General features: G+C 42.7%; 1 protein-coding gene across 6 annotated transcripts; it reads left to right on the forward strand.

Annotated features, from left to right (window-relative positions):
- Positions 1-11,707: 11,707 nt before the first annotated feature.
- Positions 11,708-39,439, forward strand: ctnnd1 (catenin (cadherin-associated protein), delta 1). 6 transcript variants are annotated; one of them, XM_060926359.1, is made up of 19 exons: positions 11,720-12,115; positions 21,985-22,136; positions 25,462-25,533; positions 25,674-25,802; positions 26,025-26,305; positions 26,515-26,784; positions 26,890-27,145; positions 27,647-27,869; positions 27,956-28,148; positions 29,288-29,405; positions 29,490-29,646; positions 30,496-30,561; positions 32,223-32,350; positions 32,489-32,639; positions 33,023-33,218; positions 33,390-33,580; positions 33,708-33,761; positions 33,903-33,982; positions 34,582-34,682. In XM_060926359.1, exons 2-19 carry the CDS (start codon positions 21,990-21,992, stop codon positions 34,639-34,641), a joined length of 2,772 nt encoding a protein of 923 aa, XP_060782342.1. In that variant the 5' UTR covers positions 11,720-12,115; positions 21,985-21,989; the 3' UTR covers positions 34,642-34,682. The 6 variants fall into 6 exon arrangements, with proteins under 6 accessions (XP_060782346.1, XP_060782342.1, XP_060782345.1 ...); XM_060926361.1 differs by lacking the exon at positions 34,582-34,682 and adding an exon at positions 37,469-39,439 and having other exon boundaries at positions 11,722-12,115; XM_060926360.1 differs by lacking the exon at positions 11,720-12,115 and adding an exon at positions 21,857-21,873.
- The last annotated feature ends 18,801 nt before the right edge of the window (positions 39,440-58,240 follow it).

Raw genomic sequence — 58,240 nt, forward strand, 5'->3', positions numbered from 1 at the left:
AACACTAGATCGAAATGGAATGCCACTCAATGGTAGGGCAACATGCACAAACGCTTTCACACCTATGGACAACTTAGTGTAACCAATCCATGGCATGTTTTTTGGGATATGGGAGGAAACTGGAGAACCTGAAGAAAACCAATACAAATATGGGGAGAACATGCATGCACAAAACTCCACACAGACAGTAACCCAGCAAGTTCAGGACTGAATGCTAGAGCTATGAGGTGGCAACATACCCGCTGCTCCACTGCACCATCAGAAGAAGAAGATACTCATTGAAGGCTTCAGAATTTTATTTGTTACTTATTTATTACAATTTATTACAGCACCAAGAAATAGAGGTGGTCAAAGCAGATGAGTTCAAATATCTGGGGTCAACTGTACAAAGTAATGGTGATTGTGTAAGGGAAGGGAAGGGAAGGGAAGGGAATAGGAGAGTGCAAGCAGGTTGGAACGGATGGAAGCGTGTCAGGAGTGATTTGTAACAGAAGGTTACCAGCAAGAGTGAAAGGGAAAGTATACAAGACAGTATGAGTAGCGATGTTGTCTGGTTTGGAGACAGTGGCACTGATAAAAAGACAGAAGGCTGAACTGGAGGTAGCAGAGTTGAAGATGCTGAGATTTTCATTAGGAGAAACAAAGTTGGACAGGATTAGAAATTAGTATATTAGAGGGACAGCACATGTAGGACAGCTTGGAGACAAAGTGAGAGAGGTGAGATTGAGATGGTTTGGACACATACAAAGGAGAGATCCTTTACATTACATTACCGACATTTAGCAGACGCTCTTATCCAGAGCAATGTACAACATACCCAGAGCAGCCTGGAAAGCAGTTGGGGGTTAGGTGCCTTGCTCAAGGGCACTTCAGCCATTCCTGCTGGTCCAGGGACTCAAACCAGTGACCTTTTGGCCCCAAAGCTGCTTCTCTAACCATTAGGCCATGAGATGTATTGGGGGAAAAAATACTGGAGATGGAGTTGCCAGGTAGAAGGAAAAGAGGAAGACCAAAGATGAGATTTATAGATGTGGTAAAGGAGGACACAAGGATGGTTGGTGCTACAGAAAAAGATACAGGGGACAGGAGGAGATAGAGGGGCATTATCCATTATGGCGACCCCTAATAGGAACAGCCAAAAGAAGAAGAAACTTATTACAATTTCATCTATCCATTATCCCTAACCGGGCGGCACGGTGGTGTAGTGGTTAGCGCTGTCGCCTCACAGCAAGAAGGTCCGGGTTCAAGCCCCATGGCTGACAAGGGCCTTTCTGTGCAGAGTTTGCATGTTCTCCCCGTGTCTGCGTGGGTTTCCTCCGGGTGCTCCAGTTTCCCCCACAGTCCAAAGACATGCAGGTTAGGTTAACTGGTGACTCTAAATTGACCGTAGGTGTGAATGTGAGTGTGACTGGTTGTCTATGTCTATGTGTCGGCCCTGTGATGATCTGGCGACTTGTCCAGGGTGTACCCCGCCTTTCACCCGTAGTCAGCTGGGATAGGCTCCAGCTTGCCTGCAACCCTGTAGAACAGGATAAAATGGCTAGAGATAATGAGATGAGATGAGATTATCCATAACCACTTATCCTGTGCAGGATCACGAGCAAGCTGGAGCCTATCCCAGCCGACTATGGGCGAGAGGCGGGGTACACCCTGGACAAATCACCAAATCATCACAGAGCTGACACATAGAGACAAACAACCATTCAACCATTGGGTGGCATGGTGGGGTAAGTGGTTAGCATGGTTGCCTCACAGCAAGAAGGTTCTGGGTTCGAGCCCAGCGGGGGGGGCCTTTCTTTGCAGGTTCTCCCCATGTCTGCGTGGGTTTCCTCTGGGTGCTCCGGTTTCCCCCACAGTTCAAAGACATGCGGTTAGATTAATATGGGATGGCCTTGGGCTGAGGTGCCCTTGAGTGAGGCACCTAACTCCCAACTGCTCCCTGGGCATGGCTGCCCACTGCTCTGTGTATGTGTGGGTGCGTGCGCTCATTGCTCACGTGTGTGCATATGTGTGTTCACTGCTTCAGATGGGTGAAATGCAGAGAGGAATTTCACAAGCATGTGATGAATAAAGTTCTTCTTCACACCTACGGTCAATTTAGAGCCACCAATTAGCCTAACCTGCATGTCTTTGGACTGTGGGAGAAACCGGAGCACCTGGAGGAAACCCATGCAGACACGGGGAGAACATGCAAATGCCACACAGAAGGGCCCTCGTCAGCCACTGGGCTCGAACCCAGAACCTTCTTGCTGTGAGGTGACAGTGCTAACCACTACACCACCATGCTGCCCTATTACAATTTCAGTTTACCATTATTTATATATGGTTTTAGTACAACCCCGATTCCAAAAAAGTTGGGACAAAGTACAAATTGTAAATAAAAACGGAATGCAATGATGTGGAAGTTTCAAAATTCCATATTTTATTCAGAGTAGAACATAGATGACATATCAAATGTTTAAACTGAGAAAATGTATCATTTAAAGAGAAAAATTAGGTGATTTAAATTTCATGACAACAACACATCTCAAAAAAGTTGGGACAAGGCCATGTTTACCACTGTGAGACATCCCCTTTTCTCTTTACAACAGTCTGTAAACATCTGGGGACTGAGGAGACAAGTTGCTCAAATTTAGGGATAGGAATGTTAACCCATTCTTGTCTAATGTAGGATTCTAGTTGCTCAACTGTCTTAGGTCTTTTTTGTCGTATCTTCCATTTTATGATGCGCCAAATGTTTTCTATGGGTGAAAGATCTGGACTGTAGGCTGGCCAGTTCAGTACCCGGACCCTTCTTCTATGCAGCCATGATGCTGTAATTGATGCAGTATGTGGTTTGGCATTGTCATGTTGGAAAATGCAAGGTCTTCCCTGAAAGAGACGTCGTCTGGATGGGAGCATATGTTGCTCTAGAACCTGGATATACCTTTCAGCATTGATGGTGTCTTTCCAGATGTGTAAGCTGCCCATGCCACATGCACTAATGCAACCCCATACCATCAGAGATGCAGGCTTCTGAACTGAGCACTGATAACAACTTGGGTCATCCTTCTCCTCTTTAGTCCGAATGACACAGCGTCCCTCATTTCCATAAAGAACTTCAAATTTTGATTCGTCTGACCACAGAACAGTTTTCCACTTTGCCACAGTCCATTTTAAATGAGCCTTGGCCCAGAGAAGACGTCTGCGCTTCTGGATCATGTTTAGATATGGCTTCTTCTTTGAACTATAGAGTTTTAGCTGGCAACGGCGGATGGCACGGTGAATTGTGTTCACAGATAATGTTCTCTGGAAATATTCCTGAGCCCATTTTGTGATTTCCAATACAGAAGCATGCCTGTATGTGATGCAGTGCCGTCTAAGGGCCCAAAGATCACGGGCACCCAGTATGGTTTTCCGGCCTTGACCCTTATGCACAGAGATTCTTCCCGATTCTCTGAACCTTTTGATGATATTAGGCACTGTAGATGATGATATGTTCAAACTCTTTGCAATTTTACACTGTCGAACTCCTTTCTGATATTGCTCCACTATTTGTCGGCGCAGAATTAGGGGGATTGGTGATCCTCTTCCCATCTTTACTTCTGAGAGCCGCTGCCACTCCAAGATGCTCTTTTTATACCCAGTCATGTTAATGACTGTGGCAGCGGGGGCGTGGTCAAGCGTCGGTCTGTGACAGGAGGGCGGAGTCAGGGAAGGTAAGTGGCAGAATCACTACACCTGACTGCAATTAACCTGTTTGTGTGTGTCTTCCCAGTGACCACGCCCTATTTAAGGAGGGAGAGCAGAGAGCAGAGGGGCTCATCCCCGAACAAGACGCCAGTCGTGTGTGTGTCTGTTGGAGAAAATTGTTCACTGAAAAGTGTGGCAATAAAAGCCCCTGTTCTAAAACCTGATCTCTGTCCTGCCGTCCTTTGTGCTCCACCCACCCGTACGAACTGCTACAATGACCTATTGACAATTGACCTAATGAGTTGCAATTTGGTCCTCCACCTGTTCCTTTTTTGTACCTTTAACTTTTCCAGCCTCTTCTTGCCCCTGTCCCAACTTTTTTGAAATGTGTTGCTGTCATGAAATTTCAAAATGTCTCACTTTCGACATTTGATATGTTGTCTATGTTCTATTGTGAATACAATATCAGTTTTTGAGATTTGTAAAAGGGCGGCACGGTGGTGTAGTGGTTAGCGCTGTCGCCTCACAGCAAGAAGGTCCTGGGTTCGAGCCCCGGGGCCGGCGAGGGCCTTTCTGTGTGGAGTTTGCATGTTCTCCCCGTGTCCGCGTGGGTTTCCTCCGGGTGCTCCGGTTTCCCCCACAGTCCAAAGACATGCAGGTTAGGTTAACTGGTGACTCTAAATTGGCCGTAGGTGTGAATGTGAGTGTGAATGGTTGTCTGTGTCTATGTGTCAGCCCTGTGATGACCTGGCGACTTGTCCAGGGTGTACCCCGCCTTTCGCCCATAGTCAGCTGGGATAGGCTCCAGCTTGCCTGCGACCCTGTAGAAGGATAAAGCGGCTAGAGATAATGAGATGAGATGAGATGAGATGAGATTTGTAAATTATTGCATTCCGTTTTTATTTACAATTTGTACTTTGTCCCAACTTTTTTGCAATTGTTTTTTGGGGTTGTATATCTGTCTTCCAGTGTGCAATTAGAGTCAGAGATACAAGGAAATAGTAAATATAATCACTATATTTTAAAAGGTAGGTGTTATTGGGTTCCACCTGCACCATCATTACAATATCCATCCATCCATCCATCCATCCATTATCTGTAGCTGCTTATCCTGTTCTACAGGGTCGCAGACAAGCTGGAGCCTATCCCAGCTAACTATAGGCGAGAGGAGGGGTACACCCTGGACATGTTAGGACTAGGACTGTTTTGGCCTCTAGAGGCCGCTGTTATTTCCTTTTCATGTCGTGTTTATTTTGGCCTCTAGAGGCCGCCACTGTTCCTGTGTTTTGTGTTTGTGTTAATTGCCTAATTATCTTCACCTGTGTCCTTAATTAGTTTGTCTATTTATACCCCTGAGTTCAGTCCTCTTGTCACGGAGTCTTTGTGCTGTTATGTTTATCTCCAGTTTCCTTTGTACTGTGTTTTTTGATCTTCTTAGCTTTTGAATTTTTGCACTTTGCTTTTCTTTTGGATTATACTCTTTGGTTTTTTTTTTGTCTTTTGTTTTGCCCTGTATATAGTGTATATAGTTTAAATAAACCTTTTGATTCTTTTTCTACTTCCACCTCACGCCTCTGCATTTGAGTCATCCCCCTGGTGGCCTAGTGGGGGTTTGCTGGATTATCACACCAACGAACCAGGTTCGAATCCCAGCAAAACCCTAACAGAAAGACTCCGTCATGACCGACTCAGCAGAGGCTGCTTCAACTGTCTACCCGGCCAACCTTCAGGGAATTATGGCAGCTTTGACACGCTTCGGAGCGACCATGGACGCTCATGGACGTACGCTCACCAGCCAACGTGAGGCCCTCGCTCGCCACGAGGAACTGCTTCAGCAAATTGGGAAAACCCTGGCACAGCTGACATCTCTGCCTGCATCTCCTGCTCCTGATCCAGTTCCTGCTCCTGATCCAGCTCCCACTCCTGCTCCAGTGCCTCCTGCAATGCTGCCTTCTTCACCTCGCGAACCCAGCCTTCCTGCACCACAGAGGTATGACGGCAAGCACAGTGAGTGCCGAGAGTTCCTTACCCAGTGTCAACTCACCTTTGAGCTTCAGCCTACCACCTACACTACGGATCGCCGCAAGATTGCCTTTGTGATCACCTTATTAGCTGGTAAGGCGCGAGCCTGGGCTACTGCTATCTGGCAAAGACAGGGACCTGAGTGCTTTGATTTCCAGCTGTTTTCTGAAGAGATGCTTCGGGTCTTCGATCAGGCAGACATCAGTACCGACGCAGCCCGAAAGCTCATGTCCATCCGGCAAGGAGGAAGCGTCGCAGATTACGCCATCTCGTTCCGAACACTCGCAGCAGTAAGTGGATGGAACGAGACTGCCCTGGTGTCAGCCTTCCACCATGGTCTGTCTGACCCCATCAAGGACGGTCTGGCCTCTATTGGATGCCCAAGTGACCTCGAAACCCTCATCTCACATGCTATTCGTCTGGACAACAGGATGAGAGAACGCCACCAAGCCTTGAGCCCCCCCAGCCTCCCTACCTCTACCTGGAGACCGTCTACCTCCTTCAGTGACTGTCCAGAACCCATGCAAGTGGGTCGTACTCGCCTCTCCGCATCTGAGAGGGAGCGCAGAAGGAGGGACAAGTGCTGCATCTACTGTGGCAAGCCTGGTCACTTCCGAGCATCATGTCCCGAACTCTTGGGAAAAGGACCGCCCCGTCCAGCCGAGGGAGGGTTGTGACGGGGCCTACCCTCTCTCCCGGACTCCCTGGCCAAGGAATCTACATCCCGGTCTCCATCTCCTGGGGTGAGTCTGTCCACTCTTGTCAAGCTTTGATAGACTCAGGGGCGGCTGGGAACTTTATGGATATTCACTTCGCCCAAAGCATCAATATTCCGACTGCACCTCTTGAAGTCCCACTGTCTGTGTCTGCCCTCGATGGCCAAGCGTTAGGTGATGGAAGAGTCACCCAAGTTACTTCTCCAGTTTTCCTCCAGTCTCAAGGTCACAAGGAAGAAATATCCCTGCACCTGATTCCTTCACCTGAGTTCCCAGTTATTCTAGGCCTTCCTTGGCTTACTCGCCACAACCCTCGCATAGACTGGGTAACAAGCCAGGTTGTGGAATGGGGCCCTGCATGCCATGCCTCTTGTCTGCTCTCTAGCTCTCCTGTGTCTCCTGCCGAGCCCCCTGATCTCACCGAGTTATCTCAAGTTCCCACAGAGTACTGGGATCTCAAGGAGGTATTCAGCAAGAGCAGGGCCGCCGTTCTTCCTCCGCACCGGGCCTACGACTGTGCCATCGACTTGCTCCCTGGGACTACCCCTCCTCGTGGCAGACTGTTTTCACTCTCTCAGCCAGAATGCAAGGCCATGGAGGAATACCTCAAAGATGCCCTGGTCTCTGGGTTTATTCGACCCTCCACTTCACCTGCTGGAGCCGGCTTCTTCTTTGTCGGCAAGAAGGATGGGGGGCTCCGACCATGTATTGATTACAGGGGCCTGAATAAGATCACTGTGCGCAACCGATATCCCCTTCCGCTGATGTCCACAGCTTTCGACCTGCTCCAAGGCGCCACCGTCTTCACCAAGTTGGACCTACGGAACGCATACCACCTCATCCGTATCCGACAGGGAGACGAGTGGAAGACTGCCTTTAACACCCCGTCTGGGCACTACGAATACCAGGTGATGCCCTTTGGACTCACCAACGCACCAGCTGTTTTTCAGGCCCTAATCAACGACGTCTTAAGGGACATGATTAACCTATACGTTTTTGTCTACCTCGACGACATCCTTATCTTTTCCAAGACCGTGCAGGAGCACCGCCACCATGTCCGCCAGGTTCTCCAGAGGCTGCTACAGAACAATCTGTTCGCCAAGGCCCAGAAATGCGAATTTCATGTTCCCGAGGTCTCCTTTCTGGGATTTATTGTACGGACAGGCCAACTCCAAATGGACCCTGCCAAGACCCTGGCCGTCCGGGATTGGCCTACTCCCAAGTCCGTTAAGGAGGTTCAGCGGTTCTTAGGATTCGCTAACTTCTACCGCAAGTTCATCAGGAACTTCAGTTCTGTGGCAGCACCCATGTCAGACCTCACCAAAGGGACAGGTGGATCTTATGGCTGGTCTCCTCAGGCAGAAAAGGCGTTCAAAGACCTCAAGGACCGCTTCTGCACGGCACCCATTCTGGTTCTCCCGGACACCTCCCAACCATTCATCGTGGAGGTGGACGCCTCGGACAGTGGTGTCGGCGCGGTGCTCTCTCAACGTTCGGAAGGAAAGCTGCACCCCTGCGCTTACTTCTCCCACCGCCTGAGTCCTGCTGAGTCCCGGTACGATGTGGGGGATCGAGAACTGCTAGCGGTCAAACTGGCCCTTGAGGAGTGGAGGCACTGGCTGGAGGGAGCACAACATCCATTCCTGGTTTGGACTGACCACAAGAACCTGGAGTACCTCCAGCAAGCCAAGAGACTGAACCCTCGACAGGCTAGGTGGGCCCTGTTTTTCAGTCGGTTTGACTTCACCCTCTCATACCGCCCCGGCTCCAAGAACACCAAACCTGACGCACTGTCCAGACTGTTCTCTGCCACTAACAGGGAGAATGAAGTCGGGCCTATTATCCCTGTGTCCCGGATTGTGGCCCCTGTCCGCTGGGGTATTGAGGAGGCTGTCCGACGAGCCCAACGCCAGGACCCCGGTCCTGGGACAGGGCCACCAGGCCTCTTGTACGTCCCACATCAAGCCCGGGCCAAGGTTCTCCAGTGGGGTCACTCTTCCCCTCTCACCGCCCACCCGGGAGCTCGGAGGACCCTGGACTTCCTGAAAAGACGCTTCTGGTGGCCTAACATGGAGAAGGAAGTAAGGTCATTTGTCCTGTCCTGTGAGGTTTGCACCAGAACCAAGAACCCACGACAGCGTCCCCAGGGTCTCCTGCATCCTCTGACCATTCCCCGGCGTCCCTGGTCCCACGTGGCAGTCGACTTTATCACGGGTCTCCCTGAGTCACAAGGTAACACGGTCATTTTGGTCTTAGTTGACAGATTCTCCAAGGCCTGCCGCTTCATACCACTGTGCAAACTCCCCTCTGCTCTTGAAACTGCGAAACTTTTGTTTAATCATGTCTTCCGAGTCTTTGGTCTTCCACAGGACATCGTCTCAGACCGAGGGCCCCAGTTCTCCTCCCGAGTGTGGCACGGGTTCTGCAAGGTCATCGGAGCCACTGCCAGCCTCTCCTCTGGGTTTCACCCACAGTCCAATGGTCAGACGGAGAGGCTCAACCAGGACCTGGAAACCACCCTGCGAGGCCTGGCTATGGATAACCCGACATCGTGGAGCACCTGGCTGCCATGGGCGGAGTACGCCCACAACACCCTGCAGTCATCGGCCACCAAGCTGTCGCCATTCCAGTGCCAATTCGGGTTCCAGCCACCTCTGTTCCCGGACCAGGAGGAGGACGCGGGGGTGCCCTCGGTCAACCAATATGTGAGACGGTGTCGCAAGACCTGGAGCAAGGTCAGGAAGACCCTCATACAGACCTCCAGAACCAACCAGACTCAGGCCAACCGCCATAGAAGACCTGCACACGCTTTCCGCCCTGGGCAGCGTGTTTGGCTGTCCACTAAGGACCTTCCACTGCGGGTGGAGAACCGCAAGCTTGCTCCTCGCTACATTGGCCCCTTCAAGGTGGTGCGCAGGGTGAACCCTGTCTCCTACCGGCTCCAGTTGCCCCGGACTCTGAGGATCAACCCCACTTTCCATGTTTCCCTGTTACGGCCCGTACTGACGTCTACGTATGCCCCTGCCCCTAGGAACCCCCCACCCCCCCGCATCTTCCAGGGGCAGACTGTGTTCACTGTGAATCGCCTGCTTGACTCCCGCCGGGTCCGCGGCGGGTTGCAATATCTGGTGGACTGGGAGGGCTATGGTCCTGAGGAGCGCTGCTGGGTTCCTGCTCGGGATGTCCTTGATAAAGAACTATGTCGGGACTTCCATTCAGCCCATCCGGATCGCCCTGGGAACGTCAGGAGACGCTCCTAGAGGGGGGGGTCCTGTTAGGACTAGGACTGTTTTGGCCTCTAGAGGCCGCTGTTATTTCCTTTTCATGTCGTGTTTATTTTGGCCTCTAGAGGCCGCCACTGTTCCTGTGTTTTGTGTTTGTGTTAATTGCCTAATTATCTTCACCTGTGTCCTTAATTAGTTTGTCTATTTATACCCCTGAGTTCAGTCCTCTTGTCACGGAGTCTTTGTGCTGTTATGTTTATCTCCAGTTTCCTTTGTACTGTGTTTTTTGATCTTCTTAGCTTTTGAATTTTTGCACTTTGCTTTTCTTTTGGATTATACTCTTTGGTTTTTTTTTTGTCTTTTGTTTTGCCCTGTATATAGTGTATATAGTTTAAATAAACCTTTTGATTCTTTTTCTACTTCCGCCTCACGCCTCTGCATTTGAGTCATCCCCCTGGTGGCCTAGTGGGGGTTTGCTGGATTATCACACCAACGAACCAGGTTCGAATCCCAGCAAAACCCTAACAGGACAAGTCGCCAGGTTATCACAAGGCTGACACCTAGAGACAAACAACCATTCACACTCACATTCACACCTATGGTCAATTTAGAGCCACTAATTAACCTAACCTGCATGTCTTTGGACTGTGGGGGAAACTGGAGCACCCAGAGGAAACCCACGCGGACACGGGGAGAACATGCAAACGCTACACAGAAGGGCCCTCGTCGGTCACTGGGCTCGAACCCAGAACCTTCTTACTGTGAGGCGACAGTGCTAACCAATTAGAGTCAGAGCTACAAGGAAATAGTAAATATAATCACTATATTTTAAAAGGTAGGTGTTATTGGGTTCCACCTGCACCATCATTACAACAACCATCCATTATCTGTAGCCGCTTATCCTGTCCTCCAGGGTCGCAAGCAAGCTGGAGCCTATCCCAGCTGACTACGGGCGAGAGGTGGGGTACACCCTGGACAAGTCGCTAGATCATCACAGGGCTGACACAAAGACAAACAACCATTCACACTCACATTCACACCTACAGTCAATTTAGAGTCACCAATTAGCCTAACCTGCATGTCTTTGGACTGTGGGGGAAACCGGAGCACCCGGAGGAAACCCACACAGACACGGGGAGAACGTGCAAAGTCCACACAGAAGGGCCCCCGTCAGTCACTCGACTCGAACCCAGAACCTTCTTGCTGTGAGGCGACAGTGCTAACCACTACAGCATTGTGCTGCCCTATTACAATTTCAGTTTAACATTATTTATATGTGGTTTTAGTATGTATATCTGTCTTCCAGTGTCCAATTAGAGCTACAAGGAAATAGTAAATATAATCACTATATTTTAAAAGGTAGGTGTTATTGGGTTCCACCAGCACTGTTGTTCCAAAATAAAATCATGAATCCTTCTTGACTGTGTTCGGTGTGTCAGTTTCTTGTTCACTCTCTCTCTCTCTCTCTCACTCACTCACATACATACATACATACACACACACACACTCACTCACTCTCTCTCTCTCTCTCTCTCACACACACTCTCTCTCTCTCTCTCACTCACATACATACATACACACTCTCTCTCTCTCACACACTCTCTCTCTCACTCACATACATACACACACACACACACACTCACTCTCTCTCTCACACCCTCTTTCTTTCTTTCTTTCTTTCTTTCTCTCTCTCTCTCTCTCTCTCTCTCTCACACACACTTGTGATAAACTGCTGCTTTATATTCGCGCTGCCTGTTTTCAGTCACAAGATGGCGTCTTATCACATCAAGAGCTTTGACTTCCGTGTGACGAAACTAAACAGGAAGTGTACAATGCCGTTTGTGCCCCTCCTACCAAACATAACTCGGACATGACACAATAAATGACATTTAAAATTAATAGTCTTTTTTGACTAATGTGTATTTGTAAATCACATAGTCTTTTTATTTCTATTTTTATTTTTTATATTCTCATTCGGCTGCTGTAGTAGTAACCTGATGAACGCTGTCGTGCCCGGGCCCCGCCCTGTGCTCATTTGAATGCGGTCACCCGACCCCGCCCATCACTGTCGGGAGCGCGCAGAGAGGCAGGGTTCATCACTTCAGCGCCGTTCCCGAGAAAAAACTGGCAACGACGGGAAGAGGAGTGAGTGAACAAGGCGACGCGGAAGATAGCCTAGCTAGGTGGGTGGTGTGTTTTTTTTTTTTGGCCCCCCCCCAAAACCACAACATTCGTAAGCGTTTTGGTTCTGTATTTATAACTCTGTATGCGTTTGAATGGAAGAAATCCAATTCGAGTGAAAAATCTCGAAGTGAACAAGTCGGATAAGTTTCGTGGCAGTGCGGGCTTGAACGCCCAAATTTAGACCAGTTGGAATTACAACTACTTCCTACTCCTGCCTGGAAAATCGGTTATCTGGCGTCAATAGGACGGAGCCTGTTTCTATAGGCCACGCAGCGGACTTGCACAAAGAACACAAAGGTAGACTGTCGGGTTTCTTTGTCTTTTTGTGTCGCATGCGATTCATTTATTTCTTCAGGTGGCTTTTTAAAATCGTTTGGATTTCCACAAGCTAATGCAGCTGTTTTTGGTTTCTTGTTTCGGAAACTTGAAAGTTAGCTTGGCTAGCTCACAGTTAGCTAGCATGCTAGCTAGTAAAGTTAGCTAGAAGCGCTGGCTGGCTAGTTTGTTTTCTAGCTAACGCTAGTAGCTTGAATGACTCCCGTTTGCTCTCGACAGAAGTATTATTGTATTTGCTTCCCTTCTCTATACTTGAGCTGAATATTTAAGCAGAAATTTTAGTAAAACTTCTAGCATTTTTTGTGGGTTTTTTTAGTTCCTATAGTACGGCTGCAGGCATGTTTTGTGAGGAAAATGGGTTGTTTGTGAAACCAAAGCTAAAGCACTACTTTCAGTACTCGGGATAGTTTTACTAGCGTTGTCTAATATCAAATTAAATCAGTTTATAGGCTACGAGTTATTGTCTGTCAAATAATTTAACTTTTCTAATGTGTTCGTTCTGTATGTTTGGCATTGCTAAACTGAATTGCCAGAGAGTGAGTGATTTTTGTGGATGTTAATAGACTAGCTCTTCTCGCTTTGGGCTTTTAACAAAATGTAAGTTTCTTAACTTTATTTTGGATATAAAACACCCACTTTTTTCCCCTCAATAGAGTTTAAATTAAGTGAAACTGCTCCATTTATGCCCCACCTAACGTTATAGCAAGTTCATTAGCAGGCCATCTGAGAGGTCAGAGCCCAAGTCACGAACACCTGCACTTGACTTGAAATTTTCTGATTTAGAGTTGGAAATCAGTTTCTTTGGCTTGAGACTTGAATCGTGAATGTGGTTCAGACGGTCTGGATAAGTTGGCGCTTAATTTTAATTGTGTTTTACAGTGCAAAACAGGTTAATTAGCGGAATTAACTTCTAATCATGCGCTTTTAAACGAGGCGCGTGCACGAGTCCTGAAGGGTTTAGGTTAGTATAATTTGTTTTATTTATATAAAGTTGAGAGCGTGGGTTGTTAACTGAAGTGTTAAGTGTGTGAGAAACCTGTTGAGTAGGTCTTGTATGTATGTGGGGGAAGGGACAGGCGTGGTTCGGTGTTTTCTCTGTAGCCCGCTTTTTGTGTTTTGCTTCGCATTTACACACAATGCGGGCTTCGGCGCCTAAACGTCAACAGTTCAGCTGTAGTAATTTTACAGCTCTTCTGACTTGCCTGATTAACTCACCCTGAGTCATGTGTGTGAGCCAAGTTGAGTTTCTGCTTTAAAAAAACTAGCAATGTTTCGGATCTTCCCAGTTTCCTCCTACGGGTGACTACCTTGACCTGAAGCAGCGCAAAGGGTAATGCATGTTCATACCCTTGTTTAAAAACCAAAACAACTCTGCTCGATCCATTTTAAAGGAAAGGATCTGTTTTTCCCCGAGTTGGTGAGGTTGTAAAAGCAGCCCGAGTGCGCTTTTTTGAGACGTGTCGCTTTCTTAACGGTGTAATAACCGGGTTTACGGTTACAAGGGTGTGTCCGGCCAACACGGAAGGGCTTATGGAGCAGTTTTAAAACGCACGGCAGCCTCCTTGCCTCTGTCTGTGGTCACTCCAAACTGTTTCTGCTCAGAAATATCATGCTGTAAAACTAGAAGCAGCATGCTTGAATTTTTTTTTTCCCTCTGTATACCTTCTTGCTTAAGGGGTCATGGTTCATCATCTTTCCCTCCTGATATGAACTCATTCCTACTGAAACTATTCATATCTTATCTGTTGTGTAAAATAATGTCTCATTCACTTTCTGAAGACCGTCAGATATCCAGCAAGAAGACATCTGAGATGTGCATTTCCTGATTGATCGCACTTGAGGCTTCACATGACCGTTTTAAGAGTTTGTTGAAATGATCTATGAATGTGTAATTCAACCACAGGCAAGAGTCGGATATGCAATCAGTCCAAAGTTCAAAAACGTTAGTTTGGACTCGTGCCCAAAATGGAAGGATTGGTTTTTCACTTTCATCTTAATCAGAAAGCATCTTGATAGTACTGCCGTGGTGGCCATTTTCTGAGCAGTGTTTGTGCATAAAAGGTTGACAGAAGTTGTCCCTGTCCTTCTACACAGCGGTGGGTGGAAACTAAAGTTACACCTCTGTTATAAGTCAACAGATGTGTAACTTTAGTTTTCACCCAAAGTTATACTATTATTCCTCTATCAGTAGTACCACCAAAATGCCTTTTTTCCCCCTCTTCTGCTAACATGTCTCGTCACTTTCCAAGCTACAACTTAAAACAGATTGTCTATTCAAAGCCTTCTTTCACTGCCTGTGGGTCACTACACACTTCCAGTGTTCAGTCAAGCCTTTGCTCGTCTGTCTGGCTTTTCGCATTTTTTTTCCCCCTCTTTGGAATTTGGTCAGATCTGAGATGGCTACCAGTGTTTAATTTATACTTTCTGAAAAATGTTCCAGGTTCAATCTTGATGTTAGATGTCGCTGGTATTTTTGTGGTTCTGAAAAATGTGGTCAGTCGGCAGTTTGGCTTTTTTTTTCTCTCCATTTGGTTCACTGTGGCAAAATGCCTTGTGCGTAGACAGCACGCTTCCTTCATCTATTTTTTTTGGTCTCTAGTTTGCTACTGCAGTGTAGAAGTTGACAACTGACAGTCGAAATGTTGTTTTTGCAGAGCATCCCTGTTCACTGGCTTGTACATCTGCTCAGTGGTATGCAATAAGCTCCACTTGTGCACACTTCATCATTCAAGTCAGCATGTGGCTAGGAGTTCAAGCTGCATTATCATCAGTTATTATGCCATGGCCTGATCCTGGGTTTCATCTTGGGGTGTGGTTCTGGTATGTTTATAAAATTTGCCTGTTAAGTGGATTAGCAGTAAAATGTATATTGACTGTCCCATTAGCAGACACACTTGGGTGTGGTAAATTTATTTTGGTGCAGTATTAAAGTTGTTGCTTTAATCTGTTATAACCAAGAGTTAGTATGTCATTGTTGGTGATCTGTCTTTTTCCTCATAGCAAATTCAGTGGTTCTTTGTTACTTCGTTGCTGATCTCAAAGTTGGCATTTGACAGGAGTTTTGTCTCTGTGATGGCAAAACTAGCAGTTCTGTGTGAGGAATGCAGTCTTATTTGGCTCATTTGTTAGCTGCAGTAGGTGAATCCCAATAGAGCTTGTTCTGATTATTTTATATCATTTTACATGGTTGTCTTGAGCAGTTTGGTTGCTTGCCCAGCAAAACCTACATAAAGTTTTCTCTTGTTTTGGGTCAGGCCTGTTCTGGGGATGGCTTTTTTTTTTTCATTCCTCTGGAGTAGACTTAACTTTTTAGGAACTGTTGCCAAAAATAAAAGTGACGTGCTCAGCGTGGCCTAGATTATAACTACTGACTCGGTATTCAAAGTGGGCTTTGAAGGAATACCCTTTGAAGATAAAACCTTTGTTTTAGGCAGAAGGTGTGTTCATGATGCGTGTGTTTCATGTGTACCCTAATAATGGGTACATTTATAAATAGACCTTGTTTGCTGGGAGAATAAAACTGGTGCTTGGAAGAATTACTGCTTTCCAGTTGTGATTAAGTCTATAGTTCAATACCATTTAAAATTATTTGAAGTGATGAACACTGCGTTTTTATACTAAATCCCGTTGCTTGCTTGTTGAGATTAAAAATCAAGTGACGTTGATTTGAACTTCTGTAAGCACAGTTCAGATTGCACAGGTGTGTGTTCATTAGTAACTTGGCTCGCAGGTGTACGAGTTTGCTGTTACAGGAAAAGGTGTGTGTCACTGAAACTCTGCATCAGACTGAGTCTGAGTCATTAACTTCACACTCCTGAATCAGTTTGTGTGTGTGTGTGGGGGGGGGATGAGACATGGGAACTGGATAAGGAGAGACTGAAGGGGGCTGTGTGCTGGGAAAGGAAGAGGACCTTTTTAAGGAATTTCTGACGAGCTATTGAGGCCAAGACAGGATCGAACATGCCACAGGACCAGGTGGAATGTGGGTGCGCATGCGCATGCCTGCCTTATTTTCTATAGGGGAGTGTTTGCTTTGTTTAAGGCATGTTTTGGGACAAGGGTGGAAAACAGTTTCATGAGTCCATGAAGCTGACTGCTGTAACTGTGTTTTCAAGGACGGCCCCTCCTACCCACCCTGCATGCACACTCTTGGACACACATTTACTATTGTTCCCCGAGTTAACAGATGGACAGCTGCAAATAGAAACTGCCCCCAAACCCTGATTTTTGTAGTTGCTGTAGAGGGTAACAGTACTCACTCACAGGTGTGGCAGGGGGGCACAGCAGCTGTGCTGTTTTAACAGCATAGCTTTGACCTTGGCAGGTTTCTGTTTCGAGCCTGCTCTCATTTTAGAAGCTACTGTATGTTTTCAGGATTCTTTAACCCAGCTTGCCAGTTTTATCTTTGCAACTGCAATTTTCTGGTTCAAGATGGTCTTGTGTTGAGTCAGGAAATATTGGCAAGCCTAGAAAAAAAAAAAAGCTGATGTTTTTTCCTTTGAGATTTTGTTAGCTTTGACTTGAAAGGGTGGTGGTTTGTTCTCATGTATCGAGTGGGTTGGGTCTAGACTCAGCATTCTGCAGTCACACATTTTGGTTGGTTGGAAGTTCTTGAATCTTAACATTATTCAGACAATACATGCCATCCTTTCCATGGTTCCATTTTCTTAATCCTGAACTCTGATACCGGTGAAGGTGAAATTTTTAATTTCCCCAAAATTGTACAAGCCAAGGCCAAATTTCACATGTAACATACTCTTAACATTTCTATCACTAACTCATTGAAAGTAATTTACCATTTTACATGATACCAGTTGTGCTTGGTAACTAGATGGAGTGTTTTCAAGTCAGAGCTGATCATATTTGTTCTCCTGATGTAAATCATTTTCCACTCTGAGCCCAGAATAGAGCTCTACAGGATGGATTCTTCTCACCTGCCATTCACACCCAGCTCTGTACTTGAGTTCACTGGTGCTAATGAGCAAGTGCAGATCAGCATCATCTTTTATTTTTGCATTTAGAGAGTGAAATGTCAGCACATTACTGAATAGCTGTATGTTCTTGGTGTAAATCTGGAGCTTTTGTGCTTGAAATATTAGCTTGGGGACTTTTTTTTTAAAATATATATCAAGTGAACATGTACAGCTTACTTATATTAAAAAATATAATGAATGGCTTGAAAACTCATACATGTTTGGCTAGCGAAAGTAGTAGTGGCAGCCAAAAGTTTAATAAATTGCATACATTATTCTTAAATTTTATTCTAGCTAAATGAATGCCAACTAGGTGCAAATTGGAGTGCTTGATATGGAAATTACATCTGGCTTATTGGTATTTTTTCATATTGGCATGTTTAATGGACATGACATTTTTCTTAAATTATAAATGTCCAGTCACTATGGTCTTTAGCAACTGTAACAGGGAACACTGACTACAAATAGACCCAAAATATTCATCATTAAGACAACTCGAAGCTGCATTATGAACCTGCATTTGTTCTAAATGTATAAATTTCTAAACTTTCCTAGCTGCCAGTCAGTCTTGGTCATTATGGAAGCTGGTGGAAGGGAAGGGGAAGTTTGTGGCTTCTGTGAAGGGAACAATATCAAATAGTTCAAGATGCTTTGCTGCAAATCCTTTCATTTCAGTAAATGTCAAATATATTTAGATGGACAAGATGATTGCTCAAATGTCAAAATCAAAAGCATGTGAGGGAGCAAGTAGATGGGAGTATCATCTTGCTAAAGCAAAAGTGTGCTGTTTATTTGACCCCTCAGAGAACAATGCTGCAGGGTTAATGCATAACATGCTCTGTGTAAGCACTCAATGTTCAAATTGGCATCCTTTAATAATTTGTGTGGCTGTGCTTGGTTGACAGTAAATGGTTTTTCGCTTTGTAGTTGTATGGTTCAGTGACACCCACTTTAATAGTGGGTTTTGCTTTATAGTTGAGATGCAGTTTTTCTGGAGGTGTCAGTTGTGATATTGGAGGACCTTGGTTGGTTTAGTGCTGTCTGAGCTGATTATGCCTGCCTGTACATGATTGCTCTTGTCTCCTTTCTCTTGCATAAATCTTAATCATCCTCCAAAAAACCAGTTTGGTTTCCTGTCACTTGCACAGTGTGAGCCTTTGTTTGCTGATACTGTTATTCTTTTATCTTGTTTTGTCACTGCCTGTCTTGGTTTTTTTTTTTTTTCCCCCAGAAAAATTTTGAATTATTTCTTTTTGGATTGGATAGTTAATTAAATTTACATTTAATTACTTTTAGGTCAAGGTCTAGTTTATATTGGTATGCTTGATAAATATGGTGCTAACAAGAAACCTATTGTTATTAGGTTTTCTATAGATACCCATACCACCTTTAAAAAAAAAAAAAAAGGGTAATTGTAGTTAAGACACCACAGATCATGCCTTTGAAGTTATTTCTGTACTGCGATTTCTTAGTATCCTACAAAACTACTGATTACAAATGTATTTAGCACTGTTTAGTTGAAACCAGGCTTGCGTGATGGTGAGAGGATTCTCTACATGTTCTACTGCCATAAGAGTTCGTGATGTTTATTCCAGTTACATTGTGGCCCTTTTCCACTACCCTTTTTCAGCTCGGTTCAGCTCACTTCAGCCCGACACGGCTTGCGTTTCGACTACCAAAGAACAGCACGACTCAGCTCGCTTCAGCCCTGCTTAGCCCCTAAAACTCGCACCGTTTTGGAGTGGGGCTGAAGCGAGCCAAACCGAGGCTGGGGGCGTGAGCAGACACTCCCCTGTGCACTGATTGGTGAGGAGGAGTGTCCTCACATGCCCCCACACGGCCCGCGAGCACGCTGAGATCTGTAAACCCGGAAGAAGAATTACGAGAATTTCTGAAGCCTTATGCGCCTCGTCTCATCTATACGCTCTTGCCAGTATCTGTTGGCATTGTCGGTGACAACAAGCCACAGCACCAAGACCAGCAACACTAACGACTCCATGTTTGTTTACTATTCGGGTCGTGAGACTACCGCTTAAAAGCTCATTGATGTCACTGTTTGCGCCGCCTACCGACATCACGTGACGTCCACCCGCTTTCGCTAACTCCACCCAATGTGTCCACCCACTTCCAGCCAGCACGGTTCAGCGCGGTTGTAATCGAAATGCAACTCCAACAGCCCCGCTCAGCTCGACTCAGCACGGCACGGCTCAGCCCAACTCAGCTGCGTTTGTAGTGGAAAAGCGGCATTATATTGCCAGATTTGCCAACCTTTATACCTTTTTGTGTAGGAGCACCACAATTTAGCATGAATTACAATCAGGAGTTATCACTCAAACAAAACTAGCAGTCTTTTTTTTTGTCCTGAATTAAATGAGGAAAGCCCCGTCTCTCTCAGCCCTGCCCCGTCTCTCTCATGACTCAGATTGTGCATTCACTTTCTGCAAAGGTAAATGGAGAATGGTTTGGGTTCATTTAATATGAAATGAAATTTACCAATGTATGTTTGACTTGGCTGGTGGTGAATATAGTTAACTTTTTTAGCGATGCTGCCAAAATGGTAAAAAAATAAAAACTTGGATTTTCATCCAAAAAAAGAAGTTGAAGTATTGTCCTAAAAAGATTCAGTTGGTTGACACACCAAATAATGTTAATGGGGTGATGATTATAAAGTGATTGGATGTTTTTTTTTTTTTTTCCCCTTTGCCTGTACACTTTAGCTTTTCTGGTCAGTGTTCAGATGTAAACAAACACTGAGCCCATGTGAACCTTTTATAGCCAGTTTGTAAAAGGATTATATTGGATATTTTCTACTGTGCATTACCAGTTCCTGACTACATAGCCGGTAATGGGACACCCTCTCCCATTTTCATTAAATTGACAATGGTAGAAATGCTCATTCCTGTCTGTCTGTAGGCTGTTTCTGAATGATCAAGCTGTTTATCTTGATTATTTAAAAGAAATCCCAGGCGTTTAATCAATATGGCACAAGCCTAACTGCAAGTACTAGCAAACCTAAAAATGAATGCACTGTATATTTAGAAGAAGACTTGTGATCTGATTTATAGTTGCCACATCTACATGGTGCCTAATTGCTGCTGAAGCAGTAGAACCCTTTAATGTTTTTGTAATGCTGAGTTGTAGGGCTGAATGATCGATTTCAAATCAATTGTAATTTGAAACAATGTTCTTAGCAAATCATAATGGTTGTGGTTTAGGATATGTTATGCGGGGTGTCTGACCCAGGGTTTAAACTGCAGTGTTGAAGGTTTTACAAATTCATGCCATCCTCCTCCTTTGACAGTTGTACTCGCTTATCAGAACTGTCCCAAGGTAACTGTGTATATGCCCACCAAGAAACCTGTAAAAACTTGTGCAGAAAATGGCTTCCATGGAGTCAGAAGCAATGTTGGATAATGAAGTCCCAAAGAAAAGCAGCCCTTGGGTGGTATGGGAGTATTTCGGATTTGAGACGATGAGCAGCAAAAGGTTTTGTGCAAGGCATGTTGTGGAACAGTTGCCACCTCAGTTCTGTGATGGGTGTATGGCTAAAAAGTCAAGTGAAAGTAATGGTGCTTGAGCCCAGTCTAGTAAACGAATAACTATTTCAGAGTTGACTGTTTAATCCATAGCAAAAGGGCTCGTGAAGGCACTGTTAAGTAACAAATGCCATAACTTCGTACTACGCCAAACACATGGTGGGTTTCGAATGCTCATCTGAGGTGGTGTTTACATTAGACCGTATCAGCGGATCATCAGATTAACGTTTTTAAAACGATTCGCGTGCACACAGCAACGCCAATACACAATTCGCGTGCACACAGCAACGCCAATACACGGATACGCTCGGCTCCACAGGCATCCTGCGCTCCAAATCACTCCGCCCTGAACAGCGAGTGCCCTCTGGAGGGTGCGCACTCCGGCCCTGCGCAGCTCACAGAGCGCGCGAGTGAAGCGCATGAGCAGTGATTCGGGACAAATAGCAGGAAGTGAAAGTCTGCGCCATTTTTCAGCAGTCGTGTCACATGACCAATGTGGCATGACCAACGCCAGCGAATCATGAAGGTGGATGTCACAGTGACGTTGTCCAATGACGACGTCAGCTAGAGCTCAGCACAGCGTATCCTCGTTCCTCAATGTTTACACAGCACCGGATCAGATACGTAATGGATTGAATACGTGGGCCCTGGCAGATTCAAGTTGTTCCGCCTGTGGAGTCGTTTCCCGGCGTTTTAATGTGAACGGACAGTGCATCCGCAACGAAAACAAGACGGATACGGTCTAATGTAAACACCACCTGAGTAAAAGGTGTAATTCCTTGCTGCTCATTCTACAGTCAGGTTGCTATTACTTTATGTAACTTGCAGCTTTTGATTGTTCTGTGCCAATTTTTTTTTAAGTAATACATGTTGGAAGCAGTTAATATCTTTACCCTCCTTGCATTAAAATATAGGGCGGCTAATATTTTTATCTTGTGGTAATGCTGTCTTTAAATCTATTACATGTTGAATATTGAACTGAAGCTTGTGTGTGTATATATATATATATATATATATATATATATATATATATATATATATATATATATAATTTTTTTTTTTTTTTTAACCTGGAAAAAAAAATTGCAATTGGATATTTTCCACAGATTGTTCAGCCCTACTAAGCTGTAACCTTAACTGTTTTTAGGAACTGTGTTGGGTTTGAGTGTGGTATCCTGTGGGAAGGTGTTCATTTGTCCCTTTGATTCAGGCGAGTGTTTGGTGTCCTGAAATGCTGAGAAGCCATATGAATGTGTGCCATACCCTCTTTCTCAGAGTGTATGCAGCAGTGCGGTGTGTAACACTGTGTCTTCTCTCTCAGTGTGTATGGAGCAGTGTGAGAATGCCGCGTCTCTCCTGGCGTCAGTGCGCGAGCAGGAGATGCAGTTTGAGCGTCTGACTCGAGCTCTCGAGGAGGAGAGGAGGAGCGTGGGGCCATCCGGCACCCTGCCCCGCCCCCTCCCCACGCTGCAGGTAACACCTCCTCCCATCAGTCATGTGACTGCAGAGGTCACAAGTCCATGTCGTCCCACACCTTTATCATCCTCTTCATAAGCCTGCGCCCCACCTCATGTGTGTGTTTTGCCTTGCGCAAGCATCTGGTGTCCATCGTATCGTGTTGTCATCGATTGCATCATCTCCCTTTCAGTGCATGGTGACTCACCTCATCCATTACTTTTTCTAATTTGTTTTATAACATCCTTTCTGTTTGCATTATTTGCCTTCTGATCCCCTTTGCCATCAAATACATGGCTATTCTCTTCATTCTCCCTGGAGGCATCTTCGGTATTGTCTGCAGCTTTTTTTTTTTTTTTTTTTAAATAAAGAAAATGTCAGACCATAAATCTGGATTCGACTTTGTTTTTTGTGTCTTTCCATCACGCATGCTGCTAATCCGTCTCTGATTCACGCATCCCGGTCATCTGTAAGATGCATGCTTGTATGTCTTACACGAATGAAAAATGTAATGTCTGTCTAACTACTTCAGAGCAAGTGACTCACTTCAGAAAATATTTCCATGGGCCGACACATTCTTTGTGAATTTAATTGAAAGTTGGTGCATGGTAACGTTTAAGTACCTGAATATGCCATTTTAAAATGAAACAAGTTTTTGCTATATCCTGGTGCAGTGGTATCTTGTGACATGACCGCATTTTCTTAAAGTAAACGCGTTACTGTTTAGAGGCAAGTTTTACGGTTGTACACTTCTGTTGACAAAGGGTGTTGAGTACTCAGAATTATAGATAACTTTTTCATATAAAGAAAATGACCACATAAAGGCTAATGGGTTTACAATGCAGCTGGCCTGCAAGAGCTGTGCTCTGTGGATGTGCTGCCTTGCATCTGATTTCATATAATTATTTCCCTTGGAGACTGTACAGCTGGTGTATGATTAGAGTGAACACCTGACTTGCTTTTACTCTTTCCTTTCATAATGATATTGCAGCAAAATATTTCAGTTTAACTCCTTTCTTTCTGAGATTTGTCAATATTTAATAGCTTATTTTAAAATTGCTGTTTATATGAATGTAATCTTGTTAGTCATACTTTATTCACTATTACTTGCAGTAATTATGCAGAGATGCCCCATTTAGACCAGTGTTTAATTTTCAGAGGAACACTGCATATTGATGGTAAAAAGTAAATTTTTAGCTGAAATATAAAATCTACCTTCCTTTGCATGTATGAATTACGAGACCATCTAAAAACAGAATAAATCTACAGCTAACTTGATGCAATGAGTGTATGAATTATAAGAAGCTCCAGAAGATGCATTCCCCCGCCCCCCCTTGCCAGTTGCTTATGAAAAGTAAGAATGCAGCATGCTTTTCTGTAGGATGTATCCATTCTGTCCACCCACTAACAGCACTTTATGAAGCAGGTTTTAATGGTAGGACCTTTTAAGTAAAAATGTACACTTTTTTTTTTTTTCCTTGAATAATTGTTTATTAAAAGGAGTGTTTGAGTAATAAAAGCCCAGATGTGCCAAGCATAATCCACAACTTCATCCAAAACTCCACACGAGTCAGTTTATGCAGAGGTATGTTTGTACATAATAAAATAAGCTTGAACCCAGAATATACCCCTATGGGCCACCACTTTAGTTATCACAACACAACTTGATTGTGCTCCATGCACAATTACACCGAGTTTTCACTGTGATCCTTTTGCAACTCTAAAACCGTTTTATAAGCCAGCTGATCAAAACCCAAGGATGAAAGTATCTGCAACAGCAGGGAGTGATCCACATTATCAAAAGAATTTAATAAACCAATAAACATGGCTGTGCACTGTTTATTTGTGCAAGAACTGCCATTATTAACAACTGGAGCTGCAGCTGGAGTAGTGCTAGATCTAAATCTCGATACTTTTCTGAAATATTGTTTCTGGATTTCAAGTAATATGAAGTAGAGAAGCTCTATCTTGGCAAAGGAAGAGTTTTCAAATTGGGATAATTGTTTAAATCATTAATCACCTGTGCTCTTGGAAGATTGAGATTTGAGTTTATACCACAAATCATATTTAATCAGCTCAGATAATGCACAGACAATTTTGACAATTGGGGATGGACATGGGCACATTTTAAAATCCAGCACATTTTCAGCCAACAATATCACATTGTAGGTTACGTAAGCCCCCCCCCCCCCCCCCCGTGCTCGGAGTTCATTAATTCTTTAGTCTAAATACTCGAGTTGAATGGCAGCAGTGGAATTTACTTTTGGATTGCTGGACCCTGCATTGAACATGTTTTCAAATAATTTGTCATGACTGTTAGCATAAACTAGCCATTAATAATATAGGCTGTAAGTGAAGCATGTCCTCACCTCACTTTCTGTAGTAAGGTTTATTCTACTTTCATGATGCAGCATGTTCAGGCAAAATCCTTGAATGATGGTTGAGGCTAACGTGGGAAGATACCCTCTAATGGCACTGTGGTTAAAAACCAGATAAGGAACCGGTTCAGTCAGACAGAGCTTTGACCTGTGCCGGAAGTTACTCAACATCTAACAGCCTTTTTACAGTTATAATCTTCTGGTCTGTTTTCCATCAGCCTAAATTTGACAATGGTCCTTTTTATGGGATTTATCTACTTCATGTGAGACATCTGCAGTTCTAAGTACTTTGTCATTTTCTCCACTTTTCACACAGTAATTACTTTCTCTCTGGCTTTGAAGCACGCAGAGCTGAATCAAAAGCGTCTTGCACACTAGAGGGGGAATGGCAGTGGTTTTGGAATGCACCAATTAGTCTTATCTACCTTAGTTGACAGTTGTGTGGATAGTAAAATGCAGAGCGGGCTCAGAACCTACTTACTGACAGGTCCTCACAAGCCTGAGCCCCGCCTAGACCCGGTTCCAGCTCACTGGCTCCCTCTATGGGATGGAATGAGTAATCTGCTCTTTTGCTGTGTGCGTTTTTGTGGTGTTGCATGACATCATTGCATTGTTGCATGAATGAGTTTCCAGAAGCCATTGTCCTTTCTCCTCGTTTTTGCCATTCATTTAATGGAGTTCATGTTTTGGGTTTTTTTTGGACATAGTGCATTTCCACAGATGTATGCTGATCTCCTGAGTTTGTGCATGTTCGCATATTTAAAGCTGATATAATGACCCCCTTGCTGTTGCTCTGAATGTTTGAAGTAGTTCAGTGGCTTCAATGCTGGCCACTACTGTTATACTTTGTGTGTCAAGGGTAATGTCTCTTAACCCTAATTACTCATGGCTTCCCATATACCTCATGCTTGGATTCTTCTCCTTTGAACTTAATATTCAGTGGGTCTCTGTCTCCATTTCTCTAGAACGGGCGTATCCCTGGTGATGCAGAGTTGGAGCGGCTTAAAATAAACGAGGGATACATCAACGGGACACAGGTGTGTCTGGATCTTCTTGTCTCTTCTCCATCTTGCTGTTTTGGGGCCAGTTGGTGTTTTATAAGACCGGAAACACTTTTTTTTTTTTTTTAATAAAGGCATATAGTTGTAGCGCACTCTTGTTTTTGTGCCCCTTACAGTACAGGATGTTAGACCCAGGTCACCTTGTCCAGGAGACAGTCACAGTGGAGGAGGAACCCCAGGAGACAATACCAGTTGTTTCTGTTGAAACTGATGAAGATGGCACCACACGCCGTACTGAAACCACAGTAAGCCCTTTTTTATGCAATCTCCTCTCATATCGGTTTGTTTAGTCTTTACATAAACAGAACAGCACTTGGATCTGATTAGTACATTTTCTTGGATGATAGTGACTATTTTCGTTTTGGTCAAGACGCATTTTAAAACAGGATTTTTTTTTTCTTTTGAATAAGAAACAATTAAGGTAACTGTTATGTCATTTTGACAAGGATTGTGAACTTATTTTTCAGGTCAAGAAAGTCACCAAGACCACAACCACTCGCACAGTTATACCCTCAGTCTCTGACACACTCTCTCTGGATGGCACTGGTTCTGTCACTGGTATGAGTGGTTATAATGCCCCAGTAGACAGAGTGTACAGGCAGCCAGGTCACATGGACTACCCAACAGCTACAGTCCCTCGGGATTACCACTATGGGCCACCTGGGGGGTACGATGACTATCGTAGTGGCCCACCCTCTGAAACCTATGCCAGCCTCAACCGAGGGGCCCGCATAAACAATCGCTACAGGTGTGTCATAATATTTCAGTGTCACGACTATGCTTTCAGGAAAGGGTAAACAATATTAGGATTGTGTTCACATCATGTTTAGATGTAAAACTTAAGGGTTTCTAAAACTCAATAATGCAGCATTTGTGGAAACCAAAAGTGGTCGTCTTGGCATTTTTGATGTTTTTAAACTGCTTTTTGTCATGTAGTGCCTTTGAATCTTTTTCCAGACCTGTGGATGGCTACCAAACATTGGACCCTGGTTACCGTGTCCATAGCAGGCCCCAGCTGGACCCATACGCTGCCCAGCCACAGGTAGGTCGCATGGGCAGCGCTATGGAGATCTCTGGCATGCAGCGATTTGTTCCAGAGCCCTATGGGCTGGAGGATGACCAAAGGAGTCTGGGATATGATGAGCCTGATTATGGTATGGGGCCCCCTATGCACTACAGCACCATGCCCCGGCTAGGATCTCATCCTCCACCTCCACGCCGGACAGGGTTAGTGCAAACAGACATGTGCATTTGCTCTCTTGATAAAGTATTTAAAGTACTTCTGTCCATGTGCCTAGATTGGTTTGCCCTAATTTGTGTGTATGTATATAGATCCTATGAGGGTACTCTGGATGGAGATATGAGTGGAGCAGGGGATATGTATTATTGGGGGAGTGGAGCTCCTTTGGCTCAGGGAGAAAGAGGAAGCATGGCGTCACTGGACAGCACACTACGTAAAGGCCCTGCCCCAACAACATGGAGGCAGCCTGAATTGCCGGAGGTCATCGCTATGCTCAACTATCGTCTGGACCCAGTCAGAAGTAATGCTGCTGCTTACCTTCAACATCTTACGTTTAAAAACGATAAGGTACGTGTCCACACCCAGACATGAACAATAACACCAGACCAGTTTGTCTTGTATTAGTAAATCAGGGTAAAAAGACTTATTACTTTTACTGTCTAAGCCTTTGGGCAGAGTTGGAGATCTTTTGTTGCTCCCTTAAGTGCCAGTGGGTGTAATGGGTAGATGTATCTGAGACTCTTTCAGAGTTTCTGATGACTAGCTTTGACCAGCTGACATTTAAAAATGGGGAAATATGAAAATGGGGTACCTATTTCATGCCTTTTGCATGTATTTTATAATACTGACTTGGGGTAGTGAGTAGGTGACTGGATGTAAAATGGCACTGCTGTTTTGTAAGTGGTGTTATTTTCTTTGATAAATCATGGCAGAATGTAAATATTGATATTTTTTACCAACCCTGGTTCAAAATTGCCTGAATTAACATCCGTGTTTGGATGATTTTTTTTTTTTGTGTGCGTGTGCGCGCGCTCCTCATTGACTTGCTGCATCTCATCCTATGTGTAGGTCAAATCGGAAGTAAGGCGCCTGAAGGGAATTCCTGCTTTGGTGTCTATGTTGGACAACCCAAAGAAGGAGGTGCATCACTCTGCCTGTGGAGCTCTGAAGAACATTTCATATGGACGAGACCCTGACAACAAAATTGCCATCAAAAACTGTGACGGAGTCCCTGCTTTGGTGCGCCTGCTGAGGAAGACAAGAGACCAGGATCTGACAGATACCATTACAGGTAGACACTTGGTGGACCCTCAGTGATGGCGAAATCATTAGTAATAAAGTTGCAAATGTAGCAACTGGTCGCTCTTCCTTTCCTAGGAACTCTGTGGAACCTGTCATCGCATGACTCCGTGAAGATGGAGATTGTGGACCATGCACTCCACGCGCTGTCTGATGAAGTGATGGTGCCACACTCGGGCTGGGAGAGAGCGAGTGATGGAGGAGAGGAGAGCTGCAAGCCCCGCCACCTAGAATGGGAGACGTCTCTCACCAATACTGCTGGTTGCCTGAGGTACTGAGACCCATAGATGTTCCTCAGGGGTGAGGGAGAGACTGTTGGTGCTGAGATGTTTGAAACGGAGCTGCTGGTGGTGGGGGTGTTAATGGAGCTGATGTCAGTCCAAGACTGAAAGAGGCATGTGCACATGCATGACAGGAAGTTGCATTCCTGTATGCAAGAAAGAGGGGAAGTTAAAAGGGAAATGCTTTTTGTATTGTGCAAGCTCCTTAATGGCATGTCAAAAACACACTTTAGGAGTGAGAGGGAGTGTTGGGATGAGAGAAACGTGATCTTTAAATCCACTTATTTCTCTTGAGTGATTCTCTCTTAAATGCTGCTTTCCTTTTGCTTTCAGTTTCTCACAGTGAAGTCTGCCTTCTCATTACTTTCCCTTTAGAAAACACTGTGATAAATGATTTTCCCTGATTGCATCTCAAAAGAGCTGAAAGTGTCCTCCTTTCCTCCTGGTCGGTCTTTTAATAAGATCATTCCTTTGTCTCATTTGGCTCAGTTTAAGGTGATCTTTTAAAGCATTACCTTTCAGATAAGTAGCTAACTGTCAGGGGTGTAATTAATTCTTGATGCATTGATTTTCAAGTTATCCCAAATGCATAAATGTGCAGGTAGAAGTAAAAGGTATCTAGATTAAAGTTTTTGAAGTAAATTTTAAAATTGACTCATGATTTAGTGAACAAAGATGCTCAAAGAAATTTAATATTACCAGGTCTGTGTGGTGAATCATTATCCTCAAACGTCAGTACATATACAGGCTTGACCAAGTGGTCAGAAATGAAAGCACACTGAAACCTTGAATCGGCTTCCTTTGTTTTTATGGAAGATTAATAAAACAAATGTTTTTAAGCAGCTTGATGGGAGCACAAAATGACCAGGGACATAAACTAGCATTTAGAAAATGGGTAGTTTATCTTTCAGGTTGTTTAAATAGGATTGTCCGTTTTGCTGAGAGTACGGTTTTTACATTGCAAAAAGTAAGTTAAGTTTATCTTGGCTGCCCTTGTTTTAATCTAACTTGTTTCAGTAATATTTTGAACTGTCACCAAAATTTAGTAATCGGTCTCGCATCTCTGAGCTGTTTGGGATGTGTCCCTGCCACCCCTTTCTTTTTCATGTGCTACATTTGTTCTCCACAGGAATGTGAGCTCAGAGAGGAGTGAGGCCAGGAGGAAATTAAGAGAATGCTCTGGCTTGGTTGACTCGCTCATGTACATCGTCCAATCCCAGATTAATTGTAAAGATGTGGACAACAAGGTAATATCAGTAGAAATGCAATACAGTGATGGAAAAATTTTTTTTGGACATTTTTAGTCATGTTTTGAAAATCTCTCTCTTTAGTTGGTGGAGAACAGTGTTTGCCTTTTGAGGAATCTATCTTATCAGGTGCATCGAGAAGTGCCAGGTTGTGAGCGCTACCAGGAGACGGCACCTGTCAATCAAGGCCCTGCCCCTGCTAATCAGAAGGGGGGCTGCTTCAGCTCCCGCAAGGGTAAAGGTAAAGGACAGGTGGCTTTATTTTTTGGAATGCAGACTAATTTGATTAGCCAGCTTTAATAAAGAAGATAAATGTAATGGACTGAATTAAGTATTTTATATTGCTTGCGATGCAACATTTTAAACTCCGTTGCACGAGAAGCAAATCTTTTTTGCATTTTTGTTTTGTTCTTGTGCAAGCCTGTTGCTTTTGGTGGCTGGGGCACTGTTGCTCTGCTTTTCTCTGACTGAGATTCTTGCTCACTATCTTTCTTCTCTTGTGCTGTTTTTTTCTCTTCTCGACTGCTTATTCTGTCTACTGCCATAACAGACGAGTGGTTTTCCAAAGGTAAGCCCCTTTTGTGAGCTTTGCTTTGCTTTTCAGAGATCACTGGTATATACAGCAAGCCATTTTACTCTCAATCACCTCTTCTGTTGTTGGTTTAGTCGTGCTCTTGAAGTCTGACGAAGATTTTGCTCTTTTTTTTTTTTTTTTTTTAAACAAACACAATGATGACTTTGCTGTCTTGGGTTGCATTTATAATTCATTTCAGAAGCTTGGCTAGCATTCATATGAAGTTATACCAATGGTTACTGGCTGTTGTTCAAACATTGCCTATAATAGTCAGTCTGACCCCAAGGAGGCACTGGGGCATCTAACCCTTGGTAACTGCATACATAACCTTATAGCTGAGCTCTGCTTTGTCAGCACATGGTGCTTTTGTTTAGCTGTGTGGGGATTTTTTTTTTTTTTAAATATAAATAAACTTGTCAAGAGGACACATTGTTGAACATGGTTAGTCATGGAGTCTGGTTGTGGCTATTTGTTTAATGATTTTTCATGGGGCACTAACATGTTTGGTGTTTTTAGGGAAGAAAGATGATGATGGAGGCGTAGATCTAATCGAAATTCCAAAGAGGACCACACCAGCCAAAGGTATCATTCACATAAGCAGTTAGACTTGCAAACATTCTCAGCTTTCAGAGATCAGATTATGAAAACTTGCCAGAGGTGATTTTTTTTTTTTAAAAAAAAGGGTTAAATTGCTCCACTCATTTGACTTAACTAAAAATTTAGTATTCAGAGAATAAAAGCCAGAATTTTGCTGAAGCTGCTGCTGTGATGTGTTCCCTTAATGTCTTTGAGTAGTTATAGGGTGGGAGAATTAAATATTAATCCTTAGCTAAACAAAATATGCCAAGGGTTCATCAATTTGAAAGACAGTGAAGCAACATAAGACAGTGGGGCATCAGGGACCATTTGAAATGGAGCGCTTGTTTCCTTTCCAAGATGCCTTCAAACTGCCCTTGGTTGAAGGCAACATTAATGTATCCTCAATGCTGCCCATTATCCTAAAATCCTATGTAGCAGCTTCAAGCAGGGGGGTAATTGACCAAATTTCAGTGATTTTCCTGTACAGATGTTTTGGGGTGCTTGCTTTTTTCTCCTCAGTAAATTTTTGAAGTTACTGAAATGTGTACTATCTTGTAACCCTATAACTGTGAACAACTTTGATATTTGTGAGGCGTTTGTTGGCCAACTAGCTTACTCTTTGATTTAGTTACACAGTATGCTGACCCTAACTGCTATCCTAAAGGTTGTTTGAAGTGAACTTCCTTAGAAGTTGCGTTCAGTCAAAAGTCCTGCCTTATGAGTTACTTGTCTATTATGGCAGTGAGGCAATAACATGGCAACCTTATTTGAGCACAGTCTTAGTGATGTATGGAAAAAAGGCTTTCATTAATACTTGGCCTGGGTGATATTGGATTTTGGAGACAATTGTCACCTGATCCGTTGCCAACATTTGCCAGGTGAGAATCGCCAGCGTTCCATGGGAGGGGGAGAGCTAATGGAGATGGTAACCTTTTGTGTGGAAAAGTAGTGCCAGGAACATGTTTTGTTAATGTAAAACTGGCTTATGCCACAGCTCAATGTAACCATAATCTGGCGCACCTATAAGCTTGAATATTGTATTTTAAATGTTGCTGATTGTAATGACTGCTTAATTGGACATACAAACCTGTAATGCATTTCCCACTTATTAACCAGTGATGTACAAGAGAGTGGAAGATGACGGAGACATACTATCGGAAATTCTAAGCATTATCCATACAGCTTGGGTATTCAGAGAGCTTGGCTTGGTTGTAAAATTAGAATGTATTTCCCTGATTATGCCTTATGACCACCATGGGCAGTTGTTGTTGTTTTTTTTTTTTTTTTTAAAGCACTGACAAATGCTGCAGTAATTGAGGGTCTGAGAGTCACAGGTTCTCTAAGGATGGTGTACTTGGATAAGGGAGACTTGAGGGTTTGGAGTCTTCGGCTTTTACCCCCCCCCACAAAAAAAAAAAAGCCTACAAATAGCCTCTAGTAGTTTTTATTTGGTTTAAAATGAAATTATTGCCCTTTCTTACAAACCAACCCATCATCCATGTTTGTACCTGTAAATTAAAAGTATGGCATCACTGCAACAATTGCTTCATTTATTTTCTTTAATTTACTAAATACTGAACTCGATAGTGTTATAATGAATTCCTCCTACTTATTTTTAAATATTGCCCAGTCCTAGTTAACTAATTCTCTGTTCACTGTTGTAGGTTATGAACTGCTTTTCCAGCCAGAGGTGGTTCGAGTGTACACATCACTGCTGAAGGAGAGCAAGAATCCTTCTGTTCTAGAGGCTTCTGCAGGAGCCATCCAGAATTTGTGTGCAGGCCGCTGGACCGTAAGTATATGCTGCTGACCACCAGAAAACTGACATGGGCTGCTTTAATTATGGTCACTGCTCTTTTTAGTATTGCTATATTTGTCAGATTTAAAGTCTCGTGCTCTGTCCCTTCTGTCTCTCTTGTCTCCCTTGCAGTACGGACGTTATATCAGGGCAGTGACAAGACACGAGAAAGGATTGCCCATGATGACTGAGCTGTTGTGTCATGGGAGCGACCGTGTGGTCAGAGCCATGTCTGGAGCCCTTAGAAACCTGGCTATTGATGCTCGCAATCGGGATCTTCTTGGTTAGTGTGGCTCATTAGGTTGTGTATGGCTCCTTGGGTTACTCATCATTGTGAAGAAAGGTGGTGTGGGTGGGGGGGGGAGCTTGCACAAGCGTAAAGATCACTCACTTTACATGGAAAAGGGGAGAAGTTCTGGTGAAGTCAATATATTGAGGTTGGAAAGTCACCAAATTACACAAGCATTTATCTCCTTGGTAAGCAATCGCAGGTAGGTTGCTTGAGGCTTTAATGCTGAACTGTAGTGATTTTAACAACAGTTATAGCCATCAGGGTACTTTTCACTACTCTATACAGTGCCATTTATATTTTTGAGCTTGGTGGATTGTTAAAGTTAATATGTATGAAATTAACTTTTTTTTTTGGTCTCCCATGTACCTGTGCAGGAAAGCATGCTATACCCAACCTGGTGGCAAATCTGCCAGGCGGTGGGCAGAGTCAGCCTGTGCGTAACCTCTCGGAAGAGACCGTGGTTTCGGTGCTCAGCACTCTGGCAGAGGTGGTCTGTTCCAGTGTGGATGCAGCCAAGGTTCTGCGGAGCTCACAGGGCATTGAGAGACTGGTGCTCATCAATAAGGATGGGTCAGTTTGTCTTGTCTTCAGCCCTGGGCTTCGGTTATGCTCAGTTTGTGTTTAGTGGCTCTTTGGGTTCACTACGTGTTTGTGAGTTGGATGGATAAGGTTTAATTGAAGCTAGTAAAGGTGTTTTCAGTACATGAACAGTGTCTTTGTGACCTTGTGCCTGTTCCACAGTAACCGTTCCGACAGGGAAGTACGTGGTGCTGGTCTAGTGCTGCAGAATGTGTGGGGATTTAAGGAGCTGCGGCGCACGCTAGAGAAGGATGGCTGGAAGAAATCGGATTTTGTGGTCAACGTGAATCCTCCTAACACCCGCACCAACGGTGGCTATGAGGATAGCAGCACCCTACCACTCATTGACAGAGGTGTGACAAGTCCATCTATCCATTTTGCACTTGGTTTCCTTTATGGCAGTTTCAAGTGTGTGGGGATATACTCAATTTTTTTTGTAATTAGAGAACTTTTTTCTTTTTTTTTAATAAACCCCTCCAGGAGGAAAGCAGGACAGAGACAGAAACATGATTCCACTAAATGACTTGGGATCAGGTGATTTTTTTTTTTTCTTTTTTTTTTTCCTTCTTACATTGATGCACCGTGTTTTAATTCACACAAAGGCATTAATAAATGCATGGGTTTCAAACGGTATGTAATAAGTTGTTTTTTTTTTTTTTTTTTTTTGGGTGCTAGACTCCTATGCTACACTGGACCAGAGAGGACGGAGGAACACTTTGGATGAAACTCTAGAACCTGCAGAGAATGATATTCAGGTAAAAAACTTGTTAGAGTAGCTGACACAGACACTTTTTTTTTTTTGGCTAAACTTATCCAAAAACCCAGGTTATTCTAAGCATTTGGCACAATGTGAATTTGGATGAAGAGGAAATAGCAATGTTAACTAGCTTTTCTTGCTACAGTGACAGCCATGTATAGAGAAGCAGTAAATCAGGTCTAACTGCTACTTAATGATCAACGGATCTTTTATTTTGTTTTAGCTTCATGAACTCTGCAAAATGACCACTGGATGCTAATTGTTTCAGTCTTGCATCCTTTCTTTTCCAGTGAACTCTTGTCAGCCAAGTTTTATTTGTTTAGTCTGACTGCTGTTTAATTAAAATGCAGGTTTGTGTTCACACTTTCTAATTTAACACCTCCAGCACTTCCTTCAATGGCAAAACTTACAAGATATCACTAGCATCACACTAATTATCTGTTACTTTCCTCTCACTCTACTAATAACTAATGATGGGGAGCTGTGCACAGTGTCTCTCTAACCCTTTTGCCCTCTCTCCTTTTTCTTTCTCACATATATTTCTGATGACCCCTTTACACCTCTGAACACGTGTCGTTCTCTGGCGTGCTCACCCAGGGAGGGATGTATGGGGAGAGGCGGGGCTCCATGCCCTTGTTGGACTCTTTCGACGGTTAGGCCACTCCCCCCTCACCCCACTCAGTGCATGAGCAAGCATGGTATGTGTGTCCACTGCCTCCTTCCTTCATTGCATGGGCTCTGTGTACGTGTGTGAGGTCTTAACCTTCAGCCCCTCTCTAACCCAGTGGTTCTCTCAGTCCACGTTTTTGCTCTTTTGTTGTGTGTGAGGAGACGGAGCAAAAATTTGACTATCTGGAGGGGTCTTGAAGACTGGTTTGAGAACCACTGTTCTAACCTATTTGGTGTTTATTTTTTGCTGTTCTTACAGTTAACTTGTTTCCTATATTAATGTAGTTTGTATATGTGCTGTTCATGTACCCACTCTGGTCACATGACTTGTGTGTAGCTGTATCACTTTCCCGAGTGTTTGTGGACCTGTCCGCGCTGAATGGGTTTGTGCATATGGCGGCACATGCACGAAATGCCCTTCATAAGTATTGTAACTAATCATTAAGGAGTCTTTTCTTTAGAATGTGCCTTAAAGGGATTGACCATTCATTTCATGTCACTCTTTGAGATTTCTCATCTCAAGAAGAAAAGTGAGAGTATCCTGCCTGTTAATATAGACTGGAACTGGTTCCTTATTTGTGTTCATTTTAAATTTTTAACGTAATTATAGTTGGCAGAGCTATGAATGGAAAAAAGGCAGCTGAATAAAGGGCAAGGTAAATGTTGCCACAGTGCATGTGCGAAGTTACTCTAATCACTGTTGAGAATGTTGGATGTTTTATGCCACATACATTAACTCTACTTCACAAGATGGAGTACAGTGCTCAGCGTAAATGAGTGCACCCCCTTTGAAAAGTAACATTTTAAATATCTCAGTGAACGCAATTTCCAAAATGTTGAAAAGACAGTTTAATATAACATCTGTTTAACTTATAACATGAAAGTAAGGTTAATAATATAAACTTAGATTACACATTTTTCAGTTTTACTCCAAATTAGGGTGGTGCAAAAATGAGTACACCCCACAACAAAAACTATTACATCTAGTGCTTTGTATGGCCTCCATGATTTTTAACGACAGCACCAAATCTTCTAGGCATGGAATGAACAAGTTTGGTGACATTTTGCAACATCAATCTTTTCCCATTCTTCAACAACGACCTCTTTTAGTGACTGGATGCTGGATGGAGAGTGATGCTCAACTTGTCTCTTCAGAATTCCCCAAAGAAAATAATTTCTTTACACCACAAAGGTGAAGGCTACAAGATCAGCAAAGCTTGACTATCAGTCAGAATACTGTAGCAAAAGTGGTACAAAAATTTAAGAAGGATGGAACTGCAACCATCTCACAGACGTGTCCAGGTCGTCCATGGAAGTTAACACCTCGACAGGAGCGTCTTCTGATGAGAAGGATTGGAAAAAGTCGGCATGCAAGTTCACTGCAGTTATCTAAAGAAGTAGAAAGCCAAACTGGGGTGACTATTTCCCGTGATGCAATATGGCGTACACTGCAGAGGAATGACATGCATGGATTCCGTCCACGAAAGAAGCCTCTCCTAAAGCCCAGGCACAAAAAAGCCTGCCTAGAGTTTGCCAGGGCCCATGCTGACAAAGATGAAGACCACTGGGACTCTATACTCTGGAGTGATGAGACCAAGATAAATGTTTTTGGAACTGATGGCTGCAAAGGTGAGGAATACAAAGAAAGATGCATGGTGCCTACAGTGAAACATGGTGGTGGCAGTGTCCTTATGTGGGGCTGCATGAGTGCTGCTGGTGTCGGGGAGCTGCATTTCATTGATGGCATCATGAATTCACAGATGTATTGCTCTATACTAAAAGAGAAGATGCTACCATCACTCTGTGCCCTTGGTCGTCGTGCACTTTTCCAACATGACTAAACACACATCTAAGGCCACTGTTGGATTTCTGAAGAACAGGGTGAAAGTGATTCAGTGGTAGAGTATGTCTCCTGATCTGAACCCAGTCGAACACCTATGGGGAATTCTGAAGAGACAAGTTGAGCATCACTCTCCATCCAGCATCCAGTCACTAAGAGGTCATTGTTGAAGAATGGAAAAAGATTGATGTTGCAAAATGTCACCAAACTTGTTCATTCCATGCCTAGAAGACTTGGTGCTGTCATTAAAAATCATGGAGGCCATACAAAGTACTAGATGATGTAGTTTTTGTTGTGGGGTGTACTCATTTTTGCACCACCCTAATCTGAGTAAAACTGAGATGTGTAATCCAAGTTTATATTAACCTTACTTTCACGTTATAAGTTAAGCAGATGTTATATTAAACTGTCTTGTCAACATTTTGCAAATTGTGTTGAGATATTGTTTAAAATGTTACTTTTCAAAGGGGGTGTACTCATTTTACGCTGAGTGCTGTATGTTGGTGGATCAGGTTTCCAAAAGAGTAAAATAATCTTAGATTACAAACTACAGGTATAAATTTGTTGAATTGTAATTTGGACGTTTGTTCCGAATGACCATGGCATTTTAGAACTTAATGACTCAACATTGTTCTGCAAGCTAAATATAACTCTTTGGGTTATTATGAACACTGTAAATAACAGAAGAGATGGAAGCAAGCAACAGGGTTTGCAACTATTTTGTAAACGTATTTCACAGTTGGAGTGATCAGTGATGGTTGTCAATCATGTTTCTCAAACCTTGGCGCTCTAATTCAGTACACTAAAATGATCAGACTGCTGTTGCCAAGAAGCATATACATATGTGATTGCCTTCAAATTAAGACTTGAGTGCCACATTTTATAGGGTAATGTCAGTTCTTTGGTTAAAACTTGTTTTATAAGCCACTCTCTTGAATTAACGGTTTTGCCTTTGCCTATTATGTCTGTCCACAGAAAAACTGATAGTGTGCATTACTCGTGGTGAGCACCCTGTTCCTGCCTACTGTCCCTGCTGAACCTCGTCACAAAGGGACCACAGCCACTAATCAATGACACAAAGAATCTCTTCCTCCATCATTACCCTTCTTTCTTTCTCTCACCTTCTGCTTGTTGATCTGTCTCCTAAGATCCAAATGACTCTCACTACTAGGCAAAGACATTGTAGTCATTTTTATCTTCTGGTACTTTAAATCCATGCCACTTTTTTAAAACGAAAACGCAAGACTGAAACTCTACAGAACGGGAGTGCCTTTTTTTTTTTTCTCCTTTTAATTTCTCATGTTTTCTTCTTTAACACTACATACTGTGCATTGTGCCCTAAAATTGGGTGAGATCACTAGTTATTTCTTTGATTTTGGTTTAATTCCTTTTGCTACATGGATTTTTATTTACTGACATTTTATTCAACATGACACTACAGTAAATGTTCTTGCTACCACTACATTTGATGTCATTCTGTTGCCCCTTAACGTTTTGGAACACTAATTACTTATTGTATTTTTTTCCCCTTTTTCAAAGTTATGTAGCTGTAAGATTAGTCTGCATTTGTTTCCATTTTTTTTCTGTGCTGACAAACATTTATACCAAATTACACCACTGTATTGTGAGTTACTATTAAACATAGTGCGTGTGTATATAGTGTACTAAATCATCTTGTACAAGATTTTGGGAGGGGAATGGGGCTCATTTTGTAATGAAACCATTGCCTCGCACAGCTAAATTACCACTCAGAGCTGACACTGCTATCTTTTTGCAAACACCCCCACCCCCTTTTTTTCGGTCTTGACACATTTGACTTGTGGATGTTGCTGATTGACAAAGGTTGAGGGGTAATGCTTATGGGAAGAGAAACCGGTGTTTCCAGTTTTTGGTTGTCTAAATTGAGTGTCTAGAAAGGCGCCTTTTAATATAAATATTGATTTGAGTAGCTCAGATAACGTCAAGGTGGGTTGTTTGGGACATGACCACTTGGTCCCTAGTTTTCCCCTTTGGCAGGGTTAACAGCAGAGCTGGTCCTGTATTCAGAGCTGGAGCACTCTGGATTAATGTTGAGCCCCTCTGGAAAGACAGCATGAACCTGCCACTCTGTAGGCCCAGTTCTTGCTTTCCTCTCTGAATAAAGACAGTGTAAATATGATGGCATACAACAAATCCACCATCCTTGGTCGCAGTGCCTCACTCACTGATCAGCCCGTGTGTGTGTGAGAGAGAGGGGCTTTAAGTGGCGTGTGTGAGGTTTAAGGAATTTAGCCTTGAGTGCCTGTGTTGCAATGGGGAGTGAGGGATGGATCATTGAGGGTGTGTTGGCTTTACATTGAGCAAAGTGCTCCTCCTTTAGACTGTGCGCTTGATATGCACGGAGTCTGGTGTAGATATTTGCTAAATGGATACTCTAGCACAAGGAGTTAAGTGTGTTTGTTTTTCCTTGAACTTCTTTTAACTGCTTCCCTTCAAGGGGATTTGCCCCAGACTGGTTTTTAAACCCATCATTCCCCCCCCCCCCCCCCCCCATGTGAGACACCACTACAGTTCAGTGTAGCCATGTGACAAACACGTTTTTTTTGTTTTTTAGAAGGTATCCAGCAGCAGGCTATGGCCTAGGGTTTTTTTTTTTTTAAATGGAAGTGAAAGACTTTAAAATCTTGACAATATTACAAGCGAATTTGAGAGCGTGCTCAGATTTTGATTCTAGCTTGATATTAGATAAAGAAGTTAAAGCACATTTAACTATATATACACCAGAGAATATTTGTTAATTTTAATTATTTGTTTCCGCTGTGTCTTTTTTTTATATATATATTTTATGATTTGGGATAACTTTGTTTTTCTGGGGTTATTGTGGGTGAATGCATATGCAATCAATTTTATTTTTAATTAAATGCATTTACAGTTTATACCTTAATTAAACAAAACAAGGAAAAATTGTTCATGTGTTGTGCATTGTTGCTTGTGCTACACTTTATATGCAACAAAATCAGATTTCTTTCATCTGTCTGCCTTGGCTCTTAAATATCGCACCTTTTTGTTTTCATGGATTAAACGTGTAACGTAGCAATACAGTTTTTAATAAAAGTGATTTGATTTTTTTTTTTTTCTTTTCCAAAGCTTGGACTTTGTGTGCAGTGGTATTAATGAGTAATCCATGCTTTAGTTGGGTAGGACTTGATGTTCTTGGAGATTTTTTAATACTACAAATACCAAATTGTGACAAGTTCAGGTGTTTTTTTTTTTTTTTTTTTAAATAGACTTCTACAACTGGGTTGACACAGACCAGGCAGTGACCAGCAAAAGAGGGTTTTTTTTTTTTTTTTTTTTGTGCTTTAATCAGTCTTTTCTTAAATATCGGGGTCATGAAGTTGTGACCTATTCTTGGAACTTTCTGTACTGAGGTTTAGGCATTTTATGAAATGTTGGGTGAGATTAATCTTCCATTAGGAGCCAAATAAAATTCAGGAGATACATTTTTAGAAGAAAGCCTTTTCTCAAGTGTATAGGACAGTAAATTTTTTTCCTTCTATCCCAGCATCTTAAGATGTTGGGTTTGGAGCACGGGGTCAGCTGTAACAGGGTCCCTGGAGCAGAAGACGTTCAAGGGTCCACATAGATGGCCATCAGCAATTCTCTTAGCTCTGCAGCCACTTTTATATAATTTGAAAAGAAAGGGCTGTCTTGATTTTTAGCCATTTTTTGTTCTTCCAATTTGGCACCCCTTCTGGTCCAGTGGTTCACTTGGCAAAAGCTGTGATTTAAACAACACAGCTGTTTGAGAGATTTCTGGTAGTTTTACTTCTGGTTAGTTGTAAATGAGGGAGTTAAAGGGTTGGCAGTCACACTGACCAACTAACAGTCCTTGAGGTGGAGGGAACCATCAGCTGACCTGGAATAAAAGTGTGTATCCCTGAGCTGAGCAGAGGGTCACAAAGCCTCATGAAGGCTGTGGAGTTCATGGAGCGCTTCACAGACGAGGCTGGGATTGATGCTTTAATTTTCTGATTGTGAAACCTTTGTGGTTCCTATGGCAGATTTATGCATTTCTAGTCAAGATAAACCTGCACAAAGCCACCACTGTTTATGTAATTTTAGTGTAACTGTATTACTCAAATGTTTTCAGAGCAGGTGCAAGATTAATTGCAAGTTGTGCACACCTGAGTGTTTTAACGGTGAGAGTGTGTATGTGTGTGAGAGAGAATAGTTCTTCACAAATGAAACTGAAGTCTGTGCTGCTTTGTTCAGAGTGCTGTTAGTATGACTGTCCTAGAGGAGGGTATAAAGTTTTATTAAATATTTCAACATTGAATGACAGAAGAGACAGATTAATAAATGAACACGCAGTCAGTGTGTGGTAGTTTTAAAAGAATTTTAGATTTGGTAAAAAGCGGCACAGTTTAACTGAGGTGACCAATAGGGTGGATGCGTACTATGTAGTAAGTATGCTGTCTAGTTAGGCCTATTATAGATGGTGTAGTGTGAAGTGCACTATATAGTAAGCTAGTGTGCTATCTATAGGAACTACTAGACGGTGTAGTGTGCTGTCTAGTTCCTATAGATGAAGTGCACTATGTAGTAAGCTAGTGTGCTACCTAGTTCCTATAGATGGTGTGGTGTGATGTGCACTATGTAGCAAGCTAGTGTGCTGCCTAGTTCCCATAGATGGTGTGGTGTGATGTGCACTATGTAGCAAGCTAGTGTGCTGCCTAGTTCCCATAGATGGTGTGGTGTGATGTGCACTATGTAGCAAGCTAGTGTGCTGCCTAGTTCGTATAGGTGGTGTGATGTGCACTATGTAGCAAGCTAGTGTGCTGCCTAGTTCCCATAGATGGTCTGGTGTGATGTGCACTATGTAGCAAGCTAGTGTGCTGCCTAGTTCCTATAGGTGGTGTGATGTGCACTATGTAGCAAGCTAGTGTGCTGCCTAGTTCCTATAGGTCAGGGGTCTTCAATCCTATCCACAAAGGGCCAGTGTGGCTGCAGGCTTTCATTCCAACCAAGCAGGAGCTACACCTGATTTCACTTGTTTAATCATTTCACCCTCGTCTCCAATCAACAATCAAGTGAGCCTCCAATTTGGCTGTAATGAAAGCCTGCAGCTACACCGGCCCTTTGCGGATAGGATTGAAGACCCCTGCTATAGGTCGTGTGATGTGCACTATGTAGCAAGCTAGCGTGCTGCCTAGTTCCTATAGACGGTGTGGTGTGAAGTGCACTATGCAGTAAGCTAGCGTGCTGCCTAGTTCCTATAGACGGTGTGGTGTGAAGTGCACTATGCAGTAAGCTAGCGTGCTGCCTAGTTCCTATAGACGGTGTGGTGTGAAGTGCACTATGCAGTAAGCTAGCGTGCTGCCTAGTTCCTATAGACGGTGTGGTGTGAAGTGCACTATGCAGTAAGCTAGCGTGCTGCCTAGTTCCTATAGACGGTGTGGTGTGAAGTGCACTATGCAGTAAGCTAGTGTGCTGCCTAGTTCCTATAGACGGTGTGGTGTGAAGTGCACTATGCAGTAAGCTAGCGTGCTGCCTAGTTCCTATAGATGAAGTGCACTATGTAGTAAGCTAGTGTGCTGCCTAGTTCCTATAGACGGTGTGGTGTGAAGTGCACTATGCAGTAAGCTAGCGTGCTGCCTAGTTCCTATAGATGAAGTGCACTATGTAGTAAGCTAGTGTGCTGCCTAGTTCCTATAGACGGTGTAGTGCAGGGGTGTCAAATTCAAATACACAGTGGGCCAAAATTTAAAACTTGAACAAAGTCGCGGGCCAACATTGAACAAATGAACCTTTTAAATATGGACCCTAACAAGTTTTGCTTTAACACTGAATATGGAACAAGCAACGCTTATAATATATAACAATAGTGCAGACATGCTAAATCGAATTTCAAATAAAAAAAAAAAACAATGGAATTAATTTATTAAATGAAATTTAAATAAAATCGTATGCCTCTTTTCTATTTGCAGCCTCCTGATTTAAATATCAAAATAAACTTTTTCCACAGGCTAATAATTTTAAAAATAAAACAACAATAATAAATCAATCAACAATTCAAGCCCATGCCTTGGAGTAGCAAGAAAAAGTGCATAAAGAAAAGGTTAATTATTGCTCAGTTTGCTACACACTGATCTAATCTGATGTGCCCAAGCCAGATACCTGGCATCTCTTCTTGGATGCTAGTTCATCAATGTCTGGGCTCAGGCTCTGAGCTGAGGAAATCCTCAGTATCGAGCGAAGGTGTTCATCAGTCAGACGTCTCCTGTGAGATGTTTTGGTCATCTTCATTGAGGAGAAAAGTTGCTCACATAGATAAGTGCTGCCGAACATGGAGAGCATCTGAGCAGCTTGGGTGCGGAGCTGAGGCATTGTGTCAGGGATGAACAGTGGAAACTGTGCGGCGCCCACAGCATCGTACGTACTTTGACTTCAGCGTGTCATTACACTGGAGTTCAATCAGCTCCATTTGGAGGCTGATGGTGCGTTTTCCACATCAACTGCGAAGGGATTACTGAGCAGTTCAAACCTACATTTCTGGACATCAAAGTCGGTAAATCGCCGGCTAAACTCAGCGCCAAGAACACTGAGATTTTCAGTAAACTGTGCGCATGGGAACACGGCGGTAGAGATCTGCGTTTTTATGGTTTGGCAGCAGGGAAAATGGCCAAGGTTTCCTTGCAGCATCTGATTCTCCCACAGGCACAGTTTAGTTTTAAAAGCCCTCACTGCAGCGGACATGTCTGTGATGATGCGGCCCTGAAGCTGCAGGTTCAGCGCATCGAGATGTCACACAGAAACTTGTGCACCCGGAGCTCTGCTGTGTCCCTTTGCTTTCCAGAAACTGACACATTTCCTCACGCAGCTCGAAACATCTGTTCAGTACTTCTCCTCGGCTTAACCATCTCACCTCTGTGTGATACGGCACGTCTGCGTATTCCGAACCACACTCCTGCAGAAAAGACTTAAACTGGCGGTGATTCAGAGCAAAACAACAGCAGAGCATTATGGGATTTGTAGTGTGACGTGCACTATGTAGTAAGCTAGTGTGCTGCCTAGTTCCTATAGACGGTGTAGTGTGAAGTGCACTATGTAGTAAGCTAGTGTGCTGCCTAGTTCCTATATACGGTGTAGTGTGATGTGCACTATGCAGTAAGCTAGTGTGCTGCCTAGTTCCTATAGACGGTGTAGTGTGATGTGCACTATGTAGTAAGCTAGTGTGCTAGTTCCTATAGACGGTGTAGTGTGATGTGCACTATGCAGTAAGCTAGTGTGCTGCCTAGTTCCTATAGACGGTTTAGTGTGAAGTGCACTATGCAGTAAGCTAGTGTGCTGCCTAGTTCCTATAGACGGTGTAGTGTGAAGTGCACTATGTAGTAAGCTAGTGTGCTGCCTAGTTCCTATAGACGGTGTAGTGTGAAGTGCACTATGTAGTAAGCTAGTGTGCTGCCTAGTTCCTATAGACGGTGTAGTGTGATGTGCACTATGCAGTAAGCTAGTGTGCTGCCTAGTTCCTATAGACGGTGTAGTGTGATGTGCACTATGTAGTAAGCTAGTGTGCTAGTTCCTATAGACGGTGTAGTGTGATGTGCACTATGCAGTAAGCTAGTGTGCTGCCTAGTTCCTATAGACGGTTTAGTGTGAAGTGCACTATGCAGTAAGCTAGTGTGCTGCCTAGTTCCTATAGACGGTGTAGTGTGAAGTGCACTATGTAGTAAGCTAGTGTGCTGCCTAGTTCCTATAGACGGTGTAGTGTGAAGTGCACTATGTAGTAAGCTAGTGTGCTGCCTAGTTCCTATAGACGGTGTAGTGTGATGTGCACTATGCAGTAAGCTAGTGTGCTGCCTAGTTCCTATAGACGGTGTAGTGTGATGTGCACTATGTAGTAAGCTAGTGTGCTAGTTCCTATAGACGGTGTAGTGTGATGTGCACTATGCAGTAAGCTAGTGTGCTGCCTAGTTCCTATAGACGGTTTAGTGTGAAGTGCACTATGCAGTAAGCTAGTGTGCTGCCTAGTTCCTATAGACGGTGTAGTGTGAAGTGCACTATGTAGTAAGCTAGTGTGCTGCCTAGTTCCTATAGACGGTGTAGTGTGAAGTGCACTATGTAGTAAGCTAGTGTGCTGCCTAGTTCCTATAGACGGTGTAGTGTGATGTGCACTATGCAGTAAGCTAGTGTGCTGCCTAGTTCCTATAGACGGTGTAGTGTGATGTGCACTATGTAGTAAGCTAGTGTGCTAGTTCCTATAGACGGTGTAGTGTGATGTGCACTATGCAGTAAGCTAGTGTGCTGCCTAGTTCCTATAGACGGTTTAGTGTGAAGTGCACTATGCAGTAAGCTAGTGTGCTGCCTAGTTCCTATAGACGGTGTAGTGTGAAGTGCACTATGTAGTAAGCTAGTGTGCTGCCTAGTTCCTATAGACGGTGTAGTGTGAAGTGCACTATGTAGTAAGCTAGTGTGCTGCCTAGTTCCTATAGACGGTGTAGTGTGAAGTGCACTATGTAGTAAGCTAGTGTGCTGCCTAGTTCCTATAGACGGTGTAGTGTGAAGTGCACTATGCAGTAAGCTAGTGTGCTGCCTAGTTCCTATAGACGGTGTAGTGTGAAGTGCACTATGTAGTAAGCTAGTGTGCTGCCTAGTTCCTATAGACGGTGTAGTGTGAAGTGCACTATGTAGTAAGCTAGTGTGCTGCCTAGTTCCTATAGACGGTGTAGTGTGAAGTGCACTATGTAGTAAGCTAGTGTGCTGCCTAGTTCCTATAGACGGTGTAGTGTGAAGTGCACTATGCAGTAAGCTAGTGTGCTGCCTAGTTCCTATAGACGGTGTAGTGTGAAGTGCACTATGTAGTAAGCTAGTGTGCTGCCTAGTTCCTATAGACGGTGTAGTGTGAAGTGCACTATGTAGTAAGCTAGTGTGCTGCCTAGTTCCTATAGACGGTGTAGTGTGAAGTGCACTATGTAGTAAGCTAGTGTGCTGCCTAGTTCCTATAGACGGTGTAGTGTGAAGTGCACTATGTAGTAAGCTAGTGTGCTGCCTAGTTCCTATAGACGGTGTAGTGTGAAGTGCACTATGCAGTAAGCTAGTGTCCTGCCTAGTTCCTATAGACGGTGTAGTGTGAAGTGCACTATGTAGTAAGCTAGTGTGCTATTTCGCACGTCTCCAGCAGTGGTGCCGATGACGTCAGCGCGTGTTTGTGGCTCAGCTCGCCACTGTGCGAAATTAACAACTAAAAACAACAGAAGAAGGACAGAAATAAGGGTAATGTCACTGAATCAGTTGCTGGGTTATTGAGTAACTAATAGGCCAAAAATACCGAATGATTTAGATGCCAGTTTGGTTAAATAGTTGCTGTTACTGAGCGCCTGGAAAATGAACCAGTTCCACCTTTCCGACTGGAGCAGGACTCTCTCTCTCTTCACACCTGATAAACAATCTTACTTTTATGGAGAAATGTCCATTCAATATTTCAGACTTTTACATATTAATCCAGCTGCATGTAACGTTTCTATTTAAATCATTATTTAATTCTATTTTGGTTTTTCATTAAACCTTTAATCCCTAATAACCACAGCTGAATTTCAGTTAGAGGTTTATTCCTTTTACTTTAATTAATTTTACAAGGTTTTTTTTTTTATAATAGAAAAAAAGTATTAATAGGATTCATATCAAGGCTAACGTTGTTCCATTTTGCCTTTTTAATTGGGGGAAAAAATCCTTCATGGTGAACATCAGGGTTAATGCCAAGTCAGTGTTTTAATCACAGGTTTAGTTAGAAGTTGCTCCATTACCTGTTTAATTTTCATCTCGTTATTAAGCTGCTTTCTGCTCCTGGGTTGAGATTGGAGCTCATGGGGTATGATGACTGATGTGGCTTTGTGCAGAGCATACGCATTATATTAAAGCAATATTCAAGATTTGGTCAGTTTTCTGTTCTCTCCATAACAATTGAATAGAAAGTGTGTGTGCAAAAGTCTTAGGCCCCCTCCTTTTTTCATGCAAGCTTTGTTATAGATTTCCATATTATGACTTCTACATTATCGAGTCAGTACAAAAACATTTTAGAATCTGAATGTTTGTTTTCCAGCATAAAATTAAATGTTACAGAAAAAAAAGATTGTATCTGAACAGCATATTACATAAGAGAGCACTTTTCAGATTAAAAAAAGAAAGCATTATGAAGGCTACTGAGTTTTGGTGCAAAATGAAGAAGCAAGTGTGACAAAGTGTCCAGAAGAACTGTGGCTGGTTCTGTAAGATGCTCAGTAAAACCTACAGCTCATCTCATCTCATTATCTCTAGCCGCTTTATCCTTCTACAGGGTTGCAGGCAAGCTGGAGCCTATCCCAGCTGACTACGGGCGAAAGGCGGGGTACACCCTGGACAAGTCGCCAGGTCATCACAGGGCTGACATATAGACACAGACAACCATTCACACTCACATTCACACCTACGGTCAATTTAGAGTCACCAGTTAACCTAACCTGCAGGTCTTTGGACTGTGGGGGAAACCGGAGCACCCGGAGGAAACCCACGCGGACACGGGGAGAACATGCAAACTCCGCACAGAAAGGCCCTCGCCGGCCCCGGGGCTCGAACCCAGGACCTTCTTGCTGTGAGACGACAGCGCTAACCACTACACCACCGTGCCGCCACCTACAGCTCATTTCCTTATCAAACTGCACTCAGTGTACCCGGTACTGCTATTTTCTTTTTTAAAGCAAAGGGTCGTCTCATTACCAAATATTGACTTTGTTTCATTTATTATCGCTTTTTGCTGTTTATGGTATTTATTTAATGTTGAAACATTTCTCTTTTTTCATTATTTTTTAAGCCATTTTTGGTCTACAGCATTTCTTTACGTGTGGCTATGACTTTTTCACAGTACTGTATATTGGCTGTGGAACATGTGAATCCTCTACTTTGGATGATCCATTGCATTAAATTAAAAGCTGGTGTAATGAAATGACATGTCTGATCGTGCACATTTTGACCTTCATTTGTCGCTGTCTTTTTTTTTTCCTGGAGTTGTTAGGATGTGGAGGTACAAGCAGCCTGACTTTGCCCTGCGTCTTCTTTGTGAACTGCAGAAACAGCAGCAATGCAGCCTACACTGTGATACACTTCTCCAGACAGCGGGTGAGAGGGAAGGGGAACTTTGACAGAAGAAGGGAAGGAATTAAATACCGAGTTAAGCTTATTTGTTTATAAAACCCAATGTTTCAAGCAGGCAGCTTTTCACAGGACCTTCCAAAAATGAAGGTGTATTAGTACTACTCTGTCTCTGGCTGTATAAAATGGTTGAATGATTGACTTCATTTCATAAACACACAATTTAAGGAAATAATATTTTTAAATGCAGTTTGCAGAGCCAAGAGTAATGCATTAGCAGTTCATGATTATGTTCGACCTCCACAAAGAATATTTTAGAAATGGTAGCTCCTTGAGGTTAACATGTTCACTTAAGTGCATGTTAGATTATTACCGAATACTTTATAAGAAAAAAAAGTCAAGTTTATAAAATTGATTTTTTTTTTTTCTCGATAGGTTCTAACATTTGATGGGTTGAACCATGTCGGATACTGTTGTAAAATCTTTGATATATGCACACCTGTGACTGCATCACATAATTGAATTTTGGGTCATTCAGTGTCACTTCAGATAGAGATTTTGCTGCTTGTCCAGATTTTGTTCATTCTTTTATTTTTGTATTTGTTGCTTGTGATCTAAAACCAAAGTCTGTAAAGTGATTGATTTGGCTGAATTGTAACATTATCACATTTTTCCCTCCGCTGAAAAATATGTTTTCGAATTAAAAATCTTATTTCAAAGTCATGGTTAAGATTTAATATCTCCAGAAATATTATTTCAGGAGGCCAAATGGAATTTTGCAGACAAACTTGTTTTAGAGCTCTCTAATTTTTCTTTTGGAGTCCTCAAAATGGGGAAAAGTGCAAAATTTGCCAGTGATATTAGGAGTTTGTAGACTGACTTTGATAGACACTGATGCTAAAAGTCTTAGTTTGTGTTTAAATTGTTTCCATGGCTTTGTTTCAAAATCTGAGGTCTGAACAACCAGTAGAATTCAAGATATTGACTAAATTACAAGATAGGTTTAATAAATTTGTGCTATATTGACATGCCTAGATGTTGATGTTTACTCACTTGTGGAATCATGAAAAATTGTGTGAAATATGTTTAAACTATGGTCATGTTGTGTTCCGTGTTACAAGGTCCTTGGATGTCTTCATGATTAAATTTACCCAAATATATATACCCTTTTGTTGCCTATTCAAATATACACATACAATATAAGGTAAACTGTTTCACTGGAAGCAAGTTATAAAATTATTTCATTGATGGAAAGTTCTGACAAAGGACTGTATACCTCAGTGACTAGACACAGAAGAATGCTACAGTCTTGGTCACATGTTGACAGGCTTGCATCATCAGGTAAGATACTGCACAGAATTACAGACAGGAATTTCAAAACAATATTCAGCCTTCAAATCGAGAATATAAAAGCCTGCCTCAGAAGAACTGACTACAAATTACAAATCATGGCTTCTTTGCCACCTTGTACCACACAAGGTGTTACATGTTGGACAAAAAGACTAGCACAGATATCGAATTAGCCTTTGAGAAGTTCCTTGCAAACAATCAGTGTCCATCATAAGTCATAAACACTTCACATGGCACATACCAGCAGTATTATTTCCATATGTTTGAGAGCATAATGGGGTATATAACCGATATCACCCCCCCCCCCAAAAAAAAAAATATATATATATATATATATTCCATTATGGAATAATATATTTTTCCCCCTAACTTGAATTGTTTTTTATAATCCAAATAAATCAAGGTTGCTGACATTAAACTCATTTAAATATGCTGATTTTAATTTATGTCGAGCTCCCTTCATAATGTAATACATATTCTATGTCCATTTTATGGTCTGATATCTTAAGTTTGAATGTGAAGATAACATGGAAGGAACTTCAGACCGTTTTTCACAATTCAACTAATGAGTCAGTAATCTCCATCTGTCCATGTCAAAACAGCACAAATTTTTAAACTTATCTTTTAATTTTGTTAATATCTTGAATTCTGTTGGTTGCTCAGACCTTGGGTTTTGACCCAAAGGCAACGAAATGTAGTTTAAGTATAAAGTGTGACTTTTAGCATTTGTCTATTAAAGTGGGGTCTATAAGCCCCTAATATCTCACACACTTTTTTTCTGCAATATTTCCCACTTTGAAGATCCCATAAGGGGGGAAAAACCTGGCCCTCTGCAGTCACATCTGATCATTCAGACAGATAGAAAACAAGATTGTCTTTATGTCTGCCAAATTTCTTGTGGCCTGGAATAATTCAATCCTAATTTCAAATAAGTTGGGATGCTGTGTAAAACGTATGTAAAAACAGAATGCAATGATTTGCAAATCCTTTTCGAAACAGTATCAGTCACAGTCTGGACACACCTTCTAATTCAGTGGGTTTTCTTTATTTTTATTAATTCAAAGGCAATGTCTTAAAGTAATGATGGACTGTCATTTCTCTTTACTTAGTTGAGCAGTTACGTTGGTTTGGCCATGTCCAGAGAAGCGATACCTGGATAAATGAAAGATCAGTTTTCCAGGTGGATGAACACAAGAAATGGGGCATGCTCCGTAAAACATCTGAAGACTTGAGATTGAGTGGCCTCACTGTTGCAGATCATGTGCCCATGATTGAATAAAGTGGAGGAGGAAACTACAGTACGTTCATATCATGCAATGTCAAACCCACTCACCAGCAGTGGACACTGTCATTAAATTGATAGCTAGAGATAGGTAGCGGTTCTTGAGATAATATAGATTACTGCAGTTGTGGAATAGAGCTATTTACTCTTTACTGTTTGATCTCAAATCTATTAAGAAGTCAAGAAATTTCACTATCTTTTGATGAGGCACAACTACTGATTGAAAAGCATTCCAGGTGACTACTTCATGAAGCTGGTTAAGATAATGTTCATAGTGTGCAAAGCGTCATCAAGATGAACACTGGCTACTGTGAAGAATCTAAAGCAGGGGTCTTCAATCCTATCCACAAAGGGCCAGTGTGGCTGCAGGCTTTCATTCCAACCAAGCAGGAGCTACACCTGATTTCACTTGTTTAATCATTTCACCCTCGTCTCCAGTCAACAATCAAGTGAGCCTCCAATTTGGCTGTAATGAAAGCCTGCAGCTACACCGGCCCTTTGCGGATAGGATTGAAGACCCCTGATCTAAAGTATGGAACATATTTTGTTTCACTTTTGTTTGCCACATAATTCTATACATGTTCCGTATGTTATTTCATAGTTTTGATGTCTACTGTTCTACAATGTAGAAAATAGTCAAATTACAGAAAAACCTATGAATGAGTAGGGGTGTACAAACTTTTGAGTGGTACTTTATGTGCACTTGAATACAAAACAAAGACAAGATATCTTATGTTCAAGCTGAAACCTTTTTTGTTTGTTTTGTTTTTTTGTAAATATACACTCATTCTGAATTTGATTCCTGCAACACATTCCAAAAAAAATGGTACTGGGGCAACAAGAGGCTGGGAAAGTTGTGGAATGCTCAAAAAAACCCACACTTGTTTGGAACATTCCCATAATAATTGGAAAGGCTCAATTACTCACAAGCAAAGATGGGGTGAGTTTCACCACTTTGTGAAGAACTGTGTGGGCAAATAGTCCAGCAGTTTAAGAACAATGTTACTCAACATACAATTGAAAGGAATTTGGGGATTTCACCATCTACAGTCCATAATATCATCAAAAGATTCAGAGGATCCAGAGAAATCTCTGCACATATGGGGCAAGGCCAAAAACCAACATTGAGTACCCGTGACCTTCCATCCCCAGATGGGTGCTGCATTATAAACCAACATGACTGTATAAGGGATACATGGGCTCAGGAACACTTTGGAAAATCGTTGCCAGTTAAACACAGTCCACTGCTGTCTCTGTCATGCAAAGTGAAAGCCATATATCAACAACATCCAGAAGCACTGCTGAATTCTCTAAGCCAGAACTCATCTGTGATGAACTGAACAGTGGAAGAGTATGCTGTGGGTCTGAAAAATGCACATTTCAAATTACTTTTGAAATCATGGATATTGTGTCCTCTGGGATAAAGAGGAAAAGGACCATCCAAATTGTTACCAGCACAAAGTTCAAAAGCCAGCACCTGTAATGGTATGGGGGTGTGTTAGTGCCCATGGCATGGGTAACTTGCACAGTTGTGAAGGTACCATTAATGCTGAAAGGTACATACTGGTTTTGGAGCAACATATGCTGCCATCCTGATGACATCTTTTTCAGGGATGTCCCTGCTTATTCCAGCAAGATAATGCCAAGTCACATTCCAGACATGTTACAACCACATGTACTAAAAGAGTGCAGGTGCTAAACTGGCCTGCCTGCCTCCCATTGAAAATGTGTGGTGCTTTTATGAAGCACAAAATATGACAACGGTGACCTTGGACTGTTAAACCACTGAAGTCGTATATCAAGCAAGAATGGGAAAGGATTTCACATTCTAAACTTCAACAATTAGTGTCCTCATTTCCCAAATACTTACTGGGTATTGTTAAAAGAAAAGGTGATGTGAAGCAGTGGTAAACATGCCCCTTTCCCAACTTTTTTGGAAAATGTTGCAGGCATGAAATTGAGAATGAATTAATATATATTTACAACAGCAAAGTTTATCAGTTTGAACATGAAATATCTTGTCTTTGTATTCAATTGAAGATAGGTCAGAAAAAGATTTGCAAATCATTGCATTCTGCTTTAATTTGTTTTATACAGCATCCCAACTTTTTTCAAATCAGGATTGTATATTAAATCATCAACATGACTTCCTAGACAAAATGTTTTTAAATTAGAAATATTATATTTTTCAGGAGAGTGAACAAATGTGATGTTACAATGAATCTAAAATACTTTATCATTTTTGGGTCACAAGTCACAAATTTTAAAAAATGAAAAAAAATCTGAGACATGCAGCAACAACAATTATGGACACAATGATCCTTTTGTATTAATGCACCAGGTTTTAAATCAATAAACCCATTACGTTTAAGTCATTGTTCTGGACATGTAATACCCTAATCTTTGACTGTTATATTGCTTAGATTTAATTTTGTGGTGGAAAAATTGTATATAGAAAATATTATTAATAATAAATTATTTATTGAACATTGGATCTGATCATATTGTTTTTGTTGCCACTTTTAAAAAAGCTGGTTTGAGGTCCTCTGCTTCGCATTGTACCTAAGAGCACCCTTACCCTTATACAGTGCCTTGCAAAAGTATTCATACCCCTTGAACTTTTTCACATTTTTCCACCTTACAACCACAGACTTAAAAGTTTTTTATTAAGATTTTATGTGATAGACCAACACAGAGTAGCACATAATTGTGAAGTGAAATGAAAATGATAAATGGTCTTCAAAATTTTAAACAAATAAAAATCTGAAAAATGTGATGTGCATTAGTATTCAGCCCCCCTGCGTCAATACTTTGTAGAGCCACCTTTTGCTGCAATTACAGCTGCAAGTCTTTTGTGGTATGTCTCTACCAGCTTTGCACATTTAGACACTGAAATTTTTGCCCATTCTTCTTTGCAAAATAACTCAAGCTCAGCCAGATTGGATGGAGAGCGTCTGTGAACAGCAATTTTCAAGTCTTGCCACAGATGCTCAATGGGATTTAGGTCTGGACTTTGACTGGGCCATTCTAACACATGAATATTCTTTGATCTAAACCATTCCATTGTAGCTCTGGCTGTATGTTTAGGGTCATTGTCTTGCTGGAAGGTGAATCTCCTTCCCAGCCTCAAGTCTTTTGCAGCCTCCAACAGGTTTTCTTCCAGGATTGCCCTGTATTTAGCTCCATCCATCTTCCCATCAACTCTGACCAGCTTCCCTGTCCCTGCTGAAGAAAAGCATCCCCATAGCATGATGCTGCCACCACCATGTTTCACAGTGGGGATGGTGTGTGCAGGGTGATGAGCAGTATTAGTTTTCCACCAAACATAGCGCTTTGGATTTCGGCCAAAAAGTTCAACTTTGGTCTCATCTGACCAAAGCACCTTCTTCCACATGTTTGCTGTGTCCCCTACATGGCTTCTTATGCCTGTCTTTCAACAATGGCTTTCTTCTTGCCACTCTTCCAAAAAGGCCAGATTTGTGGAGTGTACGACTTATAGTTGTCCTGTGCACAGATTCTCCCACCTGAGCTGTGGATTTCTGCAGCTCCTCCAGAGTGATCATGGGCCTCTTGGCTGCTTCTCTGACCAGTGCTCTCCTTGCTCGCTCTGTCAGTTTAGGTGGACGGCCATGTCTTGGTAGGTTTGCAGTTGTGCCATACTTTTTCCATTTTTGAATGATGGATTGAACAGTGCTTCTTGAGATGTTCAGAGCTTGGGATATTTTTTATAACCTAACCCTGCTTTAAACTTCTCCAGAACTTTATCCCTGGCCTGTCTGGCGAGTTCTTTGGTCTTCATGATGCTGTTTGTTCTTCAGTGTTCTCTAACAAACCACTGAGGCCTTCACAGAACAAGTGTATTTATGCTGAGAGTAAATTACACACAGTAGGACTCTGTTAACTAATTAGATGACTTCTGAAGGCAATTGATTGCACTGGATTGTATTTAGAGGTATCAGAGTACAGGGGGCTGAATACTAATGCACATCACATTTTTCAGATTTTTATTTGTTTAAAATTTTGAAGACCATTTATCATTTTCGTTTCCCTTCACAATTATGTGCTACTCTGTGTTGGTCTATCACATAAAATCTCAATAAAAAACTTTTAAATTCGTGGTTGTAAGGTGGAAAAATGTGAAAAAGTTCAAGGGGTATGAATACTTTTGCAAGGCACTGTATCTGTAACACATGCCCTCTTGTGGCTTGTTTTATTTTGCTACATTTGTCTTTGTCTGTTTACAGAGACAGTAAACTTCAAATCCATTGTAGGCATTTCTATTAACGTGTATTTGTTCTACATTCCTAGGTGTCTCTATTCCTGCCCATAGCTGTGTGTTGTCTGCTCTCAGCCCATTGTTTTGTAGAGCCTTTGCCAATGCTCCTTCACTTCCAGTGGGCCAGAGTAGACTAGTCCAGCTGGAGGCAGTAGGGGCTTATGCCCTGATGAAGCTGGTTGGGTTCATGTACTCGGGTGAGATGGAGGGAGAGAGCTTGGATGAACAGCGGGAAGTGATTGACATTGCGTACCGGTTGGGCTTCAGTAACTTTATGGAAAGGAAGCAAAAGCAGGTGAACAGGCACCAGAATAAAACTGCAAGTTGGAAGGAGATTGGACTGCAAACAGACGAGACAGGAGGGAGAAAGAAAGATGCAAGCGTACAGATAACGTCAGATGCAAGCGTACAGATAACGTCAGATGCAAGCGTACAGATAACGTCAGATGCAAACATACAGATAACGTCAGATGCAAGCGTACAGATAACGTCAGATGCAAGCGTACAGATAACGTCAGAGAAACCAAGCTTTTCTCATTCAGGCACTCAGACAGACAGCGCTGAAGCTTGCTTTGCAGACACATGTATTGCATCAGTGCCAGAGCTGTCTATAGACCTGCCTAATGAATTAACTGATGTTCCTAGCGAATATAACAGCATTTCTCCAGATGCTGGTATTGCCTGGCTAGATAAGATTGTTGCTCACTCTCCCTTGAAGAGCGCTGAAGCATTGCTTAGAGTGCACACCAAACATCAGCAAATTCGAAAGGAAAAGAAAACAACAAAAATTTCAAAGAAGGTAAGTCAATTGACAAAAGATAATCAAAGATGAGAACTATTTAAGTTTTGTGGGGTTATAAAGACCCAGTCAGAATTCTTGGTGAAAGCAAAAGGAAGTAGGAGGAAGGAATATTTTTTATTTTTTTTAAAATATAACTCTGCGGTTGTACAGCAAGGAGGCACACACATCTCACTGAAGATTAAACTGAAGAGGCAGAGGAGTGGGGCATTGTGGGAGATTGTTAGCGTCCAAGAGGAGAGTACAGTTGATGGATCCAATACTTGTGGCTCCTCTGATGAACCACTAATGACGCAGAGTCTTGCTGAGGTAACAGCTTTTTACAGTGTGGGTCACATTAAAGGTAGACTGCCTTTCAGATTTTTCGAGTGTAGGTCATAAAAAGAATGTTCCCTGACACCCAATTATTTTTGTTGAGTGGACTTAAAGCTACTGAATTTGAATCACAGACTTCCAATTTTATTAGGTATTTTTCTTTAATAGAACAATTAATGAATTTAGGGCCACGTGGCCCTAAATTCTCCGTTATTTTTTCCTGCTTCACCATGACCCAATTCAAGATACTGCGTCATGCATCACGTGGTGGGCTTTCCCCGTTCGTGCAAGGCATTGTGGGATACAAATTTGAAACAGGAGAGAAAAATGGAGGATGTGAGTGTGCAAATGAAACATGAAAGACCGACTACAGTAATGGAAAACGAGAAGAAAAGACGTTGTTGTGAAGGAAAGGAAACGCAGGACCAAACTAATAAATATTGGCGGTCAGCGAGCACCTCAGTGTGATCAGCTGTTCGTTTAGCGACAGAATGATGTAACTGTCAGTGCACAGTCAAAGGTAAACCTGTAGATGGCAGTAATGCAACACTGGATGCCAGCTGCCCTAAAACGACAAAGAAGAAGGTAAACCTGCGCATGCGCACAGCGGACTTCGTCTGTCTGCTTGACTGCGCAAAGCGAGTGAAAAATGCATATTATTTGCTAGCGAGTCCCCTCAAATTAAATATTTATAACTTCCCAGCCACAGAATGGCCTGTGTTTTTGAGATATTACAGAAATAAATGCGGCACAGTGGTGTAGTGGTTAGCACTGTCGCCTCACAGAAAGGAGGTCTGGGTTCTGTGTGGAGTTTGCATGTTCTCCCCGTATCTGCGTGGGTTTCCTCCCACAGTCCAAAGATATGCAAGTTAGGTTAATTGGTGGCTCTAAATGGACCATAAGTGTGAATGGTTGTTTGTGTCTCTATGTGTGTGTCAGCCCTGCGATGAGCTGGCGACTTGTCCAGGGTGTACCCTGCCCTCTTGCCCATGGTCAGCTGGGATAGGCTCCAGCTTGTCCCCTGCGACCCCGCACGGGATAAGCGGTTACAGATAAAACAAACAACAGAAATAAACATATCATAGTGGCCAAATTTCAGAGGGAACTAAATTTCACCGATTTTATGAAATCGAAAGGCTGTCTAGCTTTAAGTAAATAAATTGTCTGTTGTTTACTGTCAATTAGCTTAATGTTGATTTCTGAAGAAACATTATCCTTTTCACTTTATATTCAGATGTTCTACCCTGTCGTATGTTGTATATCTACTTGTCTTTCTTGACATTTGCTTCTATTTTGTTTCTCCTGGTCTCTGTGATGATGCCACTCTCACAGACCCAGACAAGTTCTGTAGAAGTCCAGCAGAGGCCCTCTCCCTCATTGATTTGTCAGAATCTTGAAACTGTCACGCTCACACATCCCTCAGAGCTAACCATGCCACTCCCTGCAACACCAACCAGGCCCCCTTCAGAGCACTTTTGTCTCCTGACCCCTGATCCCGTTCCTCTCTCTTCCCCTTTACAAATGCCACCTCTATCACCAGGTTTGTCACAGCCCAAAGACTCTGATGAATATATCACAAAGCTGTTAGAGATGGTCACAGTAGGCTTAAACACCTTGCCCACAGTCACAATGGAGGGAAACAGAAGTGTGCATGCACACTTGGATCACAAATTGGAGAAGGCTGCAGCTAATTTACCAGCTTCATATCTTTGTTTGCTTGGCCATAATCTAGGAGCTATGGCATCTGCAACAACATCAAGAACTTCTGAACAAAGAGGAGCAGGTAAAAAAGCTTAATGGTTACAGCATGTTTCGAAAATGTTCAAATGAAATCACTTCTTACATTTTGATAGACCATTTGCATGTTTTAATGTCATGAAATAATCATTGATTCAGGTATTTTATTGAGCTTTTGAAATCTGTTAAGAAAAAAAAACACATCTGACGCAAGAAAGCAGTAGTGATGTATATAAATTCAAGATCAGTCATGTGTAACTGACACATTTCAAACATACTCCTCAGTGGGAATGTAAGGCTTAGGATAGATATGATTAATTTATTAGGTACACCTGTTTTGTATCTGCTCACCATGAGACTGACATGGTAGTGTTTGTGATGCTGCTATGAGTGTATCGGGCACATCGGCATTGCTGGGGGCTTTAAACAGCACAATATCACTGCTGGGTTGGGAAACAGTCTCCGAATGTATTCAGCCAACAGTGTCTGAAAGTATCTGACCTTTGTTGGTGCATCTATAAAGGGGTACAAGTGTCTAATAAACTGGCCAGGAAGTGAACACGGAATTAAAAATCCTCAGCAACACTCCTGTACCTGATACACTTCCAAAAGTATATGGACACCTGACCATCACACCCATTTGCTTGTTGAATTTTTCCATTCTAGATTTAGTCCCCCTTTGCTGTTATCATAATCTCCATTCTTCTGGGAAGGCTTTCCACTAGATTTTGCTGCATGGCTGTAGAGATTGGCTCATTCAGCCACAAGAATATTAGTGAGGTCAGGCACTGATGTTGGGCGAGGAGGCTTGGGGTCCAGTCAGTGTTCCAGTTCATCCCAAAGGTGTTCATTTGGGTTGAGGTCAGAGCTCTGTGTAGGCCA

This window comes from Neoarius graeffei, chromosome 7, assembly GCF_027579695.1.
Source record: "Neoarius graeffei isolate fNeoGra1 chromosome 7, fNeoGra1.pri, whole genome shotgun sequence".
Lineage (NCBI taxonomy): Eukaryota > Metazoa > Chordata > Actinopteri > Siluriformes > Ariidae > Neoarius > Neoarius graeffei.

What these genes read in the sequence shown, in the direction of transcription:
- ctnnd1 (XM_060926359.1), top strand. Translation starts at nt 21,990, where the DNA reads ATGGAGCAGTGTGAGAATGCCGCGTCTCTCCTGGCGTCAGTGCGCGAG. An exon ending in TTACGTTTAAAAACGATAAG is followed by an intron (nt 27,146 to 27,646) that starts GTACGTGTCCAC and finishes TCCTATGTGTAG; the next exon opens with GTCAAATCGGAAGTAAGGCG. An exon ending in GTAAAGATGTGGACAACAAG is followed by an intron (nt 29,406 to 29,489) that starts GTAATATCAGTA and finishes CTCTCTCTTTAG; the next exon opens with TTGGTGGAGAACAGTGTTTG.